This window comes from Ictalurus furcatus, chromosome 1 (genome assembly GCF_023375685.1).
Source record: "Ictalurus furcatus strain D&B chromosome 1, Billie_1.0, whole genome shotgun sequence".
Taxonomy (NCBI): Eukaryota; Metazoa; Chordata; class Actinopteri; order Siluriformes; family Ictaluridae; genus Ictalurus; species Ictalurus furcatus.
The window spans coordinates 26,753,289-26,824,181 of record NC_071255.1 but is presented as its reverse complement, the minus strand read 5'-3'; the positions used below and the strand labels follow the sequence as shown (position 1 = coordinate 26,824,181).

General features: G+C 39.7%; 5 protein-coding genes and 1 long non-coding RNA gene across 19 annotated transcripts in view; 4 read left to right on the top strand and 2 right to left on the bottom strand.

Moving 5' to 3' along the window:
* LOC128613835 (uncharacterized) overlaps positions 1-5,270 on the bottom strand; it is a 13,991-nt gene extending 8,721 nt beyond the window's left edge. For 2 of the 5 annotated variants that reach the window (XR_008386947.1, XR_008386948.1), the window contains exons 1-4: positions 4,528-4,719; positions 4,190-4,241; positions 1,647-1,779; positions 1,239-1,476 (exon numbers count right to left, since the gene is read on the bottom strand). This is a non-coding gene — a long non-coding RNA (uncharacterized LOC128613835). The other 3 variants (XR_008386951.1, XR_008386952.1, XR_008386949.1) reach the window with 3 other exon arrangements.
* Positions 5,160-9,490, top strand: LOC128613822 (polyadenylate-binding protein 1-B-like). 2 transcript variants are annotated; one of them, XM_053634945.1, is made up of 7 exons: positions 5,160-5,456; positions 5,748-5,933; positions 6,286-6,479; positions 6,610-6,725; positions 6,971-7,154; positions 7,368-7,458; positions 7,616-9,490. In XM_053634945.1, the coding sequence occupies exons 2-7, from the start codon at positions 5,753-5,755 to the stop codon at positions 9,043-9,045; spliced, it is 2,196 nt and encodes a 731-aa protein (XP_053490920.1). In that variant the 5' UTR covers positions 5,160-5,456; positions 5,748-5,752; the 3' UTR covers positions 9,046-9,490. The 2 variants fall into 2 exon arrangements, with proteins under 2 accessions (XP_053490920.1, XP_053490927.1); XM_053634952.1 differs by having other exon boundaries at positions 5,167-5,456; positions 6,971-7,121.
* Positions 9,491-14,553: 5,063 nt separating this feature from the next.
* zbtb14 (zinc finger and BTB domain containing 14) lies at positions 14,554-25,065 on the top strand. 6 transcript variants are annotated; one of them, XR_008386942.1, is made up of 5 exons: positions 14,554-14,890; positions 15,927-20,333; positions 22,784-23,535; positions 23,882-23,915; positions 23,995-25,064. XR_008386942.1 is itself a non-coding variant. In XM_053634879.1 (2 exons), the coding sequence occupies exon 2, from the start codon at positions 15,941-15,943 to the stop codon at positions 17,273-17,275; it is 1,335 nt and encodes a 444-aa protein (XP_053490854.1). In that variant the 5' UTR covers positions 14,554-14,890; positions 15,927-15,940; the 3' UTR covers positions 17,276-20,649. The 6 variants fall into 6 exon arrangements, 1 of the variants encoding a protein (XP_053490854.1); XR_008386938.1 differs by having other exon boundaries at positions 22,784-22,868; positions 22,951-25,065; XR_008386940.1 differs by having other exon boundaries at positions 22,784-23,915; positions 23,995-25,065.
* Positions 25,066-26,384: 1,319 nt separating this feature from the next.
* On the top strand, positions 26,385-43,907 carry top1mt (DNA topoisomerase I mitochondrial). Of its 4 annotated transcripts, none has more exons than XM_053634851.1 (14): positions 26,385-26,751; positions 29,711-29,826; positions 29,926-30,047; positions 30,166-30,288; positions 30,401-30,588; positions 30,901-31,045; positions 32,279-32,422; positions 32,577-32,759; positions 33,155-33,223; positions 33,339-33,453; positions 34,498-34,625; positions 37,464-37,558; positions 38,098-38,247; positions 42,994-43,907. In XM_053634851.1, the coding sequence occupies exons 3-14, from the start codon at positions 29,982-29,984 to the stop codon at positions 43,094-43,096; spliced, it is 1,509 nt and encodes a 502-aa protein (XP_053490826.1). In that variant the 5' UTR covers positions 26,385-26,751; positions 29,711-29,826; positions 29,926-29,981; the 3' UTR covers positions 43,097-43,907. The 4 variants fall into 4 exon arrangements, 3 of the variants coding, with proteins under 3 accessions (XP_053490826.1, XP_053490803.1, XP_053490817.1); XM_053634828.1 differs by lacking the exon at positions 26,385-26,751 and adding an exon at positions 27,958-28,306; XM_053634842.1 differs by lacking the exon at positions 26,385-26,751 and adding an exon at positions 28,195-28,383.
* Positions 43,908-52,552: 8,645 nt separating this feature from the next.
* On the top strand, positions 52,553-59,365 carry LOC128613739 (protein APCDD1). The gene is made up of 5 exons (XM_053634805.1): positions 52,553-53,107; positions 53,981-54,158; positions 54,309-54,828; positions 57,680-58,001; positions 58,580-59,365. Exons 1-5 carry the CDS (start codon positions 53,047-53,049, stop codon positions 59,008-59,010), a joined length of 1,512 nt encoding a protein of 503 aa, XP_053490780.1. The 5' UTR covers positions 52,553-53,046; the 3' UTR covers positions 59,011-59,365.
* Positions 59,366-59,440: 75 nt separating this feature from the next.
* Positions 59,441-70,893, bottom strand: part of vapa (VAMP (vesicle-associated membrane protein)-associated protein A) — a 12,483-nt gene continuing 1,030 nt past the window's right edge. The window contains exons 2-6 of the mRNA XM_053634816.1: positions 66,613-66,765; positions 63,228-63,331; positions 62,683-62,763; positions 60,628-60,807; positions 59,441-60,454 (exon numbers count right to left, since the gene is read on the bottom strand). Coding sequence (XP_053490791.1) covers positions 60,296-60,454; positions 60,628-60,807; positions 62,683-62,763; positions 63,228-63,331; positions 66,613-66,765 — 677 coding nt within the window. The 3' untranslated portion in view covers positions 59,441-60,295. The remainder of the gene's footprint in view (positions 60,455-60,627; positions 60,808-62,682; positions 62,764-63,227; positions 63,332-66,612; positions 66,766-70,893) is intronic.

Here is a 70,893-nt window from a genome sequence, read left to right as displayed (position 1 = left end):
AAACACTTTACTGTCAGCACTCGGTTGAGATTAATCATCTAACAAAACATATGCAGGCAACAGCAGTAAGGTTGGGGTGGCACAGCAATTACAGCTCCGGGATACTAACTGGAAGGTTGAGACAAATCTTCTCATGTCCTTGAGTAGGACCGTTAATCCCCAACTGCTCACACTTAAGTTGTAAAAGTACATGTGTGAAATAAAGTAACCAGTATGTATACATACTTTTACAACTATGGTTAACTGTTGTGTGTTATATGTTGTACATGTGAGTGTCACTGCTCTACTGAAAATGATTCACCACCAAAATAAAACGTGGGCAGTCAGAGTTTCATGATGAGCTCTTTCCATTCACATATGGGGTAGGGGTTGGCTGAGAAATTGTGCACAGCAATACATGAGCCACAGTCAGTAACTGAATACATATAAACCACCCTCATATGGTAGGTGTACCTGATATAAGAGCCAATGAGTGTAGATATAAAATAGGTGTACCTAATGAACTGGCAACTGAGTGTATGTTTCAAACAGTAAACTTCAAACAGTAATATTTCAGTAACTTTTTTAGCCTTTTTTTAATGGCTTGGACAGCAATGATATAAATGGATCATATTTAACCTCATGTAAAAACCTGGCGTAGTCTTTTTAATGTAAAAAAATAATAAAATAAACATTAGGTTTATGTCAACTATGACAGCTTAATAAAGGCAATACACTACACATGAATGGGGTTCATTACCAGTTGACTACTGATATTTTTATTTAAAGTATTTTTTTGTATTGGAACTTTTTCCAAAATTACATTTTTCAAATGAGGCTTCGGATAATTAAATATATCACGATATAACAATAAAGGGGGACTACATCAGTAATGAGATGTTCAACAAGCACATATGGATGTGATGGTCAGGTGTCCACAAACTTTTGGACTTATAATGTAGCATACCGCACTGTACAGCAGTAAGTAATGATGCTTTCAATGGTGCAGGAGTAGAAGTTGACCAGCAACTGATGGGGTAGGCACCTTTTCAGATCTCTCAGGTAATATCAGGTCCGGATTAAGAATTCAGAGGCCCCTGGGCACAAAGTCTTGTACCTTGTACCCTCCAAACCCCCGCCCCCCAATCATACAAGATTTACACCACATGACTGCAACAATGCTTTCCTGGACTAGCAACAACAATATCAGGACATTTCCCTGTGTAGTGTAACTCACACACAAACACACATACACACACCTGTTAATGTTTCCTTCCTGTCTGTCTCTGTCCTCCTCAGCTCTGTCTCTCAGGGGCTCTCTATCTGTCTGTCTCTCTCCTCCTCTCCTGTCTCCAGATGCTCTTTTGGTCCTCTTCTCCTCGGCTCTCCAGGGGCTACCTCTCTTTGTCTGTCTCTCTCCTCCTTTCCCAATATTTCTCTACTCTCCTCCTCTCCTCTCCTCAGCATAGGTCAACTTGACTAAAAACCTGAAAGTATCTGATATCAAATGGAAAATGAAGCTACTAGTTTTTTTTATTTTTTATAATGATGATAATACTATGTTCCATGTACTGTAGGTTGTCCACTCTCTCTCTCTCTCTCTCTCTCTCTCTCTCTCTCTCTCTCGCTCTCACACACACACACACACACACACACACACTGTATACCTTTTCTCCTCGGCTCTTCAGGGGCTGCGTCAAAAGCTACTTTCAGGAGCTACACTCCCTACAGCCTATGCCACTGTAGAATTGAAGTTGTGGGCCTCTTTTTTAATCTTGTGTGGCCCAACCAGACATCGCACTCCATTTTCAGCAATGTAAAAATAAGAAAAGAAAAGAAAAGAAAAAATTTTCTTCCCTTCGCTTGAGCCCCAAGTGCACATGGGCCCCTGGACCCGTGCCTATAATGCCCATTGGATAATCTGGCCCAGTTTACAAATCTTTGTTTATCCACTTGGACATTGCTGTCCTCATTTTAGTTTTTCATTTTCCCTTTTTCTTTTTCTGTTCTGTGTCCCAGAACGCTTCCCTCTTCGATCCATTTTGGTCATGTGACTGTGTCTGTGACAGACTAAAGCCTAGACGATTTTCACACTACACGATTTTAAGCTCAATTTGCAAGTCGCAATCGGCAGTCGATGTTTATATGTGAACTACTCAACAATGAGAGACACATCACTGAGGCATCACCGACGCCAGACATATTTCACATGCTAAATATCTGGAGCTGTCGGGGGGCTCCATATCCTGTGGTGTGAAAAGTGTCGTCACTGCCAGTGCTTGCGGCGACGAGCTACAGCCAATGAGAGAGCAAGACATGGGGTGAGGTCACTGTGAGGAAGGGAAACCATGAAACCTATGGCAGAAGCATAAAGGGAAGAACTGTACAACTTTTTAACATTAAAAGAAGAAGATGACGACGAAGAAGACACAGCAAGAAAAGTGTGGACACAAGTCATGGAGCAACGTTTAATTGAACTTTGGCAGGAGCACGAATGCCTGTATGATGTACCACACCCAGTCTGAGAAAGAGAAGACGTGGACAGAAATCGCAAATGCTCTTCAACAGCCAGGTCAGCAAAATATGTTGATAAAGTAGGAGCTAATGTAGGGTAATAATGTTCCGTACACTTTTCCCTGTTCAGGTTTTGTACTTTTGGGGTTTAAAGCAGCCTACACGTCAACTGCTCAATACTTGCTTAATACATGCATAACAACTGACAACAATCTTTCTTGTTTTTCTCCTTCAGTTGAAGACGTGAAGACCGGGGCAGTATCCCTGCGAACGCAGCTTTCACGACTGATGAAACCAAAACCTAGTGAGACTGGCAGCAAACCCTTGACGCCTAGGCAAAAGTGGATTAGTTATGGATTTCATCAAAGCCTACATTGTTCACCGTCCATCTCAAACCACTGTAAGTTATACAGGCTACAAAACAGATTGTAAACATGTACTGATGAGGTGCAGCCCTGAATTTTACACCGTACTTGTAAGAGTTGTACAAAATGCAATTGTACATTATTGAAGTAATTATGCAATGTTAAGGTGTTTTTCCATTATTACTACAAAAAAAGATGTTCACTGTACAATTTCTGTTTCATCTCCCAGCTTGGTGTGTGATTCAGCGAGCAGAATGACACAGAGGACCAGAATGTTTCATCACAATCACTTCACAGACCCGACACACCATCAGCTGCTAGCTAGCTCGTCATGTACTGCCTCCCCCCATGACTCGTCAGAAGAAGGACCTTCCTCAACTGAGCACCAGGCGAGTTAAACGCAGGGAGAGGCCAGAAACTGACATCAAGCAGCAGAAGCTACAATTTCTTAAAACAGATGGCTGCAAAAGTAGATGCAGACCCAACTCCAGATGCCTTCGCAACATTTGGGAACCAGTTTGCATCGGAACTGAGGCAAATTCAAGACCCCGCATACCTCATAAGACTGAAAAGGAACATAATGAACATGATCTGTGACACTCAGGACACTGAAAGGAACAGATCCTGCTCTTCACATGCACCACCCACACCATACACATTTCAACCCCCCATTTCATCTCTGCCACCAGTACATTATAATACAGTAATATATATTTTCCTGAGACAGTTGGAAGTTTTGCACCAAGCACAAACCATGTGTTCTCTGTGTACAGAAAGAAAGAGCGAGAGGAGAGACTAGAGGCATTTTCCTCTTTTTGGGTTCCATAATTCTGACTACACACACACACACACATACACTATGGACAATCAGCCACCACTGCATGTCCTTGGACTGGGGGAGGAAACCCCAAAATCACGGGAAGAACATATAAACTCTGCACACACAGGGCAGATGCGGGATAAAAAAACCCAACCCGGAGGTGCGAGGCAAACCTCTAATCCACCCTGCCCCCCTCGTCCGAATATATTAAACATAATTTTTCGTTGTTCATTAATGATAAGGTTTCCATGATTAAAAAAAATTGTTAAGACTTAAATTTAAAAAATTTAATTTAAAAAACAACATTATACTTCATCCCACTTTATTTGGGAAATTAAAACCAGTTTTCATAGTGAAGGTGTGAAGGAACGTTCCAGATGTTTCGACACTTTCTATTTTCTGTTTTTTATAATTACATTTAGATAACAAGTACAGATCTGAGTGATACATACCATGAAAAGAACTCAAACATACTATACATAAAGGGGCATATTAGGGGGCATAAACTTACAGTTAAAACAGGGGCATCCTCTCCAAAGTCCAGCCTCAGGGCCACAAATGACCTATGGACAGTTGTTAACTGACTAAATAATGAATAAACACTATATAACTAGATTCAAGATTTTTATTTGTCGCGTACACAATTATATACAGTATATAACCTTCAGTGAAATGAAAACCTGGCCTAATCCTCTTTAGACTGTGCATTAAATACTAAATTCAAATTCAAAAGGTCAGAATGAATAAATACAGGAAAATATTTATTCGAAACACTTTATATTTCATTATATTCAATTCAAAATTCTGCTTCTCATGTTTAAAGACCTACATAATCATGCTCCCACTTACCTCACTAACCTCTTGGGGAACTACACCCCTCCCCGATTCCTGCGATCCTTCTCAGCAGGTCTACTAGCAATACCAGACATGAACTTTACCACCATGGGTGGAAGAGCCTTTAGTCATATTGCCCCTACTCTGGATTTCACTTCCCCATCACATCCACAACTGTGAATCCATTTCAAGATTCAAAAGTTCTTTAAAAACTCATCTCTTCAGGCTTGCATATTCTCTGACATAGTTACATAATACTTAACTATAATGTGTGTTTTAGTGTTTTATGTATAAATATTGTATAATGTGTATATATATATATATATATATATATATATATATATATATATATATATATAGATAGATAGATAGATAGATAGATAGATAGATAGATATAGTATTGTGTTTTAGTGTTTTGTTGATTGTATTTGGATGTTGTATTTGTGAAGTGAACTTGGGTGTGGTGAAAGGTGCTTTTTAAAAATAAAATGTATTATTATTATTATCATTATTATTATCATTATTATTATTATATCTGTCAAAACACTTTATATCCCCAGATTGTACAAGTCACTGAAAGCATTTTAATTGGAATTAATTGTAGCTTGGCCTGTTTTGTGTACCGACAGGAATCAATGCAGCTTTTCTATAAAGAAATTTAAAGCTATTTTGAATTTGAATGAATGTTTTGGAGTGAGGTTGAACTTAATTTACTATGTTCCTTGAGACTCACCTGGTCAGGTTCACCAGCACCATGGATACAGAATTCAGAATACAGAATTCGAAACAGTGAACGAAACTGCATCACAGTCCGACTCAAAAGCTGTTCCTACACAAGAGAAATCTCTTCAGACCTTCGATAACCAACACAGTGACTAGCAGCAGTTAACAGCACTTAGCAGTGATCAGTATTTCTCTTGTACTCCTGGACATTACCATCTGTAGTAAGTAGCCTTGTAATAATTTATCGATTAATCTTTTTTCTTATATTTGAACAGTAATTGGTATTCTGAACACATTTTAGACTGTTTTTTATTTGTTTTTCTGTAATTTTATTATCGTACTGAGAAATGTAAGAACCTTTAGTTCTTTATGTTTTAAGATTTTTCAATTTCCAAGGAGAAAAGTATTTTTCGTGTACTATACTTAATGTTTGTCTGTTTAAAACTGTAGGTTTAGTGTTATTGCTTTCCTCCATCACTGAGTGTTTGATTGATTGATTATTTATTTTTTAGGTAGAATGAACCACGAAATGATGGCCTCACTGTATGTGGGTGATCTGCACCCCAAGGTGACGGAAGCCTTGCTTGCGAGGACGTTCAGCCCTGCAGGCCGCATTCACTCCATCCGGATCTGCAGGGACTATAAGACCCGCTCCTCACTCGGCTATGCTTTTGTCAACTTTGAGCAGCGGGCCGACGGTAATACAAACCACACGGAACAATGGAGAACGCTGTTCCATACACTGTTGCGGCATTTTATACCAGTTTATAGCCTACTTAAGGCTACATGTCTAATTCATGCATTATTTTACTGTTTACTGTTTTAGTTATGTGCCTTATAATGGTGTGAGGTTTTGTTGAAAATTTTATAAATTTTTACAAGTTATTAGAATAAATACTTCAGTTAAAAGTGCAATTAAGTTAATTAACCAAAGGATTTTTCATAACCTTTCTTACCCATCTTTACCAAAGGTGCCAGTAATTCTGAATATGACCTTACCTAGCCTTTTTAATTGAAATGAATGAGCTGTAATTCATTTTGTTCCCTCAGCTGAGCGAGCAATGGAAATGTTTCATTTTGAGCTCCTTATGGGACGGCCTATGCGCGTCCAGTGGTCTCAGAGGGATTCATCCCTGAGGAACTCCACCGTTGGAAACCTGTTCATCAAGAACCTGGACAAGTCGATTGACACCTTGGCCCTTTTTGACACCTTCTCGGCCTTTGGGAAGGTCCTGTCTTGCAAGGTTCGGGCTTTGAACTGTTTGGATCTGAATAGCATCTGTATAGCATGATTAGCATGCTTTTTATACTAAAGTCCTGTATTAGTTCTGTTTAATATAAATTGCGTGTTGACATGACGTGTCTCTCCTGAAGGTTGTAGGTTATAAGAACGGGTCGAAAGGGTACGGCTACGTCCATTTTGAGTCTGCAGAGGCAGCAGATTTTGCGATGAACAGGCTCAACGGCAAACTGTTGAACGAACGTAAAGTGTAAGCCATGTGTAAATTACTACATTTTAGCAGCCTGGGTTCTAATGTGAGTGTTCTTTTTACTTTTTACTTTACTAATTCCATTTGATTTTTATTGAAATCCTTATATTGTTGATATAAAGGTTCTGTTTGGTCACATGAGGCTATTTCAGCCAACATCAGCTTATAATTTATGGCGTAGGCATAAAGACTAAGAGCAGTGTTTAAATAAAGTTTCTAAGAGCAGTGCCTCTGTTGTGTTACAGCTTCATTGAGCACTTTAAGTCCCGTGAGGAGCGCAAGGCTCAGGCGGGCCGCTGGGGCAGGATGCCGGTGTACGTGGGTGTGGCCCAGCAGAAAGAGGAATGTCAGGCTTACCCTGCCCATCAGAACAGGCAGAGAATGGCAAGCATGGAGGTTAATAACTTACAGAACATCTACCAACCCGTGGTGTGCACATTAAAATGATTCAATATTGCATTTAGATAATGAAGTTAAAGGGGTCACTACCTGCAAAAGAAAGAGAGCCCCTTCTAGCTACCCCAAGTTACCTCAAGAGGCTACTGCTAACTGGATATGGCTAACTGCTAGCTGTGATGATGTTCTGAGAGAAACAAGATGAAATAAAGTGTGTTAACGGCTGTGTGTATCTGTGTGTTATAGGCTCAGAACCTGGCTGTGTCTTACACCCCCAGCCAGAAGGTCGAGCCCCGCCCGGATCTGCTCTGGACTGCCCAGACCATCCAGTCACAATGTGAGTCACAGCTGTCTGATCAGTGTTACATTTGTTATACAGTGTATGTTCCAGTCTCTCCACGGCTGCATAGTGACTGAATAGTACTAGCATAGCAGGATATGGTTTAGGATGAAGCCTGTAACTATATGTCTTTGGTGCTTTTTTCTGTATGCAGATGTCCAGAATATACCCGATGTGGTTCAACCTGCACCGGTGCATCAGCAGACTGGTGGCACCATCACATCAAGTAGTCAGGCACCATGTTTGAATGAAGAATGTATAACCATCATTACACCAACACCTGATTTTACTGTCCCAGCTGCAGACACTCTTCCATCTCTGGAAAGTGTCCCCATTGTAGAGACAGTTCCACCTGTAGATAGCGTACCAGCTGTAGACACTCTTCTGTCTCTGGAAAGTGTCCCCGTTGTAGAGACAGTTCCACCTGTAGATAGTGTACCAGCTGTAGACACTCTTCCAGCTGCAGACACTCTTCTGTCTCTGGAAAGTGTCCCAGTTGTAGAGACAGTTCCACCTGTAGATAGTGTCCCAGCTGTAGACACTCTTCCAGCTGCAGACACTCTTCAGTCTCTGGAAAGTGTCCCCACTGTAGAGACAGTTCCACCCATAGATAGTGTCCCAGCTGTAGACACTCTTCCAGCTGCAGACACTCTTCCAGCTGCAGACACTCTTCCGTCTCTGGAAAGTGTCCCCGTTGTAGAGACAGTTCCACCCATAGATAGTGTCCCAGCTGTAGACATTCTTCCAGCTGCAGACACTCTTCCAGCTGCAGACACTCTTCCGTCTCTAGAAAGTGTCCCAGTTGTAGAGACAGTTCCACCTGTAGATAGTGTACCAGCTGCAGACACTCTTCCAGCTGCAGACACTCTTCCGTCTCTGGAAAGTGTCCCCGTTGTAGAGACAGTTCCACCTGTAGATAGTGTCCCAGCTGTAGACACTCTTCCAGCTGCAGACACTCTTCAGTCTCTGGAAAGTGTCCCCGTTGTAGAGACAGTTCCACCCATAGATAGTGTCCCAGCTGTAGACACTCTTCCAGCTGCAGACACTCTTCAGTCTCTGGAAAGTGTCCCCGTTGTAGAGACAGTTCCACCCATACATAGTGTCCCAGCTGTAGACACTCTTCCAGCTACAGACACTCTTCAGTCTCTGGAAAGTGTCCCCGTTGTAGAGACAGTTCCACCCATAGATAGTGTCCCAGCTGTAGACACTCTTCCAGCTGCAGACACTCTTCAGTCTCTGGAAAGTGTCCCCGTTGTAGAGACAGTTCCACCCATAGATAGTGTCCCAGCTGTAGACACTTTTCCAGCTGCAGACACTCTTCAGTCTCTGGAAAGTGTCCCCATTGTAGAGACAGTTCCACCTGTAGATAGTGTCCCAGCTGTAGACACTCTTCCAGCTGCAGACACTCTTCAGTCTCTGGAAAGTGTCCCCATTGTAGAGACAGTTCCACCTGTAGATAGTGTCCCAGCTGTAGACACTCTTCCAGCTGCAGACACTCTTCAGTCTCTGGAAAGTGTCCCCATTGTAGAGACAGTTCCACCTGTAGATAGTGTCCCAGCTGTAGACACTCTTCCAGCTAAATGAATTAGCTCCAGAGTGTTAAAATCTTAAGCATTAACTGAGAAGAATTAACGTCACAGAGTCAGAACTCACAGAGATTATTTTGTAAATGGCTGAGTTACATAAAGAACGGAGATTTGACCTGATTGCTGAGACTTCGTCAGAAAAGGGGGAATATTCTTCAAATAGTGTCTTGTCAAATCTGAGAATAACTTTTCTAATAGACCATGAACACCCTAGCTATCTCAGAAATCTGAAATTATCTTAAATCTGAATGTACATAACATTAGATCAGGAATGTATATAACATTAGAACATTTTTGTAGTCATGTATATTTTAGAGTAAAAATTGGTGTAAAATCTATAGAAATAAGGTTATTTTTGGTCAAGGTATACCTGTTTATATAATTTGTGTTAGAGACTGATATGATTTACTTAAATTATATCAAAATAAAGTAATTAAAGTCCACTTTGTCCCCATCCATCCAACACCAACAAAAGGGGAAAATGGCTGTATTATGTAGCCAAACTGCTTTTGGGATTTTATTTAGAGAGAAAGTGAGTGAGTGAGACAGAAAGTGGGTGTGAGTGAGTGAGTGAATGAGACAGCAATCAACATTACATTACTGCACATAATGTAATGTCTTTGTTAATTACATTAACTACACTTACATGGGCAGTTATAATCGAGCTACTGTGTAGTCGAGCTACAGTCTTATTTGTCCGAGTATACATGACACAATGCGTAATCAAATGATTGATACGGTTTGGTGCGATCCCTTGTGTTGCACATTACCTCTTGTAATGATCAGGGAGTATTTCCAGTTAAGACCAGGAGTCAGGGGTGCAACTGCACATTTGCTGAGGGATATGCAAGATCAGAATTGGTGCCCCCAAATCCCTCCAATCCCTCCCACCCCTCCCCGATCCCCCACCCACAGGAACAGTGAAGGTGAAGTAAATATGACAGAAATATGTTACATGTATCAAAAGTATATAATCCTATATTTTTAGCATACTCTGTTATTTCCACACAATTGTATTAGTGCCTGTAAATGAAAAGTACTAAATATAATATTTAAGCAATATTACCAGGCCCTAACACACACACACATTGGTATTGTGGTTTATGAGGACTCTCCATAATATATTCTGTACTGTACAAACTTTACAGTGGCAATAAAAAGTATGTGAACCCTTTGGAATTGCTGCATCTTCATTAAAAGTCACAAGTATAGACAAACACAATGTGCTTCAGCTAACAACACACAAACAATTATAATCTTTCATGTCTTTATTGAACAAATCCCATTAAACATTCACAGTGACTTTAATGTTGTGAATTCTTTATATTTCCAGATTTCTTCGGTTAATACTGATGTCTGGTGAAAATTTCATGTGAATAGCCTCTTTGGGAATATATTTACTGAATAAAATGTTGACGCATCCAATACTTATTTCCCCCACTGTATGTGTGGCTCCTGGATTTCCTGAAGTCTGTGATCAACTCCTTGGTTTTCTTGTCATACTGTTAGGTTCTGTATGTACCTCTGTAAAAACAAATTTGAGAAAAACGGTTTAAAAACACAATTGGACTTTTCCACATTTAGTGAGGTTCATAAGGTTTATAAAGGAATCTGCTGAGTTATGATATTTATACAAGTACAATTTAGGAGGACGTATTATAGATGCAAGTTATACAGAAATCTGGAAAAATCATTGATCAAAATTGTCTTGCCTGATGAAATGCATGGACTTCTAGACAGGGTCACTGCTAAGAATTTTGGGCCCCATGAAGAGATTGCAATTTGGGCCCCCCCCCCCCCACTTCCCCTGGAAAGTCACAGCCCCGGGTAGTCACTAATTAACTGTTCACACCACATTTAAACAAGTAATAATAACCTGTGGGACCTGCCACTGCTCCACTCTCTGTGCCTGTTTCTGAAACTAAAGGCCACGTGTTTCATGATGTTGTTATATCCACTAGAACGAGAAAACTATTTTGTGAACCGAAAGTAACCCAGGAATATCCAAACAAGTGTAAATAAGCTATGTATAATGCAAAAATGTATTTTTAATATTATTTAAATAGTGCATACAAAAAAACCCACATAAGTACAGTGAACAAAACATTATTGGAGCTGACTTCACATATGTGAAGGATTAATTGCCTACCCTAGCTATCACAAAATAAGATGTAGGCTATGATATTTATTTATAAATCAACCGTGCATTAATCCTTTCTAATCAGTCATATTCTCGGCAATTCGGATGCTCATGCGTTCACACACAGAAAGCAGTTCTAGCACCTGCCTTTTCTACCATATTAAAACTAAATCGGCATTGAAGTGCCGAGTGGCTCTAAAATGAATTAGTGGCTCTAAAATTCGACTAGCCCGGAATTAATTTCCAGCCCTGCATATGACATATGTACATATCTATGATGCTGATTAATTTATGATACTGATTAATTCATGTTATACAATGCAAATATGCACCAAGCTAGATTCCTGGCTGACTGCCTTTGATCTAAACAACACTGATTTAAAGGTTGTCTTGAAATGCTGCCTATGTAAATAATTTTTAATTCCTTTGGCTCCCATCCACAATCTGTCTAAACACAAGGGCGTAACCATGGTATGAACATTGGGGGTCCAAGCCCCCCCCCCCCAACATCTAAAGTTTGATACTGAAAATTCGCATATTTAGAACATAGTTTTAGGATTACAGTTACCGTTTGAATTCACGTGATTTGTGAGTGATAGAAGCTCCCACAGCATGGGGAAATTGTGGCGTGCTATGGACATCCTGTGGGCAGATGTATTCGGTACTCCATAACCTACCATGAAACCTACTACACCAAGTAGAGGCGAGCTAAGATGTGTGCAGGCAAACCACACACGCTAACATTTAAACACGCAATCACGACTTTTAAAAAAACTCAGAAAGTATGGCTACCTATGAAACTAAATTCAACACTATATATGTTGTAAATACAATTTCCCCACAGATGCTTCCAAGCAATGTTGTGCTGCCTGCATTGTGACCAGGTACCATTATTTTCCCAAAAGAGCAATGACAGACTTAGATGATCATTTTAATTTGATAAACTGAATATTATGTTTGTGTAACTGGTGTTATTTATTATGTTAATGTCATCATGCTGTTTAGCTTGCAATGTAATAAGTGTACAAAGTGTACAACAATATATAGTGGTAACCTGAAATGTTAGCTATGTAAAGGGTACTGAAGTTTTCTTTTCTTAAATCTAAAGACAAACTGCCATAACTAGTTCTGAATGGATAACTACATTATGGCCACAACTCAGATTTCCATATCTCTCGTTGCCAATCTAGCACATCTCAGCATTATGCTGAGCCTTATATTTGAAAAATCACTTAGCTGTACTTAGCCCAAATGTAGTGTAAAGGAACAAAATGCTGTGCAACTTTCCTCACTTTCACTCGCATTTATAACAGTCTGTCACAACGTGAGGGTTCACAACGAACTCAGCGGGAGGATATGCAAGTGAATGTAATGTTAATGGTCAAAAACTGGAACTGACGTTAGCCTAGCCTACTTCGTGCGTGTGCAAATATCAAAATTTAATTGACGTTTTTAAGAACAAACCAAGCAATGGTATGATGCCTTCTACACTAAGCTAAGGTTACCTACTATTTATCAATCTAGTTACTTACTGTCTGAAAAAAGCTATGTTCTGCTGCACTTTTCTATACTTGGCTGCTGTCTCCATTTCTTACAGACTGAGCTGCTAAAATATATCAACGAACTTGCGTTGAGTATGGGCACAACCAAGTGTACCATTGGGGGGGGGCACACACCTATTTTCCTTAACAAACGGAAACATATTAAAAAGGAATAGACATAAATAAATAGAATAGATGAAGAAAAGACAGACCCGTTGGCAGTGTTCATTAAGGGGGACATATAGAAAATATTTTGTACTGTATATTGTGGGGACAGATTGGTATTTCCTCAATATTGGGGGGGACACGACCCCCCCAGAGAATGCGTGGTTACGCCCATGTCTAAACATGATCACAGTTCCTTATACAGTTTTCAAAAAATTGCGCTCAAATACCAAAAATGTCGGTTCGTGTAGGTTTTTTGGTTCATGCATTGTAGGGTTAAATATCAAAAATCTAAAAGTTGTGCATCATAGCTGGCACCTACATGAACCCTTTACAGTTGGTTTTGTGACTGTAAATCATTCTCTTCAAATGCTGTTGAAGTTAGAAACGTGTACACCAATGTCATAGTAACTTTAGAGACGGTCCCTTAATTTACGAATATCAAACGTCCAACCTCAAGCCAACTTCATGCCAGTCTAAAACAACTGCCGATATTATCTTAAACCATTCTTAAACTGTCAGTTGTGCTCACTTTTCTTTTCAAATAAAACAGTTAGCAGTTGTTTTCCCTCCCTTTGTTTTCTTTCTTTTCTTTTTTTTGGTACCCCGATTTCCCTTTCTTGGGAAAAGACATTACTCTATTATAGTAGCAGTCACTCAGCTCGATTAGAGATGAATCCTAGTACAGGGGTTGACTAAATTCCTAAATTTGTGCCTTTTGTAAGGGGTCAGAAGGGTCTCAGAGAGCCTCCACTATCTTTCTGAGATACAAAGTTCAGTCACTCAACCGATTTATTCAGCCAATTTAAATGTAGTTATGACAATAATTACTTAGAAGAAGAAAAAATTGCAAACAAAAACTAATTTTCATTCCAAGCTGTTCGAGCACCCCCCCCCCCGGGTAGTCAGTCCCCCCTCCCCCCACTGGGGCCCTGGGTAATCAGCCCCCCCTCCCCCCCACTGGGGCCTGGGTAGTCAGTCCCCCCATCACTACTGAGGCCCTGGGTAGTCAGTCCCCCCCCACTACTGGGGCCCTGGGTAGTCAGTCCCCCGCCCACACTATTGGGGCCCTGGGTAGTCAGTCCCCTCTCCCCCCACTGGGGCGCTGGGTAGTCAGGGCCCCCCATCCCCACTACTGGGGCCCTGGGTAGTCAGTCCACCCCACCCCACCCCCCCTCCCCCCGGGCCCTGGGTAGTCAGTCCTCCCCTCCCCCGGGGTAGTCAGTCCTCCCCTCCCCTCACCGGGGCCCTGGGTAGTCAGTACCCATCTCCACCCACTGGGGCCCTGGGTAGTCCACTACCACTCCAACGGCCCTGCTTCTAAATAATGAAAATAGTCAAGTCAAAAGATAGATCAAAGACGTTACTTTTACACGAGTGTACAGTATAAGGAAATGTAGTTTAGCTAGCCTCAGGCGTAAACATACAGGAAACCTCTGATATCCATTTTGTGGTTAAAATCTGCACATGAAAATTATTTTAGTGACAATGCGTCTAAAATGTAAACAACAAAACAAACAAAAAAAAGGTGAATAACAATAACATCAAAGTCTTGTCATTGTTCAATAATGACAAGACTTTGATGTTATTGTTATTCACCTTTTGATTAACCAATGATAGTTAAGCTCTCTGGGTTACAGTGGCGCGCGAACTGCGTGCACTCTCATTTCCCGCTCGTGACAGTCACTTTCGCGCCGCCAGCAGCTCCGTACCCGCGCTCCAAAGATTCCGATTCACTAACTTACGCAAGTGTGCGTAAAGCAGTGCTGCCGCTTGCGCTCGGCGCAGGCTGCCTGTGCGCTGTTTGCGTAAGTGCGCTGTTTGGCGGCACGGCTGCGCACGCCCTCGCTCTGTCTGCAGTTCCGTGCTGGCGCAAGCGCGTCCTCCCGCGTGTGTGTGCTCGTCCTCAGGCCAACAAAACACAAAGTGCATTATTCACCACTGGCTGCCTGACATTCAACCTAGACTTCTCCAGGGGACCAAAACACCACTAGAGGGTGAGAAACGCGCTTTTTTCGCTAATTGGAGCAGCTTTTAAAATAATTGCACAGTGTTTGAGCAGGATGCTGCGCGCTCTCGGCTTCGTCATGTCAGGAGTGTTCATGGCTGCTCGTGCTTGTGTCCGTCGTGAACGGCGTCCATATTACTAGCGCTCATACACACACTCTCACACGCACACGCACACACACACACTCTCTCTCGTGCACACACAGGGAGTCCATCCCGTGTTCATAAAGACTGCCGCCATGTAGCCTGGTTATAACGAGACTTCACTTAATGAATGAACATTTTTATTCAGCTTGACAAGGATTTTAGTTGCTAAATCGTGTGATATAACAATGGTTTGCTCATGCTAGTTAGCTACACTGCTAGCTAGCTAGCTGGCCGGTGAATTTATAAAGCTAGCTGGTTAGCTAGCCGTCCTGCTAAATGCTAACCGTACATAATAGCCTCTGCCTTTAGATGTTAGCATAACAAGATGGTTGCTAACAGGGGTGGCTAATGCGGCAGGTAAACAATACCGAGAGAGCATTTTTAGCCCAAACAAAACACAACTAGCGCAGTGCATGTTTGTAAGAGTAGAAAACACAGCCGTGGTTTGTGGTATCCTGTAATAATCAAACATCATTTCACACCTACTTTTCCTCCGGCCTCGGAAAGTCAATAGCTTGCTAGCTAGCAACCTCATTTGGCTCAGGAGCTATGAGATTGTAAACTTTGCTTATCTCTTTTATCACTCCTCAAATACAGCTTACAGTGCTGGATAATGAATCCTTTCAACAACAAGAACAAACAAGAAAGAAACATGTTTGTGTGTATAAACGTGCTGTACAGGAATATAGCCACCTGCCTAGTTTAATTAAACTGTTCAAGCTCTTGTGCTGGTCAAATCAATGAAAACATGTTTATATCCTGATCTCATTTATAAGCCGTGAATAAAGTGCTCCGATAATTATTTCTAGCATAATTACTTTGAGTTTTCTTAAACCAAGAACACTGAACATCTCGTCTTCTCTTCTTCCTTCCCTCCAGAACCCTGTTCCAGCATGTCAGAAACTTTGAAATATGTGGACGATGAACACAAAACTATTTTCCTGAAGATTTTGAACGAACAGAGACTAGAAGGCGAGCACTGTGACATAGCTGTGGTGGTCGAAGACGTGAAGTTCAGGGCACATCGGTGTGTGTTAGCAGCTTGCAGCAATTACTTCAAAAAGCTTTTTAAAAAGCACGAGGTGGACAGTTCATCGGTCATTGAGATTGACTTCATCCGCTCGGACATCTTCGAAGAGGTGCTGAATTACATGTACACGGCTAAGATTTCCGTTAAGAAAAAAGATGTAAATTTAATGATGTCGTCCGGACAAATACTCGGAATACGATTTTTGGACAAGCTGTGCTCTCAGAAACGCGACATGTCCTCTGAGGAGAAAAACGACCATAAAACCGCCAAATATCCCTACGACCTTGTGAAAATCGGACTTCAACCGGATGAGCCCCAGTTAAATCAAGACAGTGACGTCCAGGTCATTGGCGACCAAGATGACGCTCCATCTGACGATATTGTAGAGGAGCCTCAAGGCAATCACGATCTAGACAAATCACCCAACAGTGCCCTGCGAGTGGAGGAGGCAACTTCACTTTTGAAAGAACTAACCCAGGAGGAAGTACACAAGGTTGCGTGTTATGATCAGGATGTGGAAGCTCTGGACGCTGAGCCCAAAGAGCTTGCCGCTCACACCCAGACCCTTGCGTTTGCTGACAGCATGGGGGACGTTAAGGATGAGCAAGCTCCTGGATGGAGCACGGCTACTGCAGACATGAAGCTTGAATACCTTCTGTACGGCCACAGGGACCAGTTCGCCTGCCAGGTTTGCGGGAAGACCTTCGTGGACGAGAACCGGCTGAGGAAACATGAAAAGCTGCATTCTGCCGAGAGACCGTTCATATGTGAGATATGCACCAAAGCCTTCACCACGCAGGCCCACTTGAAAGAGCATTTAAAAATCCACACTGGCTTCAAACCCTACAGATGCGAAGACTGTGGCAAGTCTTTCATCCGCGCCCCAGATCTGAAGAAACACGAGAGGGTACACAGCAACGAGCGGCCCTTCAACTGCCACATGTGCGAGAAAGCTTTTAAACACAAGTCCCACCTGAAGGACCACGAACGGCGACACCGGGGCGAAAAGCCTTTCAGGTGTAGCTCCTGCACCAAGGCTTTTGCCAAAGCGTCCGATTTGAAGAGACATGAGAACAACATGCACAGTGAGAGGAAGCAGCTGTCTGCAAACAGCTTGCAGAGTGAGACTGAACAGCTGCAAGCGGCCGCGATGGCAGCAGAGGCCGAGCAGCAACTGGAATCCATAGCATGCTCATAACATAACGTGTGTGTGTGTTCAATACACTCACACTGATGCACTGTAGAACAATCTTTTCTTACCCATTTCAATATGGTAAACAGATGCAGTCTTATTGGTTTGGTCTTGTTTTAAGTTCATTTTTTTTGAACGATTAGAATATCAGATAGTTTATTAATTTTAGAAAGATACGTTGATTAACACTGTTGGACAAATTTTTTTTATTATTTTCTTCCAGATGTAAATGGTGCAAGATGTTTTTTTTTCTCACTGTAAACTTCATACCAAATGTATTTCAGTATTTGTGGCAGTGCAATGGACAGTGAATTGTACTGACTTACACGTGTTGATACAGTACACATGCACAGTGCCAGTTTTGCTAAGAAAACAGACTTATCAAAATGCTGATGAAAAATCATGTCTTTGATGGTCAGACTTTCCATCAACTATCTTACAAGATGAAAAGAAGATTTAGCTTATTGATATTTTTGCTGTAATAAAAAGAAGGCATTTCCAAAAGTGCAGACTTTTGTGCATCGGTTGCATCTTTGTATTTTGTGTGTGGCGCATAAAAATTTACAGCTTGTAAAGAATTTCAACCAAACCTGTTGAACAATAAGTCATTCCTAGTAAGCAATCTTTGCAGCTTATTTATCTTATGAAATTTTGTGTGAAACCGGGCAGCGCAGTGCAGTGGGTAGATCCGGAGTCCCCAGTTTAATCCTGAGCTTGGGGTTGATATCTGCGCTAGGGTTTTTTTTTTTTTTCACAGCTCCCAAACATAGGTGGATTGGCAGGGCTTAATTAATATCTATGGCATGAGTTACCCTTCTTTATAAGAAAGTATGTTTACATGGACAACAATAATCCAATATTAATCCAATTAAGACAATACTCTGATTAAGAAACCAGCATGTAAACAGCGATTTCCGATTACTTTAATCCGACTAAAGTGATACTCGAGGTAAACACAAATCGAATTAAGACATGTGGAGTATTCCTGTTGTAGTCACATTATCGGAGTGCGTTATAGACATGTACATACTTGTAATTACACTATTAACGTCATGTGGGAGATTTCACCATATTTTACGACAGGACACACACATGGCAGTGCTCAACCGTTTGACAGCAAAAAAGAGCACGGCTGCATCCGAAACCACATACTTACCTGCTACAGTATATGGTAGGTACAATACATATATTTCTATATAGTATGTAAGTATGCAGTTTCGGATGCAACCCACGGTTTCAATCAGTCGTCTATTAGCACGTATAGCATGACAAATAATTAACTGCACTTGAAACTTTCGTAAAATTAAAAATGACACACCCAAAACTGTATATGGTACCATAACGAAGAGGAACTGTATATTGATACGTGAAATTCTGGAGGGAATGTAATGATGTGTGACGTTAATCGATCTGTATTCTATAACATGTAAAATGGGAACATGAAAAGAATATCCTAAAATCAACTCATGTAAACACCTTAATCAGAATATTGTCTTATTCAGAATAAGGTCAATAATTACTGATGTCCATGTAAACATAGTCATTGAAGTCACAACCCTCTGTTACTAAGCCAAAGATTTATTATCTGGGGGCTCACAATTAATTATGAAGACTCTTACTACATTACATTACTACTTACTACATAATTATTAATATGATGAGGATATCACCTGGCTGGATCGTTATCTATTAACATCCCAAATATGTAAACTGGTAGAACACTTTCTGTTTATAAACAACTGGTAACGATACCCTTATTTACATATATTACATAATGTAGTATGTCGCAAAGGTATCAATCGAAAACTATCAACAAATGAATAAATAAATGACTCACATGATGAGAGTCCTTGGATGAAGTCCTGTCTCTTATGAAAGAATAGGTAACTTCGCTAATTGTCCGCCACAGTGGCAGGCATCCAATCAGAACTGACTTCCGGAAAAACTAGTTAGCCAATGATATTTGAGGCTACAGCTGAGCCCGCCTACTGCTGACAAAATAAAAATATTCGCTCGCGCAGAGAAAAACTACAAAACTCAGAAAAAGCATACAAAACTGTCAGTAAAGAGAAGGCGTGTTTCATCTTGTTGGCCCTTATGATAAACTGTCACTGTGATATAAAATTAAATGTGTGTGGTTTAAAAACGTGTCGCTACTAACTGCTTATTATTAGGTTGTTTTTCTTTTTACAGAACAACCCCGGACACATTTGATAATTTCACGTATTTCCTGAAAACATTTCTTCTTCTCGTCATGTCTCAAGTCCTCGCTTTGAGATGTCAGAATGAATAAATTAGCAGTTTTGCGTCGTGTGAACGTCAGGAGGCGTTAAACACGCACGGATAGCCTAGGAATCGAGTCGGCTAGTGCGCATGCGCAATTAGCGACAAGGAGCACTTCAAAACGTTCAGGTGTGAATAAGGTGATCTAACATCATCACTTCGTTCCCAAAATACGAGTTTCATTCATCCAATTTAGCTACCCCGTTGTTCTCTTTTCACGCTTTTGCATTGGGTTTTAAGAGAAATATCTCAGTGCGTTATACATGATGTAAGTGTTACTTTCTCAAGCTGTACAAGTTGAAGTGGCAGGGGTTTTTTTCTTCGCACATTGGCCACGCTTTGTCGGCTGCTCATTATTAAAAAAAAAATAGCAACGGATTCACTATTGTCTTTGTTATAGACAATCTGGAAATCTTGTTTTTATTTCACAATAATTTAACGTTAAAGTGCAGTATTAGACAACCCTTAACTTCTGCCGCGGAGGATATAAGCTAGGCTAGCCTTCATTCTCAGGAGTGCATGAAGTTTAGAAACCTTGTCAGTTTTCTTTCAGTCATGCTCGTGAAAATTACGTTTTTGTCTGAAGTGTCCATCTCGCTTTATTTATTTATTTATATTATTATTATTTTTATTTTTTTAGAGTTAGGAGTGAAAACGTCTTATCACTGTCACCTACTTCTCAAACTCGGTGAGGAATCATGAAAGTGGAAGAGGAAGGTGAGAGAGCCAGAGAAGGCCATTCACACAGCAAGAAGAGACCAGCCGAGACAGACGACCACAGGTAGAGGAAAACCTTTTAGTTTTAGTCTCCATCAAACTGTGTGCATTTATCAAGTTTAGAAGCAGATTTTTCCAAAGTGACTTATGGGCAAGGTTGCCATGTTTGAGTGACAAATATAGCCCAGTGGCCATTCACACCCTTTACACTGCTTTTACAAACATCATGACTAGCTTTACAAAATACACCCACTGAACACTTTATTAGGAACACTATACTAATACTGGGTACAGCTTCTCTTTGCTTTGCTCTGCTCTTAAAACGGCCTCAATTCTTCATGACATGGATTCCACAAGATGTTGGAAACATTACTATGAGGTTCTGGTCCATGTTGAGATGATTTCATCATGCAATTACTGCAGATTTTTCAGGTGCACTTTCATGATGCGAATCTCCCGTTCTACCACATGGCAAAGGTGATCTACTGGATTCAGATCTGGTGACTGGGAAGACCACTGAATTCATTGTCATGTTCATGAAACCAGTTTGAGAGGACTTTTGCTTTGTGACATGGTGCTGGATGAAGCCATTAGAAGATGGTAAATTGAGGACATGAAGGGATGCACATGGTCAGCAACAACACTCAAACCGGCTGTTGCATTCAAGCGATGATTGATTGGTATTAACAGACCCAAAGTGTGCAAAGAAAACATTCCTCACACCATTATGCCATCTCGTCCAGCCTGGACTGTTGACACAAGGCAGGTTGGGTCCATGGATTCATGCTGTTGGTGCCAAATTCTGACCCTACCATCTGTGTGTCTCAGCAGAAATCGAGATTCATCAAACCAGGTTACATTTTTCCAGTCTTCAACTGGCCAGTTTTGATTTGTCTGTGCCCACTGCAGCCTCAGCTTTCTGTCCTTGGCTGACGGACGTGGAACCTAACGTCGTCTTCTGCTGTTGTAGCCCATCCGCCTCAAGGTTCAACGTGTTGTGCATTCTGTGATGCTTTTCTGCTCACCACAATTGTACAGAGTAATTATGTGAGTTACCGTAGCCGTTCTGTCAGCATGAACCAGTCTGGACCATTCTCTGTAGACCTCTCTCATCAGCAAGGCTGCAGAACTGCTGCTCACTGGATGTTTTTTTCTTTATTGCACCATTCTGAGTAATCTCTACTGACTGTTGTACATGAAAATCCATCCCAGGAGATCAGCAATTAGAGAAATATTCAAACCATTCTGATGGTTGTTGTGAACATTACCTGAAGCTGCTGTCCATATCCACATGATTTTATACATTGCACTGCTGACACATGATTGGCTTATTAGATATTTGCATGAATGTTTCAGCGTGCAGGTGTTCCTATTAAAGTGTTTGCTGAGTGTATTTAGAATAGTAGAATTTAGAAGTCATGTCATGCACTTCATATTGAAAGAACTGGTTAAATGAACATGCTGCTTCTCTAAATAGTTTTTTTAACCAAGGTCCTGCAATTTTCTGAATAAAGTCAGAATAAAGAATAGCTATGAGAATTCATTGATGCACAACACCACACATTTATAATCACACACAGCTAAGGTTCAGTTTGGGATCAAGACACATTCGTATGAGAGGTGATTACCCTAAATGTCTGCTTGTACATCTTTCAATACATTGATTTAATGATGCAAAATGCCCAAATCCCAAACCGCATACAAGAAAGCCATAGCAGCATGTGAGAAAGTACTCCGTATTGTGGTGCATACACTGTACAGTGCAGTCGGTTCAACTACAGAAGGTGCCAGTCTGCTTTTACCACTTCCACCTGGCCCACATACTCTATATTGTCAAAAGTATGTGGGCACCTAACCACTTGCACCCATATGTACTTTTTGAACATCCCATTTCAAATGTAGTCCCCTTTTGCTGTTATAATATAACCTCCACTCTTCTAGGAAGGCTTTCCACTACATTTTGGAGCATGGCTGTGGGGATTTGTGTTCATTCAGCTATAAGAGCATTAGTGAGGTCAGGCACTGATGTCTAGTCAACATTCCAGTTCATTCCAATGTCTTCAGTGGGGATGAGGTCAGGGCTTTGTTGAGTTCTTCCACACCAAACTTGGCAAATCATGTCTTCATGGATTTTGCATCGTGCACAGGAGCACTGTCATGTTTGGGTCCCTTAGTTTCAACGAAGGGAAATTCATTCTAGAATTCTAGACAGTTGTGTGCTTTCAACTTTGTGGCAAAAGTTTGGAAAAGGACCAGATATGGGTGTGATGGTCAGGTGTCCACAAACATTTGGCCATATAGTGTACCACTGCACAGTGATGGCAATGAATTTCATTTTGGCTTGCCACATACACCGTAGCAGATTTTGGTCGTGATCATACCATAATTTAAATTTTGCCTAACTGGATATGGCATTTGGGCCATTGGTTAGCATATGTTGCAAAATGCTATTGAAAAGCCATAATTATGACCTTTTCCTCTGCCAAATTTGTCATGAATCATTTTTCATGCCAGAATTAGGAAGAAGGTGAAATCAGGATCCAAGAAAAACCTTAAAGGTTCTGAAGTAAATGGAAAGTCCCACGGATCGTCCGCAAAGGTATGCTAGACATGAAAGGTCATACATTTTTAACACACATGTACAAGGGTGTTTTGTAAAAAAAAAAAAAATTTTTTTTAAGAACTCACACTCAGGATCTTCACACAAACCTCTGCAGGAATCTAAGATCACAAGGTGTGCTTTTAAGGTCTTCAATATCTTTTGTCCAGATAAATGAAACCATATTGTTAGCCATACCTCATAATATATACTATATATGCTTCACATAGCTCTGAAAAATTGAAGTCTGATGCTGGGAACAGTGGATCTGAAGCTGAGGGCATGAAGTTGGTATGATCTCTCTTTTTGTTTTTGTTATGTTTTGGGGTTTTTTTTTTTTTTTGGTGAAATGTTGACCATGTGATGGCACTGTTACCATTCTACTGGTCATTTGCAATATTCTCTATGAGCTGTGATTTATGTAAGTAATATGCTTGTTTCTGTTAGGAGTCCTATGAAGACTTGGAAAAGAGGCAAGTTATTTATTAGCTGTTTGGTTAAACGATTCCCAATAGTTGTATAATACTAATGCTAGAAAATTTATAGCATAATATGAATATGAATGCATGAATGTGAATGATCTGTTCTTGTATTATAGAGCGGATGGGAACAATAACTTGGAAGTAATGCGACCACAAGTGAAAATGGAACATGAAGGAAATGAATTGTCAGTGGCTCTAAAACCTTTCATAAACATTTATATTGTTATGGTTGGAGCTTGGTAATATGACAATATAATATGGATATTGTGATAAATTATGTCACAGTGCACATTGAGCTAGAATGGGCATTGTCAGTATATTCTTATAACGAAATATAATTGAAAGCAGTCGATTAGATGTTCATTTTGTTATGGATCTTTAAATGTATAAAATAATGTAACTTCAGTGTTAAATTATTTCTTTTTTTTAGACATCTCGTTAAACTCAAATGCAACACTACTGTTTTGCTGGCATTTCGTTAGCGAGACTAAATATTATGCTAGTTATTGATTTGTGTTTTTGTCTTTTAAGAGCGATTTTATCTGGGAAAACTAAGAACTGCAAGGTGTGTTGCTTTTTTCTTACAGTTGTGATTTGGATAGTCTTAGAATAATTGTTAATAACAGTTCATTATTCATTTTTAGTCGAGAACTCTCAGCCATAAAAGCAGCCACAAACATAAGCATCGACACAAGACTACAGATGACAAGGGTCCTATACTCGCAGGAAGCAGGTACAATAATGGACATTTTGATGTCATTTCATGTGAACTATTATTCATGGTAGTTTCATACAGTGATGCAAAAAGTTTAACTTTGTTTCCCTGAACCATTTTTTTTTTCTTTTTTAAATAATCCTTAATATGTCACATGTGCATGTAGTTATCAGCTCAACAGTCTGTAAAATTTGAGAAATACAGCATGAGAGAGGCAGGGGGGGCTCGATATTTAGCTCCTCTTTGAATTTACAATTGTGTATTTCAAGAGTTTCACAAATGCAGTTACTTGTAGATTACATTGAATCCAGTTAACATGAGGGACTGACATCTTTGCACTTGATGTAATTTTATTTGCATACAAATACCGGAACACTTAGGAGGCTTACACACTGGCAGTTTAGTCCAAAACAGAGCAGGGTTTGCATGAAAAATTGGTCATTTGAAAGCTGTCGTGCAGTAGGAGCTGGTCTGAGTTCAGTTCAGCTGGAACTGGGCCACGATTCCCATGAATGAGAACGCAACTCGAACTCAGGTCCGCACTTGTTCAGGAAGTAAAGTAACCTGTGCATTTGTGTTAGCCGATGACGACGACATTAGTTTCCACAACACACGTGTACCATGAGTCGCAGGGGAACACTGTGGGATACAGAAGAGGTCGGTTGTTGCACATATCTGCTGCAGATAATATCTGCTGTGCATAAAATGCACCAAAATAATAAAATAAAAAATATGGTGAATCGTGTTGTGTTCTCCATGAGCGTTTGTGATGACGTAAGATGAACGCAAATGCACCGGGGTTTGACAGTGTGAAAACCACCTACGTGAATTAGAAAGTAAGTGAACTTGTATATACCTTTAATCTAGAAGATACATCATAGGGTCAAAAGTTTGTGAACACATGACCATCACACCCATATACTGTATGGTTCTTGCCCAAGCTGTTGCCACAAAGTTGGAAGCACACAGCTGTGTGGAATGTATGCTGCAGCATTACACTTTCGCTTCAATTGAACTAGGGATCTGACGGTGAGGAAATTTTCCCAACGGTTAATCGACATGTGTCAATACCGGTATCACCAGGGGATGGGGGGCGTTTCCCTCTTTCCCCTCTTTTCCCCCTTACTTTTAAATCACTTATGAATGGCCCTCCGCATTTCACTTTCGCTTTCGAATTAGCTGCAATTCAGTGGCAGCAATTGCTTGAATGATGGGTTCATTATTCTTCTTAATGAAAAACACAACAAAACACTACAATAACAAACTCGCTTATATTAAACATTTATATTAAACGCTTATATTAAACATGAACTTTTGAAACCAAATCTTCTGCCATCGTCTTGTCAGTCAGCTCGCCTCACTCTCCTTAAATCTGATCTGTGCTGCAACTCTGGCTCATTCAGGACATGCGGAATCGAGCAGACACGTTCAGTTTTTAATTGTAGCGTCCATTCTCTAACTGAACTAAATGATTTTTATTACTGTAAAAAAGCAAAATGGCGGTGAGGGTGGTGCCGCAGTGGGCAAGTGATGTAATCGGTGTTTTGCCAAACACCAACTATCGCAGCAAGCCTAACTTGATCTAAGGGGCCCAAACCTGTTCCAGCATGACACATGACAGTGCTCTTGTGCACAAAGTGGGCTACCTGAATGCATTGTTTGCCAAGTTTGGTGTGGAAGAACTTGAGTGGCCTGCACCCTGACCTCAACCCAAAAGAGTGGAGGTTATTATAACACCAAAGGGGGACTAAATCTGTAATGGGATGTTCAACAAGCACATATGGGGGTGATCGGTCAGGTGTCCACATACTTTTGGCCATATTGTGTAGCCTTCATCCATCACACATTGGATGCAGTCCTGTGAAGGACTGAGGGGAACTCCATCCATTCAGTGAAGAAACAAGGAATATTAAATAGCTAAATAATCCTAAATGGTGTGAAATTGTAAGTACTGTGTGTCTGAATAAAACTCTTTCCTGCTTTGCAGATCTGAAAATGATTGGAAAAATAAAAACACTAAATGTTCATCTGATCAAATTCAAGTAAGTGTAAAATTGAAGTATTTCATAGAATCATTTCAAGTCTGCCATAACTCATAAGAATGAGAAAAGTTGGTATTGTCTTCCGAGAGCCCTGCACATTTTAGTTTTTCTGTGCTTTAATACATGTGATTAAGGTTGTATGTGATTAATATGATTTATTAACTTGCTGTTGGGTAAAGAGTTTGAATAAGGTTATTGCATCAGATTATAATATAACCTTCATTAGTTAACCTTCATTATTCATCGTTCTTGATGCTGTTCATATGATACTGTTTTGAGCAGGCAAATGTGAAGCAGACTGACAATAGCCACACATCTCTGCCAGCTTTAAAAGAGGAAGATGTTGAAGAGCAAATCTTTGATCCCATCTCTGACTGCACACAAGCTTGCCTGTCTGTTGAGAATGATCTAGAGGTGAGAAAAGAGAAATCCAGTGCTGAAAGGAAGAGGGACAAAGAGTGCTCTGTCAATATTACAAAAGAGAAAACACAAGGCCAGAAGAAAAAAAGGAGCTCTCGCAGCACAGAACATAATGAACCAACGAAAAATAAGAAGGCCAAGAGGGAAGATGACGAGGACAAGGAAAAACAGAAAGAAAAAGGACAAGCAAAAAAAGCTGATGATGAAGCTGGGAAATGGAAATGGTAAGAGTTTTAACTACTTTAGTAATACAGAATGATACAATTATTTTAGGATATAATAAATTTTTATTTCTTATGTGTATAAAAATTTATTGGAGATTGTAAAATAGTATCTGAGCGACTTTGACAAGGGCCAGATTTTGATGGCTATACGACTGGTATGCAGTGGTTAATACCAAAAGTGGTCCAAGAAAGCAACTGGGTCATAGGCACCCAAGGCTCATTGATGCGCGTGGGGAGGGAAGGCTAGCCTGTCTGGTCCAATCCCACAGACGAGCTACTGTAGAAAAAATTGATGGAAAAAGTAGAAAGGAGTCAGAACACACAGTGCATCACAGCTTGCTGGGTATGAGGCTGCGTAGCTGCAGACCGTTCAGAGTGCTCATGCTGACCCCTGTCTACTGCTGAAAGTGCCTACATTGGGCACGTGAGCATCAGAGCTGGACCATGGAGCAATGGAAGAAGGTGGCTTGGTCTGATGAATCACGTTTTTGTTTTGTTTTTTGCATGCTTTGTTGCAGCCAGGTGCGTGTGTGGTGCTTATCTGGGGATGAGATGGCACCAGGATGCACTATGGGAAGAAGGCAAGCTGGGTGATTGTGTAATGTTTTGCTGCCAAACCATGGGTCCTGGTATTCATGTGGAGGTTACTTTGACATGTACCACCTACCTAAGCATTGTTGCAGACCAACTACACCCCTTCATGCCAACGGTATTCCCTAAAGGCAGTGGCCTCTTTCAGCAGTATAATGCGCCGTCACACTGCAAAAATTGTTCAGGAATGGTTTGAGTAACATGACAAAGCGTTCAAGGTGTTGACTTTGCCTCCAAATTCCCCAGATCTCAATCCAATAAGCATCTGTGGGATGTGCTGAACAAATCCGATCCATTGAAGACCCAACTCACAACTTACAGGGCTTAAAGGATCTGCTGCAACGTCTTCGTGCCAGATACCACAGCACACCTTCAGAGGTCTTGAGTCCATACCTCTACGGGTCAGAGCTGCTTTGGTGGCACATACACAATATTAGACAGGTGGTTTTAATGTGATGGCTGATCTGAGTAAATCAAACCATCATGTTCAAAATGATTGTTGTAGTTATAGTTATGTCATCCCGGACCTTATATGTTCCGTTGGTGGAAAATCCGGGTCTTGAAAGCTCTAATAAATAGACAAAATACTATTGTACACATTTAACCTGTATTCGTGAAATAAATGGGTATTGAGGGGGTCTGTGTAATTACATTTATGGGTAAATGTGTTTTCCCCTCATTGTTTTGTGCGGAACTCAACACCATCACTCGTTTCCGGCAGGACCATAGCAGATGTGACACAGTCACTGATACCCGCGTGTATTTGGGCTCTGCGGTGACATGAGCGCGTTAATTTCAGGCTTCACGTTGCTGCCCTGTATTCTTCTTTTCTTATTGTAATGAAAACGTGTTATGGTGCTTTGACTCTGCTGATTCGCTTTTCCGTGAAGTTTGATAGAACTGCGTTTGCGTGTCACTCCGTCAGAAAATATGCTCGTACCGCTGCAAGGGTGCGCGTGCCAAGGTCGGTTAGCCAGCTGCATACAGTGGTGCATAGAACCAACAGATCAGTTGTTGCCATGGTTACAGTGTCTCAACAAGGTGCTCTGATTCTCAAGTGGGATGATTTTTTGTTTGTTTATGTGTTGTTGGTTTTTTTTTGTTTGTTTCTGTTAGCTCCACATTATTCCTGCTCTAACATTATTGTATTGCTAGGAGGGGGGGAATATATATATATATATATATATATATATATATATATATATATATATATATATATATATATATATATATATATTTTTATATGATGGTCTGTCACTGGTTCTCAAATAACAGTGTGCTTTTTGTTCATCTTTTATTTGTGCCATTGTTAATGAAAACACTAGTGCAAATCTTTGTTCCTCCTTTCATGCCGCTAAAGGTCTGCCTTAACATCATGCACTGAGCTGCCAGTTTAAGTGCACTTACCTTGTACCTATTCTCACTGGCCATTTTGTCAGGCCTCCTCTACCAGGTCTGGCCCACTGTACACCGAAGAGATGTGACTATTCTCAGTATAGCTAAGAACCAGACCGGGCAGTTTGAAACACCTCCACCACCTCATTGCAGGGTTGAGAACAGTCCACCAGCTTAACAGTGGTTTTAAAGTCAAAAACCTTCAATTATGAAGGCTAGAGGATGATTAATACACCTACCTGTCTGTAATTGAAATTTAACGTACATTTAAAGTGTTTCCCAATAGGGTAGGTAGGTAGGTCTAGTATTGACCGAGTGTACACAGTATTAAAATGACTATATGAAAATATTTTGTGATCATATACTTGTCTGTAGGTTTCTACATGTCAGTATGTATCTGTATATATTGCAAAGACGATGAAGGACCTTTGTCCAAGATGTTCTGTTTCTCTTCTCTTCCTCGTTTTGAGCTTCTTGCAATGCATTTCTTTCTCTTTCTCCTCCTTTTTTCTGATCACTCATTTGAGCTGAGAATAACTCCAAAAGGTGTAAACTATAAATATTGAAAATTTTTTATTTAAGTCATACCCTTACCGAAGATGCGTTGCAGTACCGCACTATACTAGTGTCTCTACTGTGCTGGCAATATTCCAACACGCACATAAAAAATATCTAGTCACTAATGCTCCTATAGTGGAATAACGGTCAGTAATTGTATACCCACATAGTGCATCTATAGATATAGGGTAAGTTTGTGATAAAATTTCCAGTGGCTGTAAGATATGATGCATGTACCTGATCAACTGGTAACGCTGTGTAATTTATACATACTTTCTTTTTCTTGCACCTCGGTACTGCACAGACAGGTTTTGTCACTGCTCTTTGCTTGCTATAATTTTTTGACCTTTTCTCAGCAACTTAAAAATAACTTTTAGAATGTTTTTGAGTTATTTTAATCATGACTGTTCTGTAGGTGGGAGGAAGGGAAGCACGCCGATGGTCAGAAGTGGAAAAGTCTTGAGCATAAAGGGCCTCTCTTCCCACCAGAATATGAACCTTTACCAAGCAATGTGCCATTTTTATATGATGGTGAGTGTTTTCTACTACATACTGTATACCAGACTTTTGTCCAAAGCTGCATGACTGCATTCTTCATTATTATTATTATTATTGTTATTATTATTATAGGAAAGCCTGTGCAACTTAGCCTGGCTGCTGAAGAAGTAGCAACTTTCTATGCCAAGATGCTGGATCATGAGTACACCACCAAGGAGAATTTTCAAAATAATTTCTTCACTGACTGGAGGGAGGTAAGCTCTTCTGAATGCCAGCAATTTATCTGCTGTCCACGATGCCTCACTTTGTCTGGTTTTGCCGTCAGGAACAGCTTGTTCTTCATTAGGCTTGTATGTCCTGCTCTGTCTCTAGGTAATGACAGAAGATGAGAGGAAATTAATCAAGAAGCTGTCCAAGTGTGACTTCAGCAAAATCCATAAATACTTTGTGGAAAAGTCAGAAGAAAAGAAGAACATGACCAAAGAAGAAAAACAGGTGTGTTTGGGTTATTTTAGTTCTGGTTCATTGGGTGGTTAATTTTGTTAGAGCACTGTTATGCATGTATCTGAAGAAATGTTATTTATAACTTCTTAATCCTGTCACTTAGGTTTTAAAGGAGGAAGCTAATAAACTAACCGAGGAGTATGGATTCTGTCTGCTGGATGGACATAAGGAGAAAATAGGCAATTTTCGTCTGGAGCCTCCAGGGCTGTTTAGAGGACGAGGGGAACACCCCAAAATGGGCAAGCTGAAGAAACGCGTCCAGCCTGAGGATGTAATTATTAACTGCAGTCAGTAAGTAAAAGCTCAGATGGATGGACATTAGCTAAGCGGTTGATTGCTACTTAATTATTTTCATGTATAATTTTAGGTAATATTACATTACGCCACGGTTATACAGTGCCATTAGGTTTGTAGTTCTTCTATATGGTTAATCATATCTTCATATGGTTAATCATATAACCAACATATGAAATGTTGGCCCATTGTGGTGCTTCAAGTCATTTAAATGTGTGAATAGCTGAGACGTGAGCGAACACCTGTGTTGATCCTGTCAAATACATTTCACTGAGGGATTTTTTACTTGATGATCTTTGTCTTGGTCAGAGATGCGAAGGTCCCAGAGCCACCTGCAGGCCATCACTGGAAGAGAGTGCAGCATGAAAACACGGTCACGTGGCTGGCATCATGGGTGGAGAACATCCATGGACACATTAAGTACATCATGCTCAATCCCAGCTCCAAACTCAAGGTAAAGGCTTCTACATAGCCTAAAGGAGCTACTCATTGTCCTCCACTCATCTTTACCTAATGGTTTCCTGTGTGTTTATTTTCCGAGTGGTTTCACGCTTGCGCTATTTTTCTGGACCGCGAAGGCGTTTGCACCAAGAATTCAGTATGTTTGGCTGAATATGAAAGCTATTTTCAGACTCAGATGTGGTCCGGAAATCTTGTTTCTGAAGTAGTCGTGTGGGTTTTTGCTGCAAGTGAACTCAAGTGTTGACTGTACCATATGAAAAAAGCAATCGCCTCCCTGGACTGGGTGTCGAATAAAAGGGTTGGTTGAATTTGTCACGATACTTGGTGGGAAAGGCATGTTGTGGTCTAGGGCAGAGACAGAGTGCCTTCTCGATATGTGGAGTGAAGGATGCATTCAAACCCAAGTGACTACATTAGAACTGTTGATCAATAAATAATATAGTTAATAATAAAGAAAATTCAGAGCAGTAATCTATTATATCCTAATATGCAAAACATTTTTGCAGAAATTAAATTTACAATTGTATTTGTACCTTCTAATATCTTTTTGTACCTCTAATACCTTTTGTAATAACTGCTATAACACCTTTACGATGCACTTTGTATGGCTGACTTTACTAAAACTATTCTACAACTGTCCACTGCAATAGTTTATAATCTCATTATCCGGTGTCACCCAGAAGAGGATGGATTGATTCCCTTTCGAGCCTCATTCCTTTCAAAGTTTCTTCCTCTGGGGTTGTTTCCTTGCCACTGCTGCACTGTTGTGTTCATAGGGAGCGAAATCTACATCTGGATTTCAGTAACGCTGCTTTGTGACAGGGTCTGTTGTTAAAAGCGCTATACATATAAAATTCAACTGACGAGAGCAGTTGCACATTGTGGTTTTGAAGGAATTTGTCTGTGTGAAAACAAAGCTGCGTTATTGATCCTGGGTTTGGAGTTACGGATTCCAACCATGTGTGAAGATGCTTTTAGTTGCACAAAAAGCATTCTCTGTTAGTTTGTTTACTCGTTGCAGACAGTCAGCACTTTTTATGTCTGTCAAACTTGCATGCTAGAAAATGTTTGTGTAGTGATGTGTAGTCAGAGGATGAGTATTAGTATCGGTTTATACGTTTGTGGACTGTCCTTCAGAAGAATGCAAAAGAAAGGTATAATTGTAATGATTTGAATGTTTAATGCTGAACTTTTAGTCCTGTATTGCGTTCTCTGTCCTGTACAGGGTGAGAAGGACTGGCAGAAGTATGAAACTGCACGTAAGCTGAAACTGAGAGTGGATGCTATCAGACGTGAGTACCGAAAGGCCTGGACTGCTCGAGAGATGAAACAAAGACAACGAGGAGTCGCTTTATACTTCATCGACAAGGTAGGTTACGTCATTGCTGAGCGTGATGATAAAGAGTCAGTCAAAAAAGTGCTGTTACAGGTGTAATGCAGTGTTGAAAATAATAAACACATGCACACTATTGTACATGCGTACAAATTATCATTATATTGTCTTGAATATTCTGTGTGTGTAGCTAGCTCTGAGGGCTGGTAATGAGAAGGATGATGATACCGCAGACACGGTGGGCTGCTGTTCTCTGCGTGTAGAGCACATTACTCTCCACAAGCACCAGGATGGTCAGGACTACGTAGTGGAGTTTGACTTCCTGGGCAAGGACTCCATCCGGTACTACAACAAAGTGCCTGTGGAAAAACAAGTGAGCACTGCTTCATCCTTTGTCTTTGCAAATGGCTTACAGGGCTTACACACTTTGTAGTGTGTAGTGTTCCACTGTAAATGTGTGAATTAACAAGTTTATGCTTGACAAATAACAGACCTGAGTCGATGATTGGATGTTTTAATGTATTTTTGTGTTGTGTTTTTTCCTCTTTAAAGAATTTTAATAGGCCTTAAATAAACCATAATTGTTTATATCTGTATTATGTAGTACCAATTTCATGCTGCCACCTGTTAATAAATGTGATGAAAATGTTTTGCTGCCACCTCTTAGCAGATATGAAAATATAATGTAATAATTTTTTCCGTATTGCCCACCCCTAACTTGCCTGTAAATCCACCATCAAATACCGAGGTGTAATATTTTGTTTTCAGGTTTTCAAAAACTTGAAACTTTTCATGGAAAACAAGGATCCAGAAGATGACCTATTCGACAGAATTTCTGTAAGCATCTTGCTTGACGTTTTGCATCATCCATTTAATATTTGTTTCTAGAGATCTATTCACAGCAATAACTCCATTACTTGGAATGCATTATTGTAATTTTATCTCCTTACAGACAATCTATCTCAATAAGAAGCTGAATGAGGCAATGCCTGGACTGACCGCCAAAGTGTTTCGAACTTTCAATGCTTCCACCACTCTGCAGGAGCAGCTGGACAAACTCACCATCGGTCAGTGCACACACACTTTGCAGTAGGAGCAAAAATACTGGCTCTGTTTCTTGCCTCTCATATGCTGCAATTCCAGGGAGGTGGACTGGAGAAACTGAGCCAAGACTGGAACTTGCTGAATACTTAATAAAAAATTTATAGCCCTAGCCTTCAGCAGTTGAAAACTAACTCTCACATCTGTGTGTTGGACAATTATGTGAATATCAAGCATTTTGTCGATCTCCGTGGATTGAAGCTTTTTGCCAAACTTTTAACTGTTCCATCTGAAAAGGCCACTTTCAGTTTCGGGAAGAAAAGAAAAATCGCTCTGCATGTGAAGCTTTATTCACCAAACACAATACAACACAGTTACAACATACACAGTTACAACATCTTAGCTAAAACACATCTAAAAATATGATATTCAGCTTCCAAAAGCAGTTTGTGTCATTGTATGCATTCAGTTGCTTTTAGTAAAATCTCTTCTGCCCAACCTAGAGGACCAGAGCACTACAAATCTGAGGGATTTTTCTGCTCTACCACCTTATCTTTGGTTTTGATCAGCCAGGATGTCCAAAAGCGATTCAGAAGATTGAAAACCTTTATTATTATTATTATTATTATTATTATTATTATTACTAGTAGTAGTAGTATTTTACCTTTTATTTAGCTGTATTTTATGTATGGTATTATATTTATATCATTCTTGTTTATTGTCTATTTATTATAATTAATTATTAATAAGTATGAAATAATGAATAATCAAAAATTCAGAGATGATAAAAAAAAAAAAATCTCAGGTTAGGGGTGCAGATACAGCAGAGAGTTGTGTGTCAACTCTGATGGATAAAAATACTCTCAATGAGATTTATGAAAATTGAGTAGCGCACGAACTGTGTACCGTGTCATCATTAGCATTCTCCTTCTGCCTTTGTCATTAATAAATATTATTAATAGTGTTGACTCTGTTAATAATAAATATTATTAATAGAGTCATTTTATTGATGTAGTGTCACATTGACCTTTATTTTCCACAACTGCCATTGGCTGTGTGTGTGTGGTCAGATGATATGACTGTGGAGGAAAAACTGCTGGCGTATAACCGAGCCAACAGAGCTGTGGCTATACTCTGCAACCACCAGAGGGCGGCACCCAAAACATTTGAGAAGTCCATGTTGGCTCTTCAGGAGAAGGTAAGACCAAGACATCCTGTAAATTATTAATCCCGTAATCACTGTTATTATTATGTTTATATTGCTGACATGAACAACCATCACTACTAAGAGATGTTATGTCAAGTGTTTTTCCTGTACTTTTATTTTCTAAGCCTGAATTATTCGGCATTATTCTGAGGTCCTTGAGCATTTTAAGTCCGAGTCAGGTCTGTGACAAGCACCTGTAGTCTGCGTCTGTTGAACTGAGATCAGTGTTTGTTACAGTTAGGTGGACTGGTGTACTTCAGGCCTGTAATCAGCAGTGTTCTGATGTCTTGCAGCTTCCTATTCATTGCATTTAACGGATTTGGAACTGATTATAACCCCAACATCCATCCTTACAGTAATTGATTGGGTGGAGCTTAGTTAGTGAGTACAGAGTAGAGCAGGCTGAAATGAGGAGCTGTTGTCCAGGCAGTGATTTTGTTATAAGTTATAAGAACAGTTATAAGTCATCAGCTCGTCCATCCATCTGTTTATTATTCCATTCTATTCGTACTGTATACAGATGATCGTAGGAATCAGCATACAAACAAGTATATTATAACATTTTTGGACAATACAGCCATACTTAGTTTGTTGACAAAAGATTCAGATATTGTTACGTATAAATCAGAGAAGGGTTTGTGCAGTGGTGCAAGGAACATAACTTAATGTTAAACGTTAAAAAAAAAAAACAACTAAAGAAATGATCTTTGTCCCGAGGTTGTGGTTGATCATAGCCCAGTGTCAGTTTATGATGAGGAAGTTGAGCAGGTTACAACATATAAGTATTTAGGAATTGACTTTGATTCTCAGCTTCAGTGGGGCCATCAAGTGGAGTATGTTTGTACACGAGCTTGTCAGCACTTGCACTTCTTGCGAAGGCTAAGGGTCTACGGGGTGGATAAAAGTATCATGCTATTATTCTATAGATCCGCTATTGAGTCTATTATATGTTTTGGTTTTACAATATAGTTTGGTAATCTGTCCATTAAATTTATGTCACAACTTCAAAATGTGGTTAGAAGAGCCGGAAAAATAATTGGCATGTTGCCCCTAACTTCTCTACAGGAGATTTTTGAGAGGTCTGTAAAGAAACAGAGCCTTAAAATTATTGGTGATCCAAGCCATATTCTTCATGAGGAGTATGAGCTGATGCCTTCGTACAGGCGATATAGGGTACCAATCTGTAATCCTAATGGGCATGAATTCTCTCTAATTCTACTGTCAGTTAAATTATTGAATAATAACAAATGATCTGTGTGTGTGGTTGAGGGCAAATGTGTAATATGTGGGATATTGTGTTATGTCTTAAGTGTAGGTATAGTGAAATATTGTATGTTGTGTGGATGAAGTGCAATTGTATAGTGAATTGTTGTATGTTGGCCTGCTCTCTCGAATGCCCATGACAGATTTCTCCTAAGGGAGATGATAAAGGATAAACTAACTAATTCACTAACATGGACTCGCCAGCCAGTTTGGGGGTTTTGTGTGTATTTGTCACTTGCAATATCAGTTTATTTTTTCTTTGGCCTGGTTCTCACTGCTCGTTCAAAAACTGAAACCAGTCCAAACCCACCAACATTTTTATTTTGTTTATTACCGATTTGCGAGACATACTGATGGCAAGTGCGTTGTTTTGATGTTCAGCAGCGGCACCTTGTAAACTGCAGCGTGGAATAAGTACCTGAATTAACGTTCTTACTTGTATTAACTGCAGGGAAATAATTGACAGTAAGACTCGCTGAAAAAAAGATTTCTTAAATTTCACCACAGATAAGATGAAAAATCTACACAGTGATTAATTTTTTTTTGCTAATTGTTTATTTGGAAATAATTATCATTTTGTTTCCTTTTTGGAAACAAACAAGGATATACAGCAACACTAAGCAACCTTGAGAATCTTGGCATCCATATTAGGAATCAGAGAAATTGAGCAATTTTTTTTCTGTTTGTGCTGTGTTTTGTTTGTTTGTTTGTTGGTTTTATTTATTTATTTATTTATTTATTTTTACTTTTAATTAAACATTTGCACAAAATAGTCCAGTGTTTCTTTTGATGGGACAAACAGCAGCAATTAGTTGGATTTTTCTTTCTGGTTTTTCTATGACATGGTACGCATAACTGTTCAGCAATGAATATCTTGAACAGATTACACAAATCATGCATCTGGAACCATTCGGACTTGGGAAAAGTTTTAAATGAAAAGCTTTATAGTTCTATAGAATTTGTAATCAAAAAGTTTTATTAATTACAAAAGTAAAAATTGTGTGGGGGGGCAGTGTTAAAGATCACCACATCACATTTTGACAGCTGGTATCTGACTACAAGCTGGACTGATAAGACTGATGTCTGTTTCACTACAGCACATAGCTAAATGACACTTTACATCAATGTTTTAGACAACTTTAGATAAACTGGCCACTGTGTTTATTAAATTGGCTCCTCACCCAACATGATCGTCAAAGGCACGTATCCTAGACGAGATTTATAAAGTAAATAAAATATTTCCATATTGTTTTGGTGAAATTTACGTATGGATTCTTAAAGCATTGTTGTCAGTGTGTTATAGGTAGCAAAAAATGTTGGTCAAACCCCGTGTGTGTTTTTGACTCTTTGCCAGAATTCATCCACAGTGGCAGCCGACAGGTTTTCCCACGCACACGGTACACTAAGTGAGGATAGCAGTCCGACAGACTTCAGAGCTTATTTTATGTAAACAAGCCCTAGCTTATCAGTAGCATATCAGTAGTAGGCTGCCGTTGCATTCTGTCTGTTCTGCTCTTTCTTTATCCATGTGAAGATGCTTAGGTGGATGTTTTTGTGTTTCTATAGATCAAGAAGAAAACGGAGGAAGTGGAGAAAGCCAAAAAGGAGCTGAAGCAAGCAAAGAAAGATCACAAGGAGCAACCATCAGAGAAGTCAAAGAAGTACGATCAGCACTAAAACTACCAGCATTGTGTATTTACTGGCTGTTGTGTGTGCTTTGGAGTTATTTCAAGGTTTGCCCATTGAATGTTTTGTTTGAAATTGAGCCTTTGGCCGTATTTTTGGTAAAGACAAACTAGTCATACTTGGACGGGCTGAGATTGCTGAAAGAATGGAGTGATATATTTGTGCACAAAATAGCATAGCTTTTTAAACTGAATGTATTTGTGAGATTTTATTTCTTTCATTTGTAAATTTGTATCATTTCACAGACTAGAAGACGAGCTTGTTGTTTGTTTATACGTGCCAGTGTAAACATAATGTTAATAATGCATCAGAAAGAACGAAAGGAAAAAAATGACTGTGTGTAAAATAATCTTAAACTGAGTAAGCGCTGGAAATGTAAGTAAATGTAACTCCAACACTAACACACTACAGCATGAACACACAGCAGTGCATCATTGCTCATCTGCATATTGTACCTGAAGCAAGTTATTTCTCTGAAAACAAACCTCCGTCTCGTTCCGTTGCTCTCTGGTAGGCTGGTGGAGAAGAAGGAGAAAGCTTTGAAGAGGCTGTCAGAACAGTTAAAGAAGCTGAAGCTGCAGGAAACGGACCGAGAGGAGAACAAGGTCATCGCTCTGGGCACTTCCAAGCTCAACTACCTCGACCCCCGCATCACTGTGGCCTGGTAAAACTTCTACTCTACAGCATGGGGTTTTATGCTGCTGGTTGGCTTAATGAAAGCTGCAGTAAAATGAATTTAGCCTTTTAAAATATAAACCTCTTTGGTGTTTGTAAACAAAAAGAGATGTGTGCGCATCTAAAATGTTGTTTACTTATTATTATGGGTTAGCACTAAAGGACAGGGAGCGCTATTTGGCTGAGCTGAAGGTGCGTCTTGATCCGCTCCCTAGTTCGTAAACCGTATATTGTGTACACGAGTTCAGGTACTGGTAAAGACCTACATACTCGCGTTGTAAAACGTCACCACTGGAATTTATCAACAAAAGGCAGGACCGATATCTTTGACATTATATGTCATAAATTTGTTAGCTTAATCACGTGTTTCTGTGATAGTATTTCAAGCAGGATCATAGACAAGCTAGTGGATTTTTTTTTTTAATCATTGAACACTTACCTTTTTAGACTCAAACAAACCATATAAATCAAAGTTCAAAATCGCTAACGTAAGTCATCACTTGAGAGCTACATCAACTATAACAAGCTGCTTACATTTGTAGACGAAGTTGGCTGAGAGTTCATCTGGCTTTTTTTTTTCTTCTTTTTCTAGCTGAGAGGCTTCAGAACATATGATGTCATTTCCAGTAAGGGAACATAGGGAGCATCGATGCTCCCTGGTGCATTGTGGGTTTCAGTGCACTGGAATTATTTTGTGTTTGAGACAGCCCTTAAAATGGCCGATCCCTGATCAGCACCATGACTACTGAACTATGTAGTTGATTGAGACACACCCTAACACTTTCAAATGGTGTTACAACACACTGAACCTTGAGGTGAATGGGCTACAAAGGCATAAGACCCCACTGGGTTCTACTCCTCTCAGCCAAGAACAAGTGTCTGAGTGGGCACAGGCTCACTAAAATTGGACTTTTGAAGATAACAGAAAAACATCCCCAGGTCTTTTTCCTCAACTAATATATATGAAACTAAAATATATATTATGTGTTTATACCATGGTCTGTCTGAATACTCGATTCTGATTGGCTGGAAGGTCAGTGGCTATTTCTGGATGTCCACTTCTCAGCTGGTCTGCAACACTTCCAGACTTTTTGAATTTGTTAGTAAGTTTGGTAACAGTGCTGTGTGTGTGTGTGTGTGTGTGTGTGTGTGTGTGTGTGTGTAATGTGCTTGCCATTTTTTCTGTTAAAGTCCATTGCTTTCTGATCCAGCCATGAGAATGATTTCAATATGTTCTTCTTTTTTCAAAAGCATTCTTAAAGGCAATCTGAAATAAATAATATATATATATATATATATATATATATAAGTATGAACAATTTTGTAAGACATTTTGCTAAAAAGTGTTAATTTCTCCTACATGTGGAGACTTTTGCCGACACCTTGTGAGTGTATGTATACAGTTGTGAGGAAAAAAAATAAGTACACCCCTCTTTTGACATACAGTGCCCTCCACTAATATTGGCACCCTTGGAAAAATGAGCAAAGAAGACTGTGAAAATATTGTCTTTGTTTAATCTTTTGTTCAAAAAATACTCTGCTCTCATGGATATTGAAGAATTGCAAACACAACACAGGTTTATCCAAAAAAAAAAAAAATCTTGTTAAATATGGGTGTGAAACAATTGTTGGCACCCCTATGATTTCATGTAAGAAATGAGGTATATTCCAATTGCCTTTTTTTTTTTTTTTTTTTTAGTACACCTGAGTGACTAGGAACAGGAAATTGTTCAACCATGACTTCCTGTTTCACCGGGGTATAAATAGGAGGTAACACAGGCCAAATTCTCTTAGTCATCCATAACAATGGGTTAGACCAAGGAATATAGCTGTGATGTGTGGCAAAAGGTTGTTGAGCTTCACAAAATGGGAAGTGGCTATAAGAAAATAGCACAAGTATTGAAAATGCCCATTTCCACATCAGGGCAATAATTAAGAAGTTCCAGTCAACTGGAAATGTTATGAATCACCCTGGAATTGGACGTGTGTCTATATTGTCTCAACACACTGTGAAGGGGATGGTTCGAGTGGCCAAAAAATCTCCCAGGATCACAGCTGGAGAATTGCAGAAGTTAATTGTGTCTTGGGGTCAGAAAGTCTCCAGATCTACAATCTGAAGTCACCTACATCACCACAAGTTGTTTGGAAGGGTTTCAAGAAAAAAGCCTCTACTCTCTTCCAAAAACAAACTCAAGCGTCTTCAGTTTGCCAGACACTTCTGGAACTTCAAATGGGATCGGGTTCTATGGCCAGATGAAACCGAAATAGCTTTTTGGCAACAAACACCAGAGGTGGTTTTGGTACACAGAGAGGTAGCCAAATGGAAAAGTACCTCACGCCCACAGTTAAATATGGTGGTGACTCTCTAATGTTTCGGGGCTGTTTTTCTGCCAGAGGACCTGGACATTTTGTTTGGATACATGGCATCATGGACTCTATCAAATATCAACAGATATTAAATTAAAACCTGACTGTCTCTGCCCGAAAGCTTAAAAATGGGCTGTGGTTGGATCTTCCAGCAGGACAATGATCCTAAACATACATCAAAATCAACACAAAAATGGTTTACTGACCACAAACTCAAGGTCCTGCAATGGCCATCCCAGTCCCCTGGACCTCGAAATTTGAAGTATCTGAAGAGATTCGGTATGGAGGAATGGTTTCAGACCTCTTGCCATGTATTCTCCAACCTCATCAAGCATTATCTGAGAAAACTCCGATGTTATATTGGCACTATGAGGTAGCACAAAGTATTGACTAAAAAGGTGCCAATAATTGTTGCAAAAACAGAAATATGAAGAAATGTGATATACTTCTGTGGCCTCAGAAGCTACTATTGCCCCCTTTAGCTGAAATAACTTCTTGTAGGCATTTTGCTTAATTGTCCACCAGTCTCTGATATTGCCTTGCTGGAATTTTTGACCGCTCTTCCATGCAATATTATTTCAGTTGCAAGATGTTTGAGGGTTTTCTTACATGTACTGCCCATTTCAAATCCCCCGCAACATTTCAATGGGATTCAAATCCGGGCTTTGACTGCCATTCCATAACCCTCCATTTCTTCTTTTCAGCCATTACTTAGTGGATTTGCTAGTGTGCTTTGGAACGTTATCCTGTTGAAAGGTGCACTTTTGGTTCAACTTCAAATTTTGGACAGATGGCCTGATATTATCTTCAAGCACTCTTTGATATGATGCAGAATTCATAGTTGAATCAATGAATGCAAGCTGTCCAGTCCCTGAGGCAGTGAAGCAACCCCAAACCATAACATTTCCAACCACTGTGTTTCACAGTTAGTATGAGGTGCTTCTCCTGAAAAGCTGTCTTTGGTCTGTGCCAAACATGGCTGCTGTTTCTGTGGCCAAACAACTCTATCTTTGATTCGTCTGTCCAGAGCACATTATAACAAAAGGCCTGGTCTTTGCCTATATGCTCATTGGCAAACTGTAGTTTTGCAAAGACCTTTTTCCTGGCACGCCTCCCATGCAGGTCAAAATTGTTCAATCTCTTTCTGGTTGTAGAGCATGCACTCTGACACCAACAGTTGCTAAACTTACTAGCAGATCCTGTGATGAACCTTTGGGCTTCTTGGGGATTACTTCTTGCATCGGACGGTCTGCACTTGGGTTGAATTTGCTAGGACAGCCAGTCCTGAACAAATTGGCAGTCATTTGAAATCTGCCCCATTTGTAAATTATTTTCTGTACAGAGGAAAGATGTATTTCAAATAATTTGGTGAGCTTTTTAAATCCCTTGCCCGACTCATAGGCATCCACAACCTTTTTTTCCTGAAGGCCACTACACACCTCAATAGCAAAGGGAACACCAGACACTAGATATGGTGGGGGAAGGGGGAGGACCAGCACTCCATAAGCAGGTTCTAATCACTGGCACCTGATTCTAATTTTATGGATTTGAAGGTTTGATAAATGTAGGGGTGTGCATAATTTTTCCATGTGACTGTTTTTTGTTAATTTAAATTGTAAGATTATTAACAAATGTAAATTTTATGTCATTTGATAGTGTATCACCTTTATTAATAGGCACTGTTTCAAAGAGGATCAAATGTTTGCTTGTCCAAATAAGTTAAAAAAAAAAAAATAAAAATTCCTAAAAAAAACCTGAAGGGGCACTCAGAGTTTGGGATAGCACTCTGGTGACCATGCTACATCTGGTGCAAATTATAAAGGAACAGTGGAGACAGGCTGTCCCTTTCAAGTTCATGTTTTGAAGCTGGAATTTTGTTTTTTTAATTCTCATTGTCTGCAATTCTTTGTTGCTGATTGTTTGCAGCCATTGTGAACAATGAAAACAATATGCAGCTTTGCAGTATTTTATTACACAGACTCCCTCACCATCACTTAGTAAAAGTGGTAGGTCCGTGGTAGCTCAGTGGTTAAGACGTTGGATTACTGATCGGAAGGTCGTGAATTCAAATCCCAGCACTGCCAAGTTGCCACTTCTGGGCCCTTGACCAAGGCCCTTAACCCTCAAATGCTCCGTTTTATAAATGAGATAAATGTAAGTCGCTCTGGACAAGGGCGTCTGCCAAATACCATAAATGTAAGTAAAAGACATATAGCTGAAATAAGAGCTGAGATCCAGACCTAATCTGTTCTAGGTATAGATGATAATTAGTGAATTTTAGCTTTGGCTTGACCAGACCCTCAGAATGGCTGACCATTGCATGTGTGGTTATTTCAGCTGTTTTTAATAGAGAAATGTTTGTCCATAGGTGTAAGAAGCACAACGTTCCTGTGGAGAAGATCTACAACAAGACTCACAGGGCGAAGTTTGCCTGGGCTATTGACATGGCTGATGAAAACTTCCAGTTCTAACACACAAGAGGCTATGCTTTTTTTCTCTCTTTTCTTCATTTGTTTTTCCTTCTCATTTCCAGTCTTTTTTATTTCCTATTCTTTTTATTTTGAGCATTTTGAACAGCTACAATTAATTTGTTCTTTTTTTTTTTTTTTACAGTCTTAGTTTAAAAAAAAAAAACTACTGTGATGTCTCTCTTTTGTTGGATTTATGTGTGTAGTAAAATATGAATACAAAGCTTGAAGGCTATGCTTTGGTTTCTTTGGTTCTGAATGAAAAGGCTTATGGTTCCTCTATTTTCAACAGCATAGGAAGGCTGTTTGTGAGGGGGGAAAACCTTGCCCTACAGTAACACTAACTACATTTGTGCTTAAAAGCTGTCCAAACATTGGAACATAACACCACGCCTTCTTGTAAAGAAAGTGTTTCCAAGTATAGATGAGCTTGCAAGCACAGATTCAGTACATTCCTGTGCTGGGAATGAAAGCAATAATAGCATTTCAGAAGTGGGTGGTGAGGATGTGAGCTGAAATTCTCTTATTATGCGAAATGTCACACATGCAATGATTACACGCTTTAAGACAATTTGAGTGTCAAATTCACATGCATATTCTGTGTGTTGTCAGTAATCATTGCAGTGGTTTGGATTTCCTCAGACCGAACCTTCCTGGGTATTTTACTGCCTTTAAACGTAATAAAAATATATTCTTTGAATACATGGATATTCCAGAATATGCAGGACCAGATGGGTAAAAAAAAAAACATTATTTCTATGCCATATGTCCCATGACTTCAACAGTGTCTCCAAAAATTCAGTAATCAATGGGATTATGTTGAGCAAAATACACATGATGTAATGATAATGAGTCTTTATTTATCACATATACATTACAGCACAGTGAAATTCTTTTCTTTGCATACCCCAGCATCTCAGGAAGCTGGGGTCAAAGCTCAGAGTATCAGCCATGATACAGCGCCCCTGGAGCAGAGAGGGTTAAGTGCCTTGCTCAAGGGCCCTACAGTGGCAGCTTGGCAGTGCTGGGGCTTGAACGTCCGACCTTCTGATAGGTAACCTAAACAATTAACTGGCAAGCCACCACTGCCGCTCCCCCAAGCTGAGAAAATTAGTAGAGCTTAAGGGAGAATGTGTAGAGCACATGTTGTTGTAAATAAATACAAAATTAAGTATATGTAGTTTTACTCTCATTGGTTCCTGACTTTTCAGACATTCTGTATATGAATATTAATTCTTGAAATTGACAAATTTTAAACAATTAAAAACCAATGGAAAAAATATGTATATTTTAGGTTTCTCTTAACCAAATAATGCAGTTTTAAAAATTAATGTCATAATTTTTTTTAGAATATGTATTCGAATTATTCATATCTTTGTTCCCTTGGTGCAAACAACTAGAAAAGCCAGATTAAGTAAGTTTATATATATATATATATATATATATATATATATATATATATATATATATATATATATATATATATAATATAAAAATCACACAATAGGGTGTGCTGTTGTGGGAAAATAATCAACAATGGGATGCTGAGATGCAGCTCAACTCAAAGCGCTGTTACTTTCATTAGCCTGAAGATGATTATTTTCTGATAACAGCATGCCCTGAAGTGTTTAATTTCTCATATACCATCATTGCTTACATTTTTATTATGTCTTTTTATCTATTAAAGGATCTACATTTGATCCATTTATAGTTTACATTTAATTTACTGGAGCGTCTGTGAAGCAAGTGACTTCCTGTTATCACTCATGTTCTAGCAGATATAAATAGTAGTTCCCTCTCCATCCTCTCTTTTTCAGACACAATGCAGCTTGTTATGTTGCTGAGAAACTGCAAATCCTGCAATCCTTAAGAATTTCCTGTGACTGAAAATATAGTTGCAGCTTTACCTCTGACTATTACACAGCGCCGACCCAAGAGACTCCTTCCTAAATGCAAAATTAGTTAATTCATCTAACAAAAAAAACCTTACCATATCAACAATAGCAGACCTTTTGTATCCTTCATTAATAGTAACATTTCTATAAACCGAGCTGAACTACTGTCCGAACCGTGCTTTTATAGATATTTAACACCTTGTGGCTAGTCAGAATCAAGTCAGCGGCGTGGTATAATTACAATTAACTTCTCTTTATTTGCTAGCTCAAAACTAGGTCTAATTCATGCCCGTAAAAAGTTGGCTCTTAAAACAGCCGTAACTAAAGAACGGCAGAACGGATCATATATATGACGTGATGCGGCAGAGCCGACAGATTCTTTTAAATTCAAACTCCAAAACTCTTTGAAAAGACATCCAAAGCCTAAGATTAGGAGAGTATCTTTGATGATGGAGTGAACCAGTAATAGTCTGTGCTGCTTCTTCCTACACAGAAATGTGTGTGAAATGTGTAAGCTTGAATGTAAACCTCTTAAAGTACTTAATGGTTTCTTTCCCTTCAGCCATATATGCAGGGTCAACCATTGATCTCTTTTGTTCTTTATTCTTTATTGCTCCATTTATTGCTGTAGTCTTTTGCTATTGTTTTTTTTTTTTTTTTTTTTTCTTGCTGAAAAGCCTTTTTAGCAGAAGAGGCCATTAACTTACATTTATAACAGTAAAGGTCCACACATGGTCCATCATGGCAATGCTTTTTATTATCCTTAAAACAAGCTCAGCACATTAGACCTCGTTTGCCAAAATGAAAGCCATATTGCATTTTGTTAAAATTCCTTTTAACGTGATTGTGCGGATTCTCGGATATGTGATGTCATTCTGAGGGACAGAATTAGCATGGCTGAAGGGAGGGAGTCAGAGAACTACCTGCCATTGGGCATCGTATCTTGGAATGATGATGTAGCTGTGGTTTTACGTCAGATAATTAGACCAACATCATCTCTTTTTTTTTTTTGAGGATTGTTGTTTGGAACTGTCTGTCTTGATTGTGGTGTTTTGTCATTTCTTGATTTGGATAGAAGTCGTCTTTTCGCAATAGAGAATGTTTCTGTGTAGAATATAAAAACTGATTTGTTTCACATTTAGGTGGGGGGAACTGTTGAAAGGTAGAGTAATCGTTTTACAGCTACAGTACCAAATGCCCTTCTTCCTTTAGCTATATGTAGATCTTAAAAGCATACTTGCAGCATCTGAATAGTTGACCCAGTCCTGCAGCTTTCCTTTCTTCTTTTTTTTTCTTCCCATTTCTGCTAAAAGGACTGAGTTAGTAACAGCACTATGGTGAAGAGTGCACACAGGCCAGTTAGTGGCAAAGGTACAAAGAAGAGAAGCACCAAGGCTGACTAAAATCGTACTATTCAAACATGACAAACATGTCTGTGTGTCCTTGTACAGATTCTGTGTCCTACACATGTTGTATTTTACTACAACCAACAAGGATAAATCATTTCTTTCAGAGGAAAAATATTTTAATCTGTCCCTTTTGTGTGTGTGTGTATGTGTGTGCTTGTTAGAAGGACTTTTTTTTTTGCTTGTTGGTAAACTACTGCACAGTACAGCAGCGCTGTGTCTGTAAATGCCTTGAATCTTCATAAATATTCCTACAGCACCAGTGAAGCGAAGCCCCATCTGGCCGCTCTCAGTTTAGTGCCCTACCCAGCACCACATCAAAGCCCCATGCAGCCCCTCCTGAAGAATAAGAGGAAATCTGGAACAAAGTCCACTTCCCTTCACAGCCCAGACGCTCACAGGGTGAGTGCTACTCTGTTTTCCAGCTACACAGAATGACTGGAGGACTGTGGGCTTTGCTTATGAAACAGCCCTCCTTACCCTTTAATGTGGTTTCTACGCTTTGAATTTGCTTCGAGTCAAAAGCATATTTCGACACCGAAAAACAAAAACACGCTGCTGATTTCCAGCAGGTCGATTACAAAAAAAGAAAAGAAGAATCAATTGGAACTGCGTGCATGATTTGATCTTATATAGATCCATGAGTAAATCTAATCTAATCTCTGACACCTGCAACCACTCGTACATTCCTGTTTGATGTTATAGATGAGTCCTGGCAACAGAATAACATTCATTAATATACAGCGCTTGTTTTCACTCTCTGTGGGATATCAAACAGTGGTATTGGACACCCACGGTATATTAGAAATGTTTGGAGGGTCTGGAAGATTTTCAGCAGCTAAGAAAATGCATAATTAATCGGAAATTGAAGTTTAATTTCACTCTGTTTGTGGGTTATGCAGATAAAAGGACAGTTGTGATAGATAGATAGATAGACAGACATAGATAGATAGATAGATAGACAGACATAGATAGATAGATAGATAGACAGACATGGATGACTGGATAGATAGATAGACGGATGGATGCCTGGATAGATGGAAAGAAGGTTCACCTTGGCATATGAAATGAAAAGTAGGATGACCTTTCATGGAATGTCAAATCTGCATCTCATATCGCTGTATCAGATCTCTGTTGGTCTAATTCTCCTGCAGCTTAGTAAAGCCCTTCATCCTTACTGTTTTATTTCAGGAGCTTGCAAAGTCACTCTGATCCTAATCAGTAGTCTTAGCTGTTCCGCCGGCTTTTTTAACAAGGATTTTTTTGCCTGTGTTTGCCCTGGGGATTAGCAACTGGGGTTCCGCGGCTTCAACAGGCTTACACACGAGATCCAAATCTGATACATTTTTGTATTTCAGTGTCCTCTGTTATATGTCATTGTGTAAATTGGCAGTTTGTCCTTGGAGGAGTGTGTACTTGATGCAGGATTTCCGCCACTGATCAAAACATTTTATTGCCTTCTGGCATAGTTCTTCAGGATTTCCTTGTAGTGGCTTGCTAAGGAGGCAACCAATAATCATAAGCTCAGGACTGTTAATGGACGAACTATTTCTGCACCCTGCTTTAGAGGCGAGCCCGTATCTAATTACCATTGTTTGGCTCTGTTGTTTAAAGCTGGGAAATGCAGGAAGGAAAATAGCATCTTCTTGCCACCACCATGCACACAAATACACGTATGAGATCAAGAATACATGATAAATTTCAAACAAGCAGTTAATGTTCAGACTCTGTTCCATGTTGGAAATTACAGTGTCAGCCACAGCACTTCATAACATTCAGTAGAACATCCTACTGTTGTGGAAATTTGTTCCGGCTCCGTCCTTTTCAGTGCGTTTGAAGCTAACAGCTGGAATGACGTCTCGCCCACATCAGCGTCTGTTCACGTCTTCCACTCCAACACTGTCGCTGTCAGTGTAACATGTGCTTGGCACACTTGCAGATGTTTCAAGAACTGAGATTTGACAGACGTGTTCATCAACTTCTTGTGCTTCACTCTGGCAGCTTGGCAGGAGAGAAAAACATCAACGAAAAAAAAAGTGGTAGCATTTGCTCTGCATGGTAATCAGCTGAATGTGACAAGGTTTGTAAAATAAAATAAATAAAAAAGCACCCAGATTTAGGCTTCTACTTTTAATAGAGTTCTGAACAGAGATCTGATTAGTGTTGGGAAAAGCATCTGTGTAGTAAAAAATGGAACAAAAAATTAAAGCACGCGTGGTTTTTAATGAAGTTCCACAATGTAGGTTTTGCCCTTGATTTTCTTTTTCCCAGTTCATTTTCCCTAATATTGTGATCGTGTGTGCTCTTTCTACTTGTTGGAGCATAAGCTAATTATCCATTCTGCCCTAATAGCAGATGCGGTCTGTAGTTCTGGCTCATGCATTTATTCATAATTTCTCAAAAGATCCTCAAGTTCTCTGCATTTTAAAAAAAAACACACCAAAAAACATTTCCAGGAAGTCATCGTATTTTCTTATTCTTCCCTATTCAAGGTCTGTAGAATTGATTTCAGCTTTCCTTTCATTCCTTTCATCCTTCTGGTATGCTGTAACATGTTGCTGGGGTGGGCCGGGGGGGGGGGGGTTGTCAGCTAAGTCCTCTCGGTAGGACTATATGACCTTTAACCCTGACTAACCATCTCAACCAGTGACAAAGGACCACAGGATTTTGCCCTTAATCTGCCAGTATATTCCCTCTGTGTGCAAGAGGGACCCCGCTGAGGGCAAAAGAGGATTGCTGGTCTTTTGATGCGCTTCTGTTGACTCTCTTCCACTTGCACTTTCCCATAAAATGTTGTTTTGAGCAGCTACGAAACCGGAATGAATTTTTCCCTTCACTCTGTTAGGATCAGCAGTCATGTTGCAAATTGCACTAATATAAATAATGTTGTGTCAATATTAGTGCTTGAAAACTGCAGAGCTATTTAGTGATTTTGACAAGAACTGTAGAGGTAGGAGGGAGAAAAAAGACCAGGTTGACTTTCGTTTCTCAAAACTAATCAGTATGGTTCCAAAACCTTTTTATAGTGTCTGTTTATAGTCTGTTTATTTACATTCTGAAAAGTTTTTTTTTTGCAAGCATTTACACTACTGTAGAATAGTGGAAACACTCGCATATTTTCCTTACCCATCACAAATGCTCTCTGCAAGCATATTTTGGTCATGTTAAATTTGCTTTGGTTTCCAGATGGGTTGGCGGGAGAGTGTAAGGCTTTGCAAGCAGGCTGGCAGACACCCAGGCCAGTGCAGAGGAGAGGCCGTCTGTGCACTGTAAACACACACCCAGGTGAGAGCTGCCATCACTGAAGGAGCATTTATGGGAAGCCAGAATCACAAAGGCTCTTCTTGGGAAAGGTGTTAGAGAGCTGTCAGAGATGCGATGATGACATGACACATAAGAGTGTGCTCACATGCTGGTACAAAGTACAGGTAGTTAATAAATGCAATAAAAAGTCATTTGTTGTCGTCTGTTAGACTGAAATGCACTGTTTTCTTTGCAAAGCTGCTTTGTGAAGGGGAAAAAAATAATATGGCCAAAACCAAAGCAGAGGTCAATATGTAACCTAAACTTCAGTGGGTACACATCCTCTTGTGTTTTATTCAGTAGCAGTCCAGTTCAATATGTTTGAAACTTATATTTGTCCCATGTGCTGAAGAGATGTGCTGGATGTTTTTGGCACCAGGCTAACACAGGCCACAGTGTGACACAGACATGGACATAAATTTCAGTTTATTTTGAAAAGTGTGGGTGTTTAAGGTGTGAGGATTTATTTTTCACAAGGCGATGATGATGATGATGATGATTTTCTCCTCACACCTTAGTTGCTTTTTACATTTTTTTTCTCCCCCCTCATCTCAGCAAGTAAAATACTTTCAATGTTTGAGTGACTACGAAAAGAACTTTGAATTAAATATGAACCTTGCAGATCATAACTGAACACTTTCATACAGGTAATATGATATTAATGAAAGAGCAAGAAGCACTTCTTATTATTCATATTCTTCTATATATAATTACTCAGGTAACGTTATCTATTTATACTGTCGAGTACAAGGCAAAGATGGATTTCTAATATCTTATCTGTGCTGTATATTTGATAATAACCAGACAGATCACACACACACAATAAATATCCTGGGGGATAATTGCATTTCAACCACACTATTGCCCTCTTTCACACAGTTATGTCGTGTTACAGTTAAACCAATGATGACAATAGCAACTCATCATCTAGTAACAGCTCCCTTCCCTAAAATCCTAAACAGATTTTAATGTGCATGATGATTAGTGTAATATCATACTGTCATGTAAAATTGCAGTGACATTTCCTTTACAGAGCTGCTTAAGATAGAATGGTGAAATAAATAGGCCAAAAATGTAGAAGTAAACAGGTTCTTGTAGTTAATCCTGAGTGATTGCATATCCTCGTCCATATGCTCCACTAATTGTGTGGTGGATGTGCACTTAGGAGCAGGAGGCTGGGCACAGTGTTGCCAGTTTGGAAAGTTGTCCACTTATTTTCGGAGTACATTTTTAGCATTCATTCTTTGGTTATTAATTAGCTTCTTTTATTTTTTCATTCTTGAGTATAATTGTGACAAGTGGGAAAATACAGCATCAGTATTTTGCATCAGTTGATTAAAATGATTAAAAACCATATTGTAGCTTGTATTTAATGTATTGTGCAAACAAATAGTTTAGCAAGGATAATAGAAAATACAGTTTATTTAAATTTTATTCACTTTGTGTAAATGTGTGTGGTTTGCTGTGTCTAAAATAATATTTACAAACTATTCTATATTAAAAAAAATTCATCCAATATGGATAGTTAAGATTATAAACAGCCAATTATGTAGTTACGATAAACCATTTGTTACTCTACTTTTCATAATTACAGCTGTTCGCATATTTCTGGAATAAATGTGACGGTAAAATCTTATTAGTCTTGTATTAATAATTCAAATAGACCCATTAAAGATTATATTTAGCTACCAACTTATTTTCTTTCATAAAGCACTAAAGCAAAAATATTTCTCTGGTGCAGGTTTGAAGTAAATGGCCCTGGTCATGAGACTAATAAAAGTAAATATTTTCATATGAAATCAAGGTAACTTGATTGTAGGTTTACTAAAAATATATCAACTCTTTTAGGGTGTTTTCACATTTGGACCTTTTTAGCGTTTCCAAATAGTCTCAGAGCAGTGATATTTCTGTGCGTATGTGAACACAACAAATGAATTCAGATCTCTGTAAAACGGCCCACAAGCAAACCACACTCGGACCACCTTGAGAGATGGGCTCAGTACTGTTTGTTTGTGGTTCATTTTGTGGTCCACTTGTCATGCTGTCCATATGTAGCTGTCACCTCACAGATAAATACCAGGTGAAGAAGAACTCTGACTGCCAGTGGAGTTGTGTGGTCCTACGTCAAATTGCACAGTAAAAAAACAACAACATGGTGTTGAATTTACACCCTACAGTGTTTATATATGTCCAATTGGACACAAATGAACATTCTGGGTGTTAATTTAACACTAGGGATTTTACTGTGTAAGCCATGTTAGGTAGTAGCATGACTGTTAATAGAGGATATGTGGCACTAGCAATTGTGCTATATTAAGTTTCTGTAGTTAGATAGTAGTAGTAGTAGTAGTAGGATAAGTGGTACAAAAAAATGGATGGATAGACGTCAACAACAGTCCCCAGTATATTACTATTGTAGTAGTGTATGCATGTATTTTATCTGTTCTAACTACTTGCATGAAGGCATGAATTGGTTTTGAACCATATTCCCTCTCCTCATTGCTTTTTTCCCCCCACATGCTTCTGGTATTTCACTAATTTTGTTTTCGCACCAATTTTTTTTCAGTGACCTTATCCATAATTCACTGTTCTCATGGCTCTGAGAGAAGCTGTGCTACAGACAACTCGTCTGAGAGCTGATCAGTTGGTAAAAGGTCCAGCAAGAGAACAGAGCACCTCCGCCATTACCCCCCGTATTGTCAACACCAAACACACTGATTTCATCTGCAACTATTTTTGAGTCGACTTTAACGGGGGAAAGTATGGTTCATTTAAACGGACCTATATCTGAAAACACTGTCCGAGCCAGACACCTTAGAAAACAACCGAACCTCGGTCACCTTCGAGATGACATAGTTCGCTGTTTTATTAGAAAGAGTTACGTGGGTTAAACTAACAGTTTTTTATCCGGACTCAATCTGGCAACCCTGATGCAGCGGCGCGCGCCTGCGATGCTATTAGGTCCGCGCGCGCGTTAGATTTAAATAGTCGCTGTTAATCCTGGCTGTGGAAGCACGCGCTCATCCTCTACCGCTGCCTCTCAAACCTGGAGTTTTTATTTCTCTACAAGGCCTAAACTACAATCTGGGGGATGTGTGTCCGAGCCACAGGACGGTCATTGTACCGCGTGTGGACAGGGTGTTTAATTTAAGCCGCTTTCTCGCTCATTATGCCTGACTTGAAATATTTAAACGAGGGGAAATCTGTCGAGCGAAGTGCACGCGCGCAATAAAAAGTTACCTGTACTGGAACAAGATCTTGTCGTTTATCCGGAACTTTGGGAGCTTGTTTGTCTTTTTTAATTTCTCTCTCTCTCTCTCTCTCTCTCTTTGGAAGACAAGTTCGAAGGATGTTTTTTTGCTACACGACGAACACGAGCACCATCCTCCTCCTCCTCCTCCTGAGTGTTGGTGAGTGTGTTAATAGACTAAAACAGTAGTGAAAGCAGCTCTCATAAACTTTATACATCTATAATTAGGCATCGGGTTCATTTCATTCGATTTAACAGGATAAGTGATTATAGCGGGTGTGGAAAATCCATCGCGGTGTCACCGAGCTGTGTATAATTTGTACCTTTAATTACGGAGCAGAAAATTAGGTCTGGTTAATTCGATTTCAAAAGTTTCATTAATGCACGCGCGTTCAGGTTTAATTCAGCCATGTAATTAAGGGCAAAGTGCCAAGCAGGATAGTGCTATAGCTGTAGGTACATGCATAGGGCTGCAGATAAGATTTGCCACATTGGTGGCTTAGAGCTTCTTTGGTTGATGTCTGAAATGAGACGCTACACTGTACACCATGCAACCTGGAGAGAAAGAGAGAGAGAGAGAGAGAGTGCGTGTGTGTGTGTGTGTATGTGTGTGCTGCATCCTCTAGGCTTGCATGGTTTGGATTTTGCAATAAAGTGGATTTCAGAAGTGCAAATTATTATAGTAAAATGAAAAAAAATTGCAAATTATGCACTACATTTACGGCATCTTGGCAGACACCCTTATCCAGAGTGACTTACATTTATATCATTTATACATCTGAGCAGTTTAGGGTTAAGGGACTTGCTCAAGGGCCCAGCAGTGGCAGCTTGGCAGTGCTGGGGTTTGAAGGTCTTAACCACTGAGCTACCACCGCCCACTACCACTATATATACAGTATATTGTACTGGGTGTGGTTTCATGATCCTTTCCACGATATAGTGTTGCCTTATTGATGGCGCTTCAGAGCGAAACGTGTAGCTGAAATGATTTCCTGAGTTCCTTGTACATCACCACTCTGTCTCATGGCTGCAGGTTGGTGTGAGAAGTTGCCTCATAAATTGGTGAAATCCACACCAGTACAGCTGGAAAAGAGCTATGGGAAGCTCTACAAACACAATCAGTGTCATTACCTGCTTAAACACCTTCAAGATGGAGAGCAGATCAGTGTGCATATGCCTCCTGATATTGCTGGACACTGGGTGTCTGAAAGGTACAGTCTCTGCTTCTGTCAAATCGCTCTTTCTTATGGAAATCTCGTATCACATTGTTCTTATTTTTAACTGAGCGGGACTGACTATGATGTTTTTGGATTGCTTGATCGTGAGGTCTGAGTAACACTTTTCCTCAATCTCTTTTAAAGCTGTGAGGTGAGACCCGGACCCGAATTCCTCACTCGATCCTACCACTTCTTCTCAAACCACACCTTTCAGGCCCTTCAGTTCTATTACAGGGACAACCACTGCACAAAGCCAGGCTACACTCTCCTCATCGAAGGCAGTCTGCACCCCCGTCAGGCATCATGGCTTATCCGTGGAGGCACGGAGTCGGACTACCAGCTGAGTCGAGTGCTACTGGTAAGCCACAGCCTGCCAGTGGCCAAAGATCTCCAGGTGAAACTAGAGATGACTTGTGGTCTGACAGAGCACCTGGAGCCGGAGCTCAGCTATGAGTTGTGGGTAGAGGGCTCTGATCGTGACTGCACCCACGGGTTAGACTTCAGCATGCAGGAGCTGCAGCTGCTACGCATGGAGAGGCGCTTTCGGCCCGACGAGCCTGACAGACAAGCGGAGGAGTTGTTTGTGGGGGACGTGCACACAGAGCACACTCAGAGGCGAAACCACAGGCCCATGAGCTACCAGCCCCCCCTACAGAACGTCAAGGTCAGTGCTTCACCTCAGCTTTTCTGCTTTTATAGGAGATCTAAAGTAAGTACCCTGCTTTTTTTTTTCCTGAAACTGGATCTCGCTCATTTCTGTGACACATACTTCCATCATCCATTGTGCAAACTGAACTGAGGAATAGGTTAGAATATACACTCACCATCCACTTTGATAGGAACATGTGCACATTCTTGTAGTTATATAATCAGCCAATCATGTGGCAGCAGCGCAAAAGGAAAAAAAAATCATGCAGATACAGGCCAAGCGCTTCAGTAAATATTCACATCAACTGAGGAAGTGTGATCTCTGTGACTTGTGGATGCAGGTTTTCATTCCAACCAAGCAGAAGCCACACCCAAGTCTATTGAAAGCCAAGATCAATTGATTAAACAGGTGGAATCAGGTGTGGCTCCTGCTTGATTGGAATGAAAACCTGCACCCGCACCCGCCCTTTCCGGATCAGATTGTACACCCCTGCTGTAAATCTTCTGCACAGAGGATGTTTTTTGTTTTTCCTCACCATTCTGTGTAAACTCTACAGATTGCTGTGTGTGAAAATCCCAGGAAATCAGCACTTTCTGAAGTACTCAAAGCAGCCCATCTGCCAAGATCAGCGTCACAGAGATCACACTTTTTCTTCATTCTGATGTTTGATGTGAACATTAACTGAAGCTCTTGACCTGTATCTGCATGGTTCTGTGGACTGCTGACTAGGTTAATGCATGACCTGTAGTGAGTGTACATTTGAACGTGAAAGTTTTCATTCCATTTCCATTGCTTTCTGGTTGACAAACAAAAATCATACCCCCTTTTTATGGATAGATTACCTTTTTTTAATGAATTTTTATGCACTGGTTGCACGGTTTTGGCTTAATCGTTTATCACAACTGGAAACGTTACCTTATAATTGTGTCCTTAAAAAAATAAGTGCTTAATTCGGTCATCTGAGGATTGAAGTTAATTAAAAGCTCCTCAGACATTAGCAGGGCCACATTCTTCACTGTTTCAGCACTTAAACCTAATCCTCCAAATATCATATAACCAGCAAAAGATACAGATGATGAACATCACATAGCAGAAGGTTGGTACAGCCCTGGAGAAGCAATGAGTCTGCATCCTTTAATAATGACAAACACGTTGTAGAGTTGTACAGCAAAACAGGCACTGATTCATACTGACATTTTCACAACACATGCTTTTTATGTCCAAGTAACTATCACAAGTAAGTAATAAATGGCTAAATGAAAATGAGTAACAGCACAATAAACCATATATTACAAAGGTCCCTTTGCCTATGAATATTAATAGGCTTCGTGGAGTAAGAACGATGTTGGCAGTCATGGCATTACCCCGTAGACTTTTCTGTCACATTGTGTGTGCAGTCAAGAGCAAAAGTACACACAAAACTTAAAAATAGATGAAATGTTTCACTGAAGCATGTTTAATTTATGAAGTGCAGTGTATGTTAAAGTCGACTATACACTTGATGTCGAACGTGATATAGAATTATGATTCATTCGTGTCAGTAAGGTCGCCCTCATCTTCCTGTGTGCTTTAGGTAGCTGTGACGGTCGTGTACACTCTGAGTGCATTATGCATTCATTGGCTTTCCCTTTCTCCAGTCGTGCAGGTTTGTTCTAGTGTTGCCATGATCTGACGTCAACCACTCCACTATTTCAAACAAGATTGGTACCGAACAAATATCAGCATTTCCCCTGCCGTGTTAGTGTGATTTCAGCTGGTGTCAGAGCGTACCCATGCTGCTGATCCGCTTCTATCCCCTGTCTGCTTCAAAGGGAATGAGGAAATAGAGCTGCAAAGGGCATCATTCTGAATTCCAGCTCTAACTTGGTGCGTGCCTAAGGCGCTGTGGCAAGGCTAAGGGAAAACTACAGCCAGCCTTAAGAGGTGGAACGGGAGCTTTCGGCTGGATTAATGCCTTTCATGTGGGCGCTCTCACCCATCTACTCGCACACGCTTCTCTTCATTCTGATGGCTAGAGAAAGGCATTATGAAAGCTGCAGCGTAGATGTGTAGTTAATGAATTCTAGTTTGAAGCTGAATAATTTATTAGGTGCGCGTTGAGTCATGGCAGTCGAGCGGTAGCAACTGATCAGAAGGTAACCTCTTGCTTGCAATAAATATTCTAGGTGTATATTAGCCTTAGCAAGTGAAGGGCAGGCTTCGACACAAGACGGCGGATTGTAATTCCACTACTGCCCTGCTTATTTAAGTAACTACATTACTCTATAAGTGAGCCAAGGACAAGAATTCATCCACGCCTGTGAAACCGGTGAACTAAAATGCAGTTGATGTTGATTATTATTTATTTAAAATTCTCTTCAGAGCAGCAGAAAGACATGCACATGGCTTATACCGGAGTCTAAATGAAACGGATATAATAAAACTCTCATGCTCACACAACATTCTTCAAAAGACTTGCCTTTAGCCAAATCTCAGAAAGAGTGATGAAAGATCTTTTCTTTTAAATCACCAAACTTAGTATTACTTTGTTGTTGTTTTGTTCTTGAAAATCATTTTATTGCTGTTGTTACTTATAAGGCGCTTTGTGTTGTAAACCCATAACTTATAACCACTAAGCCCTGCGTTTTCATGACGATGACTACTCGAGCACGAGTGCCTTCCTGGCTGGGAAAGACGGAAGGATTTCTCTCCCCTGGAAGTGTAAGCGATGTACCATTGTGCCAGTCAGGCATTCTACAAGCCATATAGACTCAGGGAAGTTAGACTTCAAAACCTGTGCATGATCATTTTCCTAGTGCTGTTTTATAGTCGAGACATTTTCGAATCATAATTGACATGTCATCTGAATTCTTTCTCTCTCTTTCAGACTTATGATAATAGCTGTGTAGTGTGTCAGATCATCTCTGTAGCAGATTTTCATCATCCACCAGTTCTGCCATCTCAGACTGATCACCCCCCGCATCTCTATGGTAACTGGGTCAGTAAGCGCTGTGAGGTGCGCCCAGGGGTGCTCTTCCTCACCCGTCATTTTGTATTCCACAAGGAGAGCAACATTTGGGAGGGCCACTATTACCACTACTCCGACCCAGTCTGCAGGCATCCCACATTCAGCATCTATGCTAAAGGACACTACAGCCCGGGCATTCCCTCCACTACAGTCATGGGAGGCACTGAATACACTTTCACAGGTACACTAAACCGCTTTAGAGCTCCCCGAGCAATAATTATTAAACAGGTAGTGGTATTAATGAGCAAGTGCGACTCAGATAAAGAAACAAATTGTGGCTTTTAAAAATTTTTTTTTACAGTGCAATTGTTTAATTCTTCAACTTTTATGCGTAAAGCTACCTAATAATTGTCCAGGGAATTGAACATGAACATAAATGTATAAGATATGAACAAATCTGGGTGCACGGTGGCTTAGTGGAGTTTGCATGTTCTCCCCGTGCTGCGGGGGTTTCCTCCGGTTTCCTCCCCCAGTCAAAAGACATGCATGGTAGGCTGATTGGCATGTCCAAATTGTCCATAGTGTATGAATGGATGTGGGTATGTGAATGTGTCCCCTGCCTTGTGCCCCATGCTCCCTGGGATAGGCCCCAGGTTCCCCATGACCCTGTAGGATAACCGGTATAGAAAATGGATGGACAGATGGATGAACAAATCTATTGCTTGCATGCACATCACCCTAGATTGCTGAATATCTGAAAACGTATAGCATCTAAAGATGAATTAATTATTAGAGATGAATTTTCTGTTCTTGTTACAGTGATCCAGATGAAGGTCACTCCCATGGACTTGGCCACTACCTCTCTCCTGAATGTCTTCAGTGGGGACGAATGTGGAAAACAGGGCTCCTGGAAGCAAGGGGTCCAACAAGACGTGACCCCAACGTCAGGCTGTGCTGCCCTGGGCATCCGTCTGCCTCACACTGAATACGAGCTCTTCTACATGGGACGAGATTCGGCTGGACACCGCCTCCTCTTCAACGGACAGAGACCTACCAACGGCTCAAGCCCTGACCGGCCTCACAAGCGCGCCACATCCTACCAGCCACCGCTGATCCACTGCAGCGCCGGACAGAAAGGCATCGGAAAGGAGGGAGACCATCACTTCAGGCTTGGGAATGGATGCGACACACAGCCCCAGTACCTGGTATATGCCTTCATTCTGTTCACACTTGTCTTTTCTGTCATATAGGATCATACGAGCAAGCGTTTACGTAATGATGTGCGTGCTCCCTTTCTGCTTATCACAGGAAAATAAAAACAACCGTAGTGTGGAGAAACTGTCCTACATACAGATCCCAACCTCTTTAGATCATGGGACTAATTCATTGTGTTAACTAGTTGTCGAGTCTGTTGTGGAACTGCTTCAGCGACCTTTGTTTTTAAATGTTGTTGAAAGAAAGTTTGTGGTGTTTACCACCATCTTCTAAGTGGACTGTACATTTTAAAATAGATCATCATCATCATCTAATATTTATGAAGTTGGTCAAGAGGAAAGCATGTACGTTAATTACACAGTAATAATAAAAGTTTGTCAGACATTTGTCACCCACTGCATGTATCGTATCAAAGAGTTCAGTTTTTCACTGAAAACACACACAGACGTGAAGCATACACTGAAACCATGTTAGATATATTTTTTATTTATTTCATTTTAATTTCTCTTATTTCCCAGTGGCTCAATGTTAAATACCATATACAGTCAGAGTGGTCATGTTTCAGTTAACAGTTGCCTCACAAACGAGTATATGTATAATTTGCATAAAGTAAATGCTAAGACTTAATGTAAGAGTAAGATGTGTGTGTGTCAGGTGACCGAGAGAAAAATAACGTACATGGAAGGAGGCACAGTCTCCCAACTGATTTCTTCACATTCAAGAGAATAAAATGATTGTAAATCTGAAGCTCAGGTTCACTGTGAAGAGGCCAACCAGCAACACGCAGCATCTGTTTTTTTTTTTTTTTCCTTTTGAATTTAAAATGTTCATAAAGGATTAGAATGACATGTACAAGACACTTAAAACATTCCAACACTTATTAATCCACATAAAGAAAGCAAGGACAATTCATTTTATTTATTCATCATAGATTTTTTTTTCTTTCAATATCATAAAGGTCTCTACACAGTGCCGGCTATTTGACTGCAATTGATGTATTAATAAATGTACAGTTAAATCTGTTCCACCCTTGGAAGGAAAAAGAAATACCCCTCACCACAAAAAAAACCAACAAACAAACAGGAAAAAAAAAAACGGAGAGACTTTGTTCTTCTCTTTTCTGAGTGTGTATGTGTACTAACCGTGTGAGATTGCAAAAAGGCAAGGCCTGTTTGAATGATTCTGTACACAGACGCATTTTTCCCCCGCCGCCTTAGGCCAGACTAGCACTGATGCGACGCTGAACGACAAGAACACACGCTTTGCCCCCTAAGGCCCAGAAGACACTGGAAGGAGCTGGGCAGAACACACGCATTTATCCTACAACACAAACTTCCCCAAGAAGAATCCAATGAAGATCGCCGCAATAACAACAAGCAGTGAGGGGAGCGATTTGGAACTGGTTTCCTTCCTCACCATGCCTGCCGTGTTTGAGACGTTTTCTGAGCGCTGGGCCTTCCTCATCCGCAGACCCTCATCCTAACAAATAATAAAGGAAAATCATCCAAAGGAGAGTAACACCACCATTAATCACATCTGCTATTAACCACATGACTAGGTGTTTGTGTAACAAGCTTTCCGCTGTTCATATAATAAATGTTTTGTTCTATACAATGCATAATGCCTCTCTGTTCTGTTCCTCATTCCCTTACCTTAAGTTGTCGGTTCTCATCTCCCAGTTTGCTCACTTCTGACTGCAGCCTCTTGCACTCCTCCACCACCTTTCTCATCTCTGAGTCCTCCAGAGCCATGCTGCTGGGCTTGGCTGCTGATGTGTTGTCTGCCTTGGAGGAGTTGAGCATGGGGGCAGCTTTGGTCGGGTCTACGTCATTCTGTTTAGGACAAACGCAAAGAGCTTTATCCAGGAGAGAGCTTGTGTAAGACTAAGGAGCAAGTTTAACCGCAAAGTAACAACGCAAGTGTGACGAAAAACCAAGACTTTCCATGAATGTTCATTTGAATGCAGTTTATCTGCCATTAGCTGCTCTGTCTATGCCGAATGAAAGGCTGAAAAGGGAGGATTTAAACTGCCAATGATAAACATGTTACTCTGTAACACTCAAACTGCTTGAGTTTTACTTATTTTTATTTGAACTGCTAATCATGTCATAAGTAATGCACAGACCAATTCTCGATTTTCTTTTATTTCTAGAGAACTCAATATCCACAAGTTAGCTTCTAGATTTGAAAACAAAAGTGCTTATTCGTAAATATATAACACAGGCCTACGGTGCTGCTCTGTAATTGTATTTATTTCTGTCCCAAAATGACAGGGAAAAAAAAGACGTTCTAAATACTTCTTGTTCGCCTACTATTTCAACTATAAATCATTTGAAATGTTGCTCACCCACAAAAGATATTAAACTTCACCAAGCTGTGAATATTCTTTGTTTGCATCTCCTGCTCGTGAAATGCTGACATGGCTCCCTTTCACAAACCTGACTCTGTCTGTCCCACCCTGATCTTTGGCCTGGCCTGACACTGGGAAAGTCAAACACTTCTTGCTCATCAGTGAGGTTTCGGCTGCCTGCAGGTGTGCAGTAATCTCCAGGAGTGGAAGCTGAACAGCTGCCCACACACTGCTGCATCCTGGGGGTTCTGAGCCCAGCTACAGGGCCACACATACCTGACTTTAAAGGACAGAGTAGAGGAGTATAGCTGCAACATGCAGAATAACTACAAACAGCTTCTTGTCTCACAGGGGATTGAACATTTTTGTTTATTTCACACGGGTCAGATCTGTGTAATGTTTTTGTGATGTATGTAAGTGAAATTAATTAAGCAGATATCTGTATACAAGTATATTCTCCTAGTAAGCAGAGAAAAATATACATACAGAAGACTCCAGTCCAATGCAGTGAAAAGATTAAAAAGTTACAGGAACAGGATAAGAGAAGACAGGGCCTGAGGATGTCAAAGATGTGCTCGCAAACACACAATGAATAATTTAATACAACACCATAGGGCTGGTAAAATGATAATCAACCATTTTTGCATGGTAAAAATCACGACTTCATCACAATTCAGCTAATTAGGGAACAAAATATTTTTGTTGCCCTGTGTTTTATAAAACTAAACCAAAACCTGTCTTTTTTTTTATAAATGTTGTAAATGATATACCTATTTTCCTTCAACTATATCGCTCTTATAACGAAATAAATAATCCATCAGAGTACACAACCAAACAGTTAGAATATACCATACGAATGGAGAGCTTGTTAATAAATAATACACTGGATTCAATTTTTAAAAAATGGTATCAAGGTTCGTCACCTTATCTAAACTCATTAATATTGCACTTTATTGCAATTTGAAGATGATTTGCCAGATTAGTGCCTCTTCAGATCCACATCCAAGTTAATCCGTAGAGAATTACATTTTTAGAGCATGGATGATCAAGACTCTGAACTCACGTTCACACAACTTTTTAAACTTATAACTTTAAAGTGTGTCCTAACCCTAACCGGAGCTATATCTAACATTTAACAGACTAATACTGAGGACTACTGCATAATGTCAGATTTGAGACAGAGATTATAATTACATTTCTGTCTCACTCCCTTACTGGTCACAATATATTAGGGTTTAGCATGAAGGCAGGACAGCTAAAAGCTCAGCAACCCTCTCAGCTCATTCAGTATTCTACATGTCACCTCTCTGCTGGATACTCGAGCTGTTAAAGGAGGAGCGAGTACAGCACTACTCACCAGTTTCTCATTTTCTGAAGGCAGTTCAAAAACACATCTGAGCTTAGAGTCCATGAGGTCCTCGGGCTTTGCATCCTTCCACTGTGAGGGTGGAAAGAAAATAAGATACACACGATGTGTGCTTAGTGCATTATTATTTCCTACATGTATAAATCCCAAACTTTTTTCCTACTGAATGACTGTTAGAAAGCAAAACGGTATTTGATGTAGTGATCCTTTGTGGTGGCACACTATTGAATAGTACACGTTATTTGAAGTAAGAACGAAGGCAAGCTAAATGAAAGGAACGAGCAGGACATGGAGGGAAGTGAAAAAGAAAAATAAACCCAGCTGCCTTGTTTGAAAAACATGATTTGTTTTGAATGTGCTATTTTCTACAGGTCAGCAAGACCGCCACAAGACCTGTGGGACAATCGCAGCAGCAGGAAATACAGTGTAAGTTTATACTGCCCTCTGCTGGTGAACACTTTGAAAAGCCTTGCACCTCACAAAATAGAAAAACAAGTGAAGAAACAAATAAAAAATAAAAAAAGGAAAATGCTTACCACTGCTTCCAAGTCGGTTACGTTGGATGGTGCATAAATGGTCTGCACCATGAATTTATGTTTACTTTTTTCATTTGGGTCATAGTCAAAAGGCTGCAGCATTACTGGAGTTAAAGAAAGAAACATACAAACAAACATTCGTGAACAGGACAATCCAAGTAATCTGTAACATTATATGCATGATATAATCACACCTGGCAACTCATTTGAATTAAAAAAAACCAAAAAAAAACAGTGCTTGTTTATTAAAGCTGTAAATTTCAAATTAGGCATAAAATAAAGGGACACAAAAATTGAAGACCATTTTGATATCTATACGTCAGTACGAGGGTGACATTTTAACCACCATAATTCGCAATTACAGCTGTGGTCACATTATCAGATATACTAATGGTGCAATGGGTTGCACATGGTGACTTAGTGGTTAGTATTGTTGCTTCGCATCTCTGATGCACCTCTGTGCGCCCGTGCTTCAGGGTTTCCTCTGGGTACGCCAGTTTCCTCCCCCAGTCCAAAGACTTGCATTGTAGGCTGATTGACGGTTCCAATTTTGTGTGTGTGCGCGCACGCAAATGTATGTGCAATAGTGCCTTGCAATGAGTTGGCACCCCATCCAGGGTGCCCCGAGTCCTCCAGGCTCCCCTGTGACCCTATGTAGGATAAGCGTTACGGAAAATGGATGGATGGAATAATGTGTTGTGTGCTCCATTTAAGCCCCTTCTGAAAATCATATTAGTGTAAACATCAGTGTAATCAGTGAAACCCCTAACAATGGACAGCCTTCAAATTCTAACCATTTTCTCATGTGTCTTTTCATTTGCAATATTGATCATGACACTTAACTTAATTCTTTAAAACATTTTAATCAATTATTTATTGCCTCAGTAGCCACCACTACACCCATATGTTATTTAATATTTAATTTATTCATGTAAATTATGTGTATATGCGATACACTGGGTTGGGATGTATGTATCTGAGAAGAAAACAAGCAGCTAGTGAACAGACTCTTGTTCGCATACAGCCATAACTAGTTCAGCTACTGTACTCAAATTGTTGCTATCAATGCTGTGTGACAGTTGTGTGAATCAGACATGGAACAATGTACGTCATTCCCGCCCCCAAAGCTACGCGCCTGTAAAGAAGAACGGTCCATTAGAGCAGATGAGGTAACAGCTTTAGGATATACTGAGTGACAGGACACACAGTTAACCATGTGTGTCTAATAGGGTTGTTACCATGTCACAGTTAGTCACGGTGAATGACGTCACCAGTGACTTTTTCAAAATACTGATTAAAATGTCTATTACCTTCTCCCCCTACTTTTTTTTTCACCCAATCAAGTTCCTTACTCCAGTGTTACTCATCCCTTTGTGTCTGGTTGTGATTCCCCCTAAATCACACTACAACCACCTCTATTTCTCATGACACGAACATACAGAATACCTTTCTACCTCTGCTGCCCCTCCTAGCATGTTCCTAACTTTATTACACACAATAGCTGTCACAAGCATAGGACTACATGGCTTTATTGGTCCACTGTATTGGACACACACTTTAAAGTGTGCTATGTACAGCATGTAGCCGTGTGCTGAAATTGGTATATTCTGTGAATTTGGTATATAAGTGGTGAATTGAACTTGACACATAGGCAACTCAAGGTTATTGCATTCGCATCCTTAGTGGCTCGCAGGCAGGATTTATTGCATTGGGAATCTGTAAACCCATCTAAAGCAGCGCACTGGCTTCAGGATTTGATGTTATATTTGCACCTGGAAATGATGAAATATTCGATCAGAGTTTCACATAAATTTTCCTATGTCTGGCAACCCTTATTACTATATTTTTCTACCAAATGATCACTCCCTGGGGAGTAACGGGGTCTACTGATGTTAATTGTAATGTTCCAGGTACACCTCTCTACGGGGATGTCTACTTTGTTCCATTTATCTATTTATTTTATTCTTGCATATGTATAAGTGTAAGACCATTGATGCTCAGCAGTGGGGTGACCTCATTCAGCTCTGATGTCCATGATTGTTCATTAAAAAAAAATAAAAATAAAATATGTATGTATGTATGTATGTATGTATGTATATATATATATATATATGTATATGTATATATATATGAATATCACACACATACACAGTGCACTCCACTAATATTGGCACCCTTGTTAAATATGAGCAAAGAAGGCTGTGAAAAATCATCTTTGTTGTTTAACCTTTTGATATTTTGTTTAAAAAAATTCACAAAAATACTCTGCTCTCATGGACAGCAAACAAAACACAGGTTTACCTAAAAATATATATATTTTCAATATAGGTGTGCAACAATTATTGGCACCCTTTTCGTCAATACTTTGTGCTACCTCCATTTGCCAAGATAACAGCTCCTATAATGCCTGATGTTGGAGAATACATGGCAAGAATACATTTTATGTATCCTAAATGATTATAACTTTTCAATTAATTTCTTTAAGGCAGTCTGTTCTGGGTTGGGAAGAGATTAACAATGTAAAACGTATTATCTTTGTACCAATAATTACATTTGTTTTTGCAAATAAAAATAATTAATTTAAAACAACAACACGGCATTGCTCACCATAACTAAACAAAGTACTATCTATTTTTGACCAAGCAGCTCTGCACACATCTGCGCTAGTTAGATATTTTTTGGCTCAGTGTGCCTCCTTTCCTCGCAGTCACTCTCTCACAAAGTGACTAAACGAACAACGGGCCAAGTTTATCAAGTTGAGTACAAATGTATTTATTCGTAAATCGTTCGTACGGGTTTTACACAAGACATTCGGTATTCATGAAAATCCCATCGTTTCAGAAAATCCTTCAAAATACACGTGTGCAAATTTACTCATAAGAAGACTAATGTAAACCTTGACTCGATCGACTTCATGACATAACTTGCATGAATTATTGCACTTTAATATATAGTATATACTGTCGACTTTAAATTGCTTATTTTTATTTAAATTGTTTTGTATTCTCTATCAAAAACACATCTTCATGCTAGTTCACTTAAGCCAGGGACTAAAAGTACCTTTGAGAAAATGTGGTCCAGTCACACTTTGGTTTGGCTCACGCAAACATTTACACACATCTTTACTGAAAGATTGATAATTGAGGCCCGATGTAAGAGACTTTACAGAAAAATCATAAAAATTATTACTGGATTTATTCTTTTTTTTCTGTTACTATATACAATGCTGTGCAAAGGGACTTTTCCACACACTTTTCTTTTAATTGTACCACAGTCTTGTTTTTAAATGATTAATACGGTGATATTTTTAGACTATGTAGTCATACCGTGAAACTTTCAAGCCGTAACAGCCCTAGTGTCTGTAAGATGTCTGTACATGTCTCACCAGAGATAATGACTGAGGAACCAGGATCAATGGAGCCACTGTTGGGCCGAACGCAGTAGCGACGTGGTGCGGTTGTCTTCACCTTGAAGCATACTTTTTTGTCGGACGGGTTTCGGAGCTTGAGGTTGGTGGTCACGACATCTGTGAACGGGCCTGTGAGTAAAAACATCTTTAGTCAATTTGATTGACTTGAAAGTACTCGAACATCGAGAAGGTACTCGAGCTCTTTTAACAATACATATCACAGTACACAGGTTTGCGGATAGTTTCAGCATTTTAAAACATACTATGGAAAAAAGTTTTCAGATGGCATTTCACAAATAAATGACATTTAGAAGGAAAGTACTGCTTATAGCCACCGATATCGACTTTACCTTATTGCCAATCCCTATTTTCTACATGTCTCAACACAAAGCATTTAGCTATAACGGCTACTACCTGCCTAGCTCAATTGCTCAGGTTCATTAACATTAGTGTCTTGGGCAATAAAATCTGTAAAGAGCATCAGAGAGAACATTAGGGACACCCAGTCCTAGGAGGCAACAAGGTTTAGATACAGTGCTGTGAAAACAGCATTTCTTCTGTTTTTGTGTACATCTCATACTTAATTGTTTCAGAAATTAAAACTAAATCTAAGATAAAACAAAGGCAACCTGTTTAGATAGAAAATACAGTTTTTAATGATAATGTTTTTTTATTGAAGCAAAAACGTTATCCAATACCAACTGGGCCTGTGTGAAAATGTATTTGGCCCCATAGTTACTAACTCCTCAAATCTATGAAACTGCATTCATAATGGGGTTCAGCTGGACTAGACACAACCTGATTACTGCAAACCCTGTTCAATCAAATCAACACTTAAATAGAACTTTTTCAACAGCATTAAGTTGGTTAAAAGGTCTTACCCAGTAACACACTATGCCAAACTTGAAAGAAATTCCAGAAGTGATGAGGAAGAAAGTGATTGAAATACATCAGTCTGGGAAGGGTTACAAAGCTATTTTAAAGGCTCTGGGGCGCCAAAGAACCACAGTGAGAGCCATTATCTCCAAATGGAAAAACACGGCAAAGTAGTGAACCTTCCCAGAAGTGGCCGACCTTCCAAAATTCCTCCAAGAATTTTTATCCTACAGCAAGTACTTGTCCAGCAAGTCACAAAAGAGCCAAGGACAACATCAAAGGACCTATAGGCCTCTCTTGCATTAATAAAGGTATCAAAAAGACACTGGGCAAATCTATGTAAGAGTGGCGATGTGAAAACCACTGCTAACCCAGAAGAACATTAAGGCTTGTCTGAATTTTGTCAAAACACTCCTTGGTGATCCTCAAACCTTTTGGGAGAATGTTCTGTGGACTGATTAATCGAAAGTGGAACTGTTTGGAAGACAGGGGCGCACATCTGGCATAAAACAAACCCAGAATTACACAACAATACCTACAGTCAAGCATGGTGGTGGTAGTGTGATGGTGTGGGGATGCTTTGCTGCTTCAGGGTCTGGGAAACTTGCAATAATTGAGGGAAACCTGAATTCTGCTCTCTACCAGAAAATCCTAAAGGAGAATATCCGGTCTTCAGTATGTAAGCTGAAACTCAAGTGCAACTGGATTATACAGCAAGACAATGATCCAAAGCAAAGGAGTAAGTCCTACTCCTAGAAGTAAGTGAAAGACTGATCTCCAGTTATCGGAAGCGTTTGGTTGCAGTATTGCTCCTAAGGGTGGCACAAACAGATTTTAAGTTTAAGGGGCCTATTAGTTTTTCACACTTGTGATAGGTGTTGGATAACTTCTTTTTTTTTTTTTTTGCTTCAATAAATTTTTTTTAAAAAAATTGTATTGTGTGTTTACTCAGGTTGCCTTTGTTTTACGTTGTATTTCGTTTGAAGATCTAAAACTATTTAGTATCAGATGTACACAAAAACATAAGATTTTCTACAGGGTGTCCCACAAGTCTCCATACACTGCAGAAATTAACACTTTTTAGCAAAACGTCTTCCGAAATTTATCATATCATGGACTTTAACAAGAAACACGTAAAAGAGCATGTCACACACACACACACGACACTGCTGTCAATGCCAAACTTATTAACAAATTCAAATAGACTGGAATTGTTGCGGATCAACCGAGAAGTAGACGTCCACGAACATCCACTGATGAAGGCACAGCCACGTCGGTGCTGGCGTACATAGTCCCCTACGTATGGAGACATTTGGGACATCATGTATGTTACTTAATACGTGAAAAATGCTGATCGCGTAGCAGTTACATAAGCACACATACGTTTGAAAGAGAGATTTTTCGTTGCTTTTGGAAAACAAGAAGTATATTTGTATAGCCCGTCTATACAAGTATATTTCTTGGGTCCTTGTCCCCAAACTTTCATCTGATTTGACTAGCTGCTCATTATCTTATATGTTCTCCAAAGGTTGCTGGCTCTCCGTTATTTCGGTCAACTGGTCATTGACTTTATTTGAAGGTAATCCACCAACCCTAGACTTCTTCCTCAATCATCAGCATTATATTCACTACAAACTGATGACCAGGCTTCTGCAACTGATGTGTACTTTTAAGCTTTAATGATGGAGTAGCATTAAAATTGTAGTTAGGATCAAGCTGACATTTTTTTTTATACTTGACCAATTAGTATCAACAAGCTTATTCCAAGAATAAGACTGAGCAATACGAAAATATATCGACACTGTGATATAATAAAATCATGATCCATGTGTTTTAAAGCATCATCATCCTGTGTTACTCTAATATTAATGAATATTGTTGTACCAACTGTTTATTTTTCTCTCCTTTTCTTTGTGAAATTATTCAATTTTTGTAAACGCTGGACGAAGACCTGTGAACCTACGGTGAACCTTGACAAAACCATGGCATAATTATATACTGTAATAAATTGTGAAGTACTGTGATACAAAACTATCGCCATATCACCCACCCGTAGATTTTAGATCATACAACTAGAACACATGGAAACCACTGGCCCAAATGTATACTGTATTAGAAGTGGGCGATATGACAAAAACATCTTATAACAATACTCTACAAGACAATACTCAATACTACACACGATATGCATCACAAAATATATGTCTGCTAATCAAGTAGCATAAAAATAGTAGTGTTGCATTTTTTTTAAATGTCTGCTGATACTTTATTTAATATCTACTAAAATTATTTGTATTTTCTTTCTTTTTTTTTTTACATTTATAAATAAATAGCACTTTATTTATATATTTAAAAAAGAAAAATGTGTTACAAAATTTATGACCAAATCAGTTTTCAATCAGCTTGCAATTATTATTTTTTAATGAATGGCATGATATTATGAGATATGCAACATCTCAGACAAATATAAATACAGTGACATCATTTATCACGATATCAATACTGTATGGTCATATCACCAAGCCCTATACACTGTCCAGTTATCAGGATGGAGTAGATGTTACGGTTCAGAAGACTTTGTGGTTTTAACGCATTATATACACAGAAAACGCTCTACAGATTGAATGGTAGATAGCTGGGCTATACAGGAATGCCCTGAAACACTACAGCTAGCTGTATTTCAGTCTGATTGATCCAATTAGGCCACGTTACACCTGTACACTTGCCTTGTAGCTACACACACTGACCATTTAATCAGGTAAGATGCAGCCCGTGTATCCGTCAATACAAAGGGACCACCACAGACCAGACGTTATTATTTGTTGGAATTGTAAACATGGTGTATACTTACTTGCCACTTTATTAGACTTATTTATTAGACTTTATTATCTACCTTGTTGTGTATACTCAGCGACTCTGGCTCTTTTTTTGGTACACGGTGTGTTATTCATCCTCTAGTCCTGGACTGTTGCTGGTTAGTGGACTGTTCTCCAGCTCTCGGGCAACCTGGACAGTTCTCCACGTACCCCAGTAAGATACGTTACAATCCCACTATCAAGTCAGAGCGAAGCGTCTAAATTATATCTGGTCACAGGTGGTCTGTAACGGATCAACGACTCAGGCTGTGCCTTAAAGTATCGTCCATGATATACCGGTACAATGATAAGAACTTGCGATATTATTGACAATCAAGTGGTTGACGTGTTAACACGTCACAACGTGGCATACGGTAGGAGGAGAACCAGCACGACGGAGGTTAGCTTATGAATCCTGTACTTCATGAAGTACTGCATAGCAAGTTTGCATTTCCACTGGCATTTTAATTTGAGTAAAATTTATATTCGATGGAAATTTAAAAAAATACCATGAAATATCGTGATA

Coding starts and splice junctions, on each gene's coding strand:
- top1mt (XM_053634828.1), top strand. CDS start 28,182: ATGAAAACGTGTTATGGTGCTTTGACTCTGCTGATTCGCTTTTCCGTG. Junction 30,589..30,900: donor GTAATTATTAACTGCAGTCA/GTAAGTAAAAGC, acceptor TGTCTTGGTCAG/AGATGCGAAGGTCCCAGAGC. Junction 33,454..34,497: donor GCTGGACAAACTCACCATCG/GTCAGTGCACAC, acceptor GTGTGTGGTCAG/ATGATATGACTGTGGAGGAA.
- zbtb14 (XM_053634879.1), top strand. CDS start 15,941: ATGTCAGAAACTTTGAAATATGTGGACGATGAACACAAAACTATTTTC.
- LOC128613739 (XM_053634805.1), top strand. CDS start 53,047: ATGTTTTTTTGCTACACGACGAACACGAGCACCATCCTCCTCCTCCTC. Junction 54,829..57,679: donor CCCCCCTACAGAACGTCAAG/GTCAGTGCTTCA, acceptor TCTCTCTTTCAG/ACTTATGATAATAGCTGTGT. Junction 58,002..58,579: donor CACTGAATACACTTTCACAG/GTACACTAAACC, acceptor TTCTTGTTACAG/TGATCCAGATGAAGGTCACT.
- LOC128613822 (XM_053634945.1), top strand. CDS start 5,753: ATGAACCACGAAATGATGGCCTCACTGTATGTGGGTGATCTGCACCCC. Junction 5,934..6,285: donor CTTTGAGCAGCGGGCCGACG/GTAATACAAACC, acceptor TTGTTCCCTCAG/CTGAGCGAGCAATGGAAATG. Junction 6,726..6,970: donor CTGTTGAACGAACGTAAAGT/GTAAGCCATGTG, acceptor GTTGTGTTACAG/CTTCATTGAGCACTTTAAGT.